The following is a 69,978-nucleotide window of genomic DNA, read 5'->3' as shown; positions in this document are numbered from 1 at the left end:
GCGATGTGACTGGCATCTGTCACTTATTGTGTCTTTTCCATTCCTCGCCCCAGTGGGACATATTGAGATAAATTTTTTTTAATGAAACACGTGGGCTGGGATTTCCAGAAGTGCTCAAGTGACTTAGGAACAAAAATCGCACTGAAAGGCACTTAGTCTTCAGTCACGTAGTTGCTTTTGAAAATCTTGGTGGATGTGTTAGCCTACCTTAGCCTATGCATTAGTGATGGATGGCCCCTGAAGGAACTCTCTCTCCTGCTTAAATAAGCTTCACTCTTGCAGTATCTGTAGATACGCGTGTGTAGATAGACAGTACTGTACATATAAAGAGCACCATCTAATGGTAAATAAAAATAGAGTGTTGCTCCTGAGTGTGTGGGTTAAATAAAGCTGTTGTTGTTACACTGCCGCACAAGCAGCTCTTAAGAGACAGGATCAGGGTCTGAGGCTTCCATTGACTTCAGTGGATGTTGGATTAGGCCCTTTGATTGTCATCTCTTCAGGGCAGGGATTGTACCGTCGTACATGAATGTATATACAGATATTCCATTGTACCAGAGGAGCAAAGTTGTTGACTAGTGTTAGTATATAGGTCTGTTTGTTAGCCTGGGATAGAATTTTGGGTTTGACTTTTTGATATCTCTCATATCTTATACTAATATGTATGAACGAAGAACAAAGAAACAGTGTGTGCTGCTTCTGCATGGCCAGATGGGTTTGTTAGTATAATGGGAACAGCTAACAACAGTTAAAGGTTTACTGGGCATGGTGAGAGTATAATATATGAGCACACGCTTTAAGACTGACTCAACTCCTATCTCAAGTCAAGGTCAAGCAACCAGTCAGGAAGGGCAAGGGGGGTGGGAAGGACGCACCAGGAACACTGAAAGCCAAAGAAAAGCCTTGCCTTGGCCAGAACCCAACCTCACTCCTTACCCCTTCCATGGGATACAAAAGAGGTGGGATGAAGACCCCAGACTCACGACCCTCCAAAACAGAACATGACCATGAGTTATAAGCGGTGTGACTAGGGGTGTGCACTGCAGGTATATTTGGGCCTGCTAAGAAGGAGGAGGTGGGAATAGGAAATGGGGAACGAGGACACAGAGAAGGTTCTGCAGCATCAGAGCTGGGAAGGAGGACACAGGGAAAACGCTCTGCGGTGTCAGAGCTGGGAATGGAACACTGGGGAACAGACTCTGCCGGCGTGTAGAGCTGCGGACGTGTTTGCTTGGAACTAACCCCAATAAACATCACCTTGTCTGCACTTCGCACTTCTGGTCTTCTGCTTTCTGTCTGCACGACAAGAACCAGGGGAGGGGGTGAAGGGAAAGCCCTCTAACAACTGTGATCCTTATCCCAGACCCAGAGGCAATCTTCTGAGTATAGATTCATAGATTCCAAGGCCAAAAGGGACCACTGATCATCTAGTTTGCCCACCTGTGTAGCACAGGTCAGAGACCTGCCCCAAAATAATCCCCAGAGCAGATCTTCTAGAAAAACATCCAGTCTTATTTAAAAGTTATCAGTGATGGAGGATCTACCTCGTCCCTTGGTAAATTGTTCCAATGGTTAATTACTCTCACTGTCAAAATTATAGGCCTTATTTCCAGTCTGAATTGTTCTAGCTTCAACTTCCAGCCATTGGATCATGTTAGATCTTTCTCTGCTAGACTGAAAGGCCCATTAATAAATATTTGTTCCCCATGTAGATACTTATAGACTATGATTAAATCACCCCTTAACTTCTTTTTGTTGAGCTAAATAGATTGAGTTCTTTGAGTTTATCACTATCAGGCAGGTTTTCTAACCCTTTAATCATTCTCATGGCTCTTCTCTGAATCCCTCTCCAATTTATCAACATCCTTCTTGAACTGTGGGCACCAGAACTAAACACAGAATTCCAGCAGTGGTTGCACCAATGTCAAATTCAGAGGTAAAATGCCATCTCTATTCCTATTCAAGAGTCACTTGTTTAAGCGTCCCACGACCAACTCATTAAGAGCCTTGAAAATAAAGACCAAGATCTTGAACTTGATGCAGTTTTCTGTGGAAAGGAAGCGCAGTGAGGGGATGGCAAATTTGAGGCTCTTATGAATTTTACATTTGTTCACTACTTCCTATTTTTCCGTAGATGGATTATGATTTCCTTGAATGTGTTCATTATTTGCCACACACGCCTCCAGAATAACTTTCGGGTTGTAGCTTGTTCATGGGCTGTTTGTTAAAAGAGTTGGAGATGAGGAATCTGAGCTGTTTCGCTTGAACACATGGGTCACATGACATGTTCCTGGTCCCTTACTGGAGAAACATGACTCTTGATCAGGTTCCTGATGTGAAATTTGGCTCCTATCAAGTTGCTTCTTGTGAATACTCAGCCATATTTGCTTCAAATTCACTGTTTCTGCACATGTTCCTGCCAGAAAACTTGTTTGCTAAAATAGACTTGGAAAGTGAAAGCAAAAGAGCCATGAATATGGAGAATTCATTTGAAAATTCATATGACTATTAGCTGATAACTTTTTGCAGTGTTCACCCAGCTCAGCCACTAATCGGGGATAGATTGGATCTCAGGACCTAGAAAGGGGAGGGTGTACAGCTACTTAACAAGCCTCTGAGCCGTCCAGACCTCCCCATAGGGCAACCTCTTGTAACCGTGCCTCTGTGGGCCACAACCGAGAACGCCAAATTCAGGACAAACTGCTGAGAAATAGGGCAGATACACCCCAAGACTGGTGGCTAATCCCCCATAGGATATACTAACCCAGCAACAAAAGTAAACTTCTGTTTCACCACAGCGGCTAACAAGAAGTCATAAAAGCAATTCCTTAGGCACTCCAGCCCTTGAATTACCACCGAAAACACCAGACTTAGAGATGAGTGGCTCTTTAAAACCAATCTCTTCAAATAAAAGATTCTTCTGATCCCAAAGGACCAGCCACATACCCAGGTCAATATATAACTTAGAACTTTCCCCAAAATCACACTGATGCCAATTCTTTAGTATCTAAAATCTAAAGGTTTATTTACAAAAACAAAGAAAGGTGAGAGTTAAAATTGGTTAAATTAATCAAACACATACAGTAACTGAAAAGTTCTTGGTTCAGGCTTGTAGCAGTAGTAGAATAAACTGCTGGCTGGATAAGTCTCTGGTTGCTTCCAAATCATTGGAAGGACCTCAGTCCATTGGTTAGATGCTCCCATTAGTGTAAGTCCATAGTCCAGAGGTTTGAGTGGGAAAGAGGCAAAATGGAGGTGTTTCCAGGGCCTTTTATGGTTTCTGCCATGTGCAGGAAAACCCATTGTTTCAAACAAAGCCCTCAGCACAGCTAGGGGAAAATCACACATGACAAGATGGGGTTTGGACTCACATGGGCAAGTTACATGTAGATAGGCATCTCCCATGGTCCATTGTGAGTTAAGTGTCCTTTTGATGGGTCACTCCATTTGAGTAGTCTCTCCAAGATGTGCTGGCTAACTACCTCGTGGACGTTACCTCAGGAGCAAACATTTGAAATCGAGGTACAGAGCCAATACTCATAACTTCAAATACAAAAAATATACAGGCATACAGATAGCATAATCATAACCAGGAATTCATAACCGTTTCATAGACATCTTACGTGCCGCATTTTGTACAAGATTTGTTGCAAATATATAACAGTGGTTGCAACAATGATCTACATGGTCATATTTTAATCAGATAACGTCAAACCTCTCTATCCAGGTTCCTGGGTTGGTTCCCGTCACCACAGTGTTGGCTCTTGTTTCAGAATGAATGTGCACTCTCAGGTTAGGTTCATTATTTGTGTTATTTGTGTTGTAGCAGTGCCTGGGAGCCACAGTTATAGACCAGCTGTTGTGCTAGGTGCTGTACAAACAGAACAAAATGACAGTCCCTGCTCCAGAGAGCTTCCAATCTCAGTACACCGCTACCCCGCTATAACACGACCTGATACAACATGGGTTTGCATACAGCGTGGTAGCAGCGGGGCTCCAGCGGCGCTTTAAAGAGTCTGGGGCTCCGGCTGCTGCAGGGAGCCCCGGGCCCTTTAAATCACCGCCAGAGCCCTGCTGCCCCTACCCTGATATAACGAGGTTTCAGCTATAACGCGGTAGGGATTTTTGGCTCCCCACAACCGCGTTATAGCGGGGTAGAGGTGTATAAGACAAGAGAAGACAGGTGGATACAGAAGTCAAAGTGGAGGCAAGTGTCTGAGTGGCTCCTTCATTACCAATCTTAAGTTACAGATTCATGGATTCCAAGGCCAGAAGGGACTGTTGTGATCATCTAGTCTGACCTCCTATGTAGCATAGGCCAGGGACCTGCTCCAGAATTATTCCCAGAGCAGGTCTTTTAGGAAAACATCTCATCTTGATTTAAAAATGGTCAATGATGGAGAATCCACCTCAGGATCCGTTTGCGTATCTGTTTGGTCCTCGCCCCGTAGACAATGGGATTCAGCACGGGCGGCACCAAGAGGTAGACGTCCCCCATGACAACCTGAACCAGCGGAGCAAGGCCTTTCCCAAACCTGTGCACCACGGACAGTCCAATCAGTGGCACGTAGAAGCCCAGGACCACACAGAGGTGGGCCACGCAGGTGCTGAAAGCCTTGACACGTTCCTTTCTCGAGGACAGCTGCAAGACAGCCTTGATGATCATGAAGTAGGACAAGGCAATCAGTAGCGCGTCGAGCCCCATCACCAAGAGAATAGCAGTCAAGCCGTAAACAACATTGACCGTGGTGCTGGTGCAGGCCAGGTTCATAACGTCCTGGTGCAAACAATAGGAGTGCGACAGGACGTTGGAGCTGCAGAACGATAGGCGAAGAATGAGCAAGGGCAAAGGGAGGAAGAACAACACGCCCCTAGCCACAGCGGCCAGGCCTATCTTCGTCGTCACCGGATTGGTGAGGATGGTCGCGTGCCGCAGAGGGTGGCATATGGCCATGTACCGATCCCAGGCCATGGCCAGCAGGACGGTGGACTCGACAGCGGACAGGGTGTGGATGAGGAACATCTGGAGCAGGCAGGCACCGAAGCTGATTTCCCTCCAGTCAAACCACAGGAGGGAGAGCATTCTGGGCATGGTGCAGGTGGACAGCGCCAGGTCGATGGCAGCCAGCATACAGAGGAAGATGTACATGGGGGCATGGAGGCTCAGCTCCGTCTTTACAATGAACACCACCGCGCCGTTGCCTACAATGGCCACGAGGTACATGGAGCACAGAGGGATCGCCAGCCAGAAACGGGCAGCTTCCAGCCTGGGCATGCCAGCCAAGACGAAGGAGGAAGGGCTGAAGTCAGTGTTGTTGGGAGAGGGCATGGTGCGCCGGCTGAAATCCAGTGATGCTATTCCATGTTGTCTCCCACCTCTGCCAGGGACAGGGAAACAGTATTGTAATGAAACACGTCTGGTGATACTGCGTCTGACAGGATCACAGCAAGTAGGTGCCACTAACCCTGGGCGGTGGGTGAACCCCTCTTTCGGGGAGGCTGGCCCACCAGCCTCGCCCCATCCGCCCCAGGCTTCCGGATAGAGGGGGAGTGAGGGCAGGGCCTCGGGGCGGAACATGGGTGGGGCTATGGCCTGGGTCAGGGGAGGCTTAGCCTGTCCTGGCCTTTGACACCCGCGGCCCAGACTACTAACAATAAGTTAGCTTCCCAGTTCTGGTCAGCACAGCAGGCCCAGGGCTTCCACCCTGAGCCCCGAGCCCTTAGCTCCTCCTTCAGCGACCCACCACAGGCGTTAGCTCCACTCCACTGTGCTTCCCTTCCCCAGACACGGCCTGTGCCAGTCACCCTCTCTCCCTCTGCTGGGCTCTTGCAGCCCTCTATAGGCCCAGGTGTCACCCAGCCCCTTTCAACTGGCTGGATTGGGCTCTGACACGGGGGGCTGGGCCCAGGTCTGATAACAGGGACCAGTTCCCCTGTGACAGGGACAGGCCTGACTCTTGGGTCCTTTGCTCCCTGAGTGAAAAGGAGCAGGGAGGTTGTAGCCCCACCTAATGTAATGGACACCCTAACGGGGTCAGGAGTAGGTAGCCCCATGGAGAGGGCTGCAGGGGAAAAAAACACATGCGGTGCCCATTGCAGAATGTTTCAGTTGCTTCTTTGGCTTGGATGCCCTGGGGACATTCCATTTGTCTCTGTCCTGAACCTCCAGGCACTGCAGTCCATGCTGAGATTTTAAGGTGCTAATATGTAATCTGTAGCACCTGCTCCAAGCAACTGAAGACCATTAGGAATGCTGCTTGGCTGCAGGATAATATTACTTTTACTTCCTGTACCGGTGTGATGAAATGGGAATTTTCTGCAATATTTTTATGACCCCTATGCGTGCCTCAGTTTACCCTATATGTTGCATTGTTACCCAGTTGAGAGGAAAGGGATTAAGCTTAATCTCAAGGCGGCCTAAGAGACATAGGAATGAATATCACCCAGTTGTGTGAGCCAGGATGGGTCACTGCAGAGGATGTGAGGGAGATCCTCATATCTGAGCCATTCTTTTTAGGTGACAAATCTGAGGAACTGTGCCAGGTTGAGGTGTCTATAGAGGAGGTTTTGGAATAAATTGATAAATTAAACAGTAATAAGTCACTGGAACCCGATGGGATTCATCCAAGAGTTCTGAATGAACTCATATATGAAATTGCAGATCTACTAACTGTGGTATGTAACCTATCGCTGAAATCAGCCTCTGTACCAGATGACTGGAGGATAGCTAATGTGACGCTAATTTTTAAAAAAAGGTTCCAGAGGTGATCCCGGCAATTACAATACCAGTCAGCATAACTTCAGTACCAGGCACATTGGTTGAAAAAACTATAGTAAAGGACAGAATTATCCAACACATAGATTAACATGATTTGTTGGGGAAGAGTCAACATGGTTTTTGTAAAGGGGAATCATGCCTCACCAATCTACTAGAATTCTTTGAGGGGGGTCAACAAGCATGTGGAGAAGGGGGATCCAGTGGACATAGTGTATTTAGATTTTCAGAAAGCCTTTGACAAAGTCCCACACCAAACACTCTTAAGCAAAGTAAACTGTCATGGGATTAGGAGGAAGGTCCTTTCACGGATCTGCAACTGGTTAAAAGATAGGAAACAAAGGGTAGGAAGAAATGGTCAGTTTTCAGAATGGAGAGTGGTAAATAATGGTGTCCCCAAGGGGTCTGTACTGGGACCAGCCCTATTCAACATATTCATAAATGATCTGGAAAAAGGGTTAAACAGTGAAGTGGCAAAATTTGCAGACAAGACAAAGTTATTCAAGATAGTTAAGTCCAAAGCAGACTGCGAAGAGCTACAAAGAGGAATTTAATAAAACTTGGTGACGGCAACAAACTGGCAGATGAAATTTAATGTTGATAAATGCAAAGTAATGGACATTGGAAATCATAATCCCAACTATGCATATAAAATGATGGGGTCTAAATTAGCTGTTAATACTCAAAAAGGAGATCTTACAGAATAGAAAGGAACTGAGGTCATCTAGTCCAATCCCCTGCTTAGAGGAAGACTAATCCCCAGACAGATTTGTGTCATAGATCTCTAAATGGGCCCCTCAAGGATTGAACTTACAACCCTGGGTTTAACAAGCCAAGGCTCAAACCACTAAACTATGCTTCCCCTTAGAATCATTGTGGATAGTTCTCTGAAAACATCCACTCAGTGTGCCGCAGCAGTCAAAAAAACTAACAGAATGTGAGCAACCATTAGGAAAGGGATCGACAATAAGACAGAAAATATCATATTGCCTTCATATAAATCCATGTGTGAGGGGGTGCACTCACCTCTCCAGCGCTTCCTTGTGGCCAATATGGGAATTAGCTCAGGTAGCCAGTGCGCTCTGCTCTGGTGGTGCTACGCCCATCGCCTCTTCTGCTCCTGAACCCACATCCCTCCAAGGACCGTGATGTCCTCTTCAGTGACAGTCGTCCGGCGATGTCTCTGTAGTCCCTGTCCAGCCACTTCTCTCAGTGGTGACCACAGTCTACTGTTTAGCCACTTCCCCAGTGGTGAGTGGAGGGGACCCAGGCCCGCCCGCTAGGCCAGATCCCAGCCCAAGGACCCTGTAGAAGGCTGCTGCTTGCGGCGACCCCTACGACTCTTCAGCAGGTTTTCCTGGGCTACTTCCCAAGGGCCCCAGCACCCTCTTTGCCCTTGCCTCAGGGCCTCAGCCTGCAGATCCCTGCAACCTGCCAGGAGCTGCCTTTAGCTTCCTGGGTCTCTGCCTGCACCAATGCTCTGTCCAGGGTGTTCGCTACCTTTATCCTGCAAAGCAGCCAGTCCTTCTCCCGCTTCAAGCTTCAGGGCGTGACTGAAGCTGCTCTGCTCTGCAGGCCTTCTTTTATGGGCCAGCTCGGCCCTGATTGGCTGCTCCTCGCAGCCCCTCTCTGATTGGTCGCCTCCTGTGCAGCCTCCCTAGAGCTATATTAACCCCTTAGAGCCCAGTGTGGGGCAGGAGCCCCATCACACCATGGTGCGCCCACCTAGGGTGACCAGACAGCAAATGTGAAAAATCAGGACGAGGGTAGGGGGTAATAGGAGCCTATATAAGAAAAAGACCCCAAAATCGGGACTGTCCCGATAAAATCGGGATATCTGGTCACCCTACGCCCATATCTTGAATGGGATCTAAATTAGCTATTAATATTCAGGAACAAGATCTTGGAGTCATTGTGGATAGTTCTCTGAAAACATAGGAAAGGGATAGCTAATAAGAGAATATATTATAATGCTACTACAGGGGTTGGCAACCTTTCAGAAGTGGCGTGCCGAGTCTTAACTTATTCATTCTAGTTTAAGATTTCACGTGCTAGTAATAAATTTTAACCTGTTTAGAAGGTCTCTTTCTATATGTCTATAATATATAACTAAACTATTGTTGTATATAAAATAAATAAGGTTTTTAAAATATTTAAGAAGCTTCATTTAAAATTAAATTAAAATGCAGAGCCTCCCGGACCAGTGGCCAGGACCCCTGCAGTGTAAGTGCCACTGAAAATCATCTCCTGTACTGCGTTTGGCATGCCTGCCACAGATTGCCTACCCCTGTGCTACTATATAAATCTATGGTACGCTCACACTTTGAATACTGAATGCAGTTCTGGTCACCCCATCTCAAAAAAGATATATTACTACTGAAAAAGGTACAGAAAAGTGCAACAAAAATGATTAGGGGTATCGAACAGCTTCTATATTAGGAGAGATAAAAAAGGTTTATAAAATCTTGACTGGGGTGGAGAAAGTTAATAAGGAAGTGTTATTTACTCCTTCACATAACACAAGAAACAGGGGTCACTCAAGGAAGTTAATAGACAGCAGGTTTAAAAGAAACATACAGAAGTGCTTCCTCACAAAATGCACAGTCAACCTGTGGAACTCATTGCCAGAGGATGATGTGAAGGCCAAAAGTATAACAGAGGTCAAAAAAGAGTTAGATAAGTTCCTGGAGGATAGGTCCATCAATGTCTATTAGCCAAGAGGATCAGGGATGGAACTCTATGCTTTGCGTGTCCCTCACCTCTGATTGCCAGAAGCTGGGACTGGATGGCAGGGGATGGATCACTTGCTGATTGCCCTGTTATGTTCATTACCTCTGAAGCATCTGTCTCCAGTCACTGTTGGAAGACAGGATATTGGGCTAGATGGATTGTTGATCTGACTGTCTGGTCATTTTTATGTTCTTATTAAGGAGGACTGGTTGAGGCCAACCCCACGTCAATGGAGAATCTGAGGAGACCCTGGCAAAGCCAGTCACCAGGACATCAACACCTAGCAACCAACGACCCAGAGGGAGATGGATTTCCCCACCTCTCAGCAGGGAAGCTGAGCAACACCCCCCAGCTCGGGAACAAAGGGTTGGAGAGGTCTGAAGTGGGGGGATAAGAGGTGGCTGCTGGAACAAGCTGGGGCTCGTCCCTGGGAATTGACGAACGAGCTCAGATTGAAAGAGAGACAGAGCCTGAACATGGAGTTCACTACAGCCCGGTGGGGCTCTGGGGAACCAGAATGGAACTGCACCATACTTTACCCTCTGTGCTTCCTAGGCTGTGTCCAGTTGACTAATTGACCCGACTGCTTTAACAATGCTGCTCGCATGTCACTGTGAATGAGTGGCCATGTGCATTAGTCCCTGAAGAGTGGACAAGTCTCTACCTGGAGTCTAGCTCAGCTGGACTCGCTGAACAGAGCTCACGGTGTGAACCAGGAGGGCTGGAGTCCCAGAGGTTCAGTCGTGGGAGGTGATGAGGCCACGTGGAACCTACCCTGGAAGAAGAGTGAGACCCCTACGGGGTCTGGTGCACCAAGGGGTTCCTCCAAGAGACCATCCCAAAGCTGGGGGCGTAGCACTGATCCTGTGCGGCTGTGACAACTGGTAAGAGGGGTTTGCAGAATATTAATACGATATTGTTAGTAAACTGAGAAATTTAATTAGAGAAAAAATGTGCTGAAATTTGTAGCACAGAGAGAGAGAGAGAGAAAGAGAGACAGAGAGAAAGATTATTTTTGGCTCAAACGCCCTTCTGTCATATTGCTGGGGTTTTATTTCCTGGATCTGTAGTTCCTTGCCTGCGCTTAGAGGGCTGCAGCTGTGTGATTGGCTGGTTTCCTCACTCCATGCTCTGTGTGAATGACTGTCCAAGTCCGTCTCCGCAGGGCCAGGCACAAAAGACGGGACGGACCACTGGCTGAGCTGCTACGTGACCCCTGATGTCTCAGCACAGCTGAGACGGCCCTGAGCTGCAGCTGGACCTGGTCTCACAGATTCGGTGGCGTTCCCATCTGCCCATCTCTAATGAAAGCGGCTTGAGCACTGGTGGCTCTCCGGAGCTGATCCAAGGCTCGCTGCCGTCAATTGGAGGCATTCCATTGTCCTCAATGGGCTTTGGGTCAGAGCTAAACCATCATCATTATTTCACTCAAGGTCGGGCTTTCTTGTGAATGCCAGAGAGGCCTCGGCTCACTTCCAAGCTCCATTGGACATACGCCTGGAGACAGACACACACTGATTCTGTCTTCTCTCATACATTGTTTAAACACTCTGACGTCCTGAGCATGCCACTTTCCTGATCAGCCTTTCACGTGCCACAATCTTTAGCAACAGGGTCCCACTTCATATTAATGCTCCTTTTCCAAATACATTATACAGGGTTAATGAAAGATTAATGGATGCTTTGATAAATGATTAGCCAATGGTTATAGAGTATGACAGGTCAATCTGTTGCTTGTAACTATGGCTTAAAGCCTTTTATGATTCCTTCTCCCAATGTGCTTATAATAACCTATCACTCATACTACTTGTGTGTGCAAGATGGCAATAACTATTAATCATTTACTAACCCTTTATAAATGGGAGCGTAATACACAGCTGGCTAAAAATCTTCCTACCGCTGAACATTTCAATAACCCGTTTGCAGCAATGATTAGGTAAAAGGAACAAGCTGCCTGAATTATTAATATCAACTAACAGACTCAGTTTCGCCTTCTAATCATTTTTAAATGCAAGCAGAGCGTGATCACATTGTGAGACTCCTATTGGACAAGCAGCCCCATGCTTTTAAAACATTGTAAGACAGGGTGACCGGTAGAGAAACAGACGAAATGAGCAGGGGATCTGTTGCTAGCTGTAGTTCATCTCCAGTTCTTTGGACCTAGGGTGACCATCTAGAAAGTGTGAAAAATTGAGATGGGGAGGGGAGGAAGGGTTATAGACTTATAGACTTTAAGGTCAGAAGGGACCATTATGATCATCTAGTCTGACCTTCTGCACAACACAGGCTACAGAATCTCACCCACCCACTCCTATAACAAACCCCTAACCTATGTCTGAGCTATTGAAGTCCTCAAATTGTGGTTTAAAGACCTCAAGCTGCAGAGAATCCTCCAGCAAGTGACCCATGCCCCATGCTGCAGAGGAAGGCAAAAAACCTCCAGGGCCTCTGCCAATCTGCCCTGGAGGAAAATTCCTTCCCAACCCCAAATATGGCGATCAGTTAAACCCTGAGCATGTGGGCAAGACTCACCAGCCAGCACCCAGGAAAGAATTCTCTGTAGTAACTCAGATCCCATCCCATCTAACACCCCATCACAGACCACTGGGCATACTTACCTGCTAATAATCAGAGATCAATTGCCACGTTAATTGCCAAAATTAGGCTATCCCATCATACCATCCCCTCCATAAACTTATCAAGCTTAGTCTTGAAGCCAGATATGTCTTTTGCCCCCACTACTCCCCTTGGAAGGCTGTTCCAGAACTTAACTCCTCCAATGGTTAGAAACCTTCGTCTAATTTCAAGTCTAAACTTCCTAGTGTCCAGTTTATATCCATTTGTTCTTGTGTCCACATTGGTACTGAGCTTAAATAATTCCTCTCCCTCCCTAATATTTATCCCTCTGATATATTTATAGAGAGCAATCATATCCCCCCTCAACCTTCTTTTGGTTAGGCTAAACAAGTCAAGCTCTTTCAGTCTCCTTTCATAAGACAGGTTTTCCATTCTTCGGATCATCCTAGTAGCCCTTCTCTGAACCTGTTCCAGTTTGAATTCATCCTTCTTAAACATGGGAGACCAGAACTGCACACAGCATTCCAGATGAGGTCTCGCCAGTGCCTTGTATAACGGTACTAACACCTCCTTATCTTTACTGGAAATACCTCGCCTGATGCATCCTAAAACTGCATTAGCTTTTTTAATGGCCATATCACATTGGCCGCTCATAGTCATCCTGTGATCAACCAATACTCCGAGGTCCTTCTCCTCCTCTGTTACTTCCAGCTGATGTGTCCCCAATTTATAACTAAAATTCTTGCTATTACTCTCTAAATGCATGACTTTGCACTTTTCACTATTAAATTTCATCCTATTACTAATACTCCAGTTTACAAGATCATCCAGATCTTCCTGTATGATATCCTGGTCCTTCTCTGTGTTAGCAATACCACCCAGCTTTGTGTCATCCGCAAACTTTATTAGCATATTCCCACTTTTTGTGCCAAGGTCACTAATGAAAAGATTAAATAAGATTGGCCCCCATACCGATCCTGAGGAACTCCACTAATAACCTCCCTCCAGCCTGACAGTTCACCTTTCAGTATGACCCGTTGTAGTCTCCCCTTTAACCAGTTCCTTAGCCACCTTTCAATTTTCATATTGATCCCCATCTTTTCCAATTTAATGAATAATTCTCCATGTGGAACCGTATCAAATGCCTTACTGAAATCGAGGTAAATTAGATCCACTGCGTTTCCTTTGTCTAAAAAATCTGTTACCTTCTCAAAGAAGATCAGGTTGGTTTGGCACGATCTACCTTTTGTAAAACCACGTTGTATTTTGTCCCAATTACCATTGACCTCAATGTCCTTAACTACTTTCTCCTTCAAAATTTTTTCCAAGAGGGATATAGGCACCTATATAAAAAAAGGCCCCAAATATCGAGACTGCTCCTATAAAATCAGGACATCTGGTGACCCTATTTGGACCACATATATGCAGGGCAAGATTCTCAACTGTGACAAGTAATTTTGGGGACCCAAATTGAGACCGGTTAAAAGGTCTTAATTTTTGGAGGGTGGGTGCTGAGCACATTTTAAAAATCATGTCCTGCTAAGGAATAGCCATACCAGAGATTCAGAATGGGTCCCTGTCTTTCAAAGCAATCACTTTTATGTTTCTAACTTGAGTCTTACAACCAAAAGCCTCAGTAATCAACGGCCTCAAGGGGAAAGCACATGCAAGCAGCACAACATCCAGACTTTGGCAAAGTGAGGGTTGATCCATGCAGCCGGATGATTGCTACAAGCAGCAGCCCGAATTCTCTTGCAAACAGTGACCCTGACCTTCTAATTATGGACCCAGGCTCACTCTAAGCCTCTGACTCACCAGAATGAACCGAGCAAGGAGGATTTCTGCACCGTCCAAGAAAAGCCATGCACAGCTCTCGCCTGCCTGCCTGCAGCACCTATGACTTGTCAGGGAGGGCGGCGTATATTATGCCTTCTGGAAAGCCCACTGGGGTCACAGCGTTAGCACTGAGGCGTCTCAGATGACTGCTAAACCGAAACGGGTGCTCGAGTCAACTGCCGGCCAGTCACTTTACATTAACCCTTCTTTGTCCTGACTCCTGGGTCAGCGCTTCGGCTAATATAAATGGGCACAGCTGACCATCTGGTCTGATATCTATATCTCCTGGTCAGTTTGTGACTGGGCTGCAGAAACGTCCATCTGTCCAGCAGGGAAAGAGTTAATTCCCTGCTCTCCTTCCCTCCCATCCAGAAGCAGGTGGTGGAAGGCTGGTAGATCCCTTAGGGGCTTTTGACTGAGCACCATGAGGCCAAGGAATGAGGTGCTATTAGCTTTTGTAAAGCTTCCTGTTGGTGAGAGAGAGATTGAGAGCCTTGCTAGCAGGACTGGTAACTGGGCAACCTGAGAGCTGGCACCCATAGGTAGTAGGGGACTGCCCAGGCCTGGTTCTGGTGTGCAAGTATCCTTGCTTATCCCTAGTGCCCCCTGCACAAGGGCCAGGCTGCTCCTACACCAAAGGGACTGCATCCTCCTAGCATCCCCTTGCCAGGAGGTGGGCATCCCACGATGTGGGCCTGAGAGATGCTGGGCAAACCTATCTCCCACTAAAGTCTGTCTGGGTGACTTTGACTTTCTTGTAGTATCTAGTTAGTTCCCAGATAAATAAGATTGGCATTGTGAGACCTAAAACGGGCTTCATTCCAGGGCCAGGTTACACACCGACTCCCATCTTACTCTACGAGTAGCCCCGTTGACGTCAGTGGGACCATTCATGGAGGAAGGTGCTACCAAGTTTTCTCTTTCACCTTTTCAGGTTCATGGAGGATTTCTCCACCCCATTCTTTTCCTGCTTCATTCCAGCCAGGGTGGGGAATGGAGCATGATCTAAGAGCGATCAGACTCTGAACTGGTCTGATCTCCCCAGTGGGAGTGGTAAGTGCTCGGTATCAGGCAGGAGAAGGCTCATTACAAGCAAAACTGCTTAGGTAATAATTGGAGATATACCAGTCTCCTAGAACTGGAAGGGACCTTAAAAGGTCATTGAGCCCAGCCCCCTGCCTTCACTAGCAGGACCAATTTTTGCCCCAGATCCCTAAGTGGCCCCCTCAAAGATGAAACTCACAACCCTGGGTTTAGCAGGCCACTGCTCAAACCACTGAGCTATCCCGCCCTCTTCTAACCTTTGGCTTCATCCTGTTTCCATAGAAGTCTGTGGCAACTTTCCCACTGACTTCCACAAAACAGGATTAAGCACTTAATTCCGTGACATCCTGTTTACTGGAGTGGGGGTGGAGAAGATTGTTCTTCACATTGCAAGGAAAGCAAACCCCGTTATAGTCTCTCAGTGGGGATCACTAAAGGCTGGCTTTGCAGCATCAGGGAATATTTATACTGCACAGTGACACTGCCCAGCTGGAGTCATTTAGTCCACCTGGATGAGCTTGCTCTTAAAATGAAGCATTCTCTAGGAAAGCAGCCCACGATGGACGGGGAAAACTGACTTTCAGAGATGCTGAGCTGCTAGTGTTAATTTAGAACCCAGACGTTTGCAGTAGTTCAAATGATCCCTTCCAGGGTTACTTTACTTTGCACGTGCCAACCCTGCGTTTCAACTGCCATTGGGCTGCCTTTTCTTTGCCCTTTCTTGGGTTCTTCTGCAGCTCCTCACTCCTGACTAATTTAATTTTGTGCCATCAGCAAATGTTACCACCTCAGATCCCGCCCGCCCTTTGCCAGATCATCAATAACTATATTGAACACCAGCCCAGGTACTGGATCTTGGCCCACCCCCTGCTGTCAGCCTGGTGCCATGTTGAAAATTAATCGTTTCTTTCCATTCCTACGTTAGTTTTACTGCAACTGAGTCCTTCCTCTTCTCAGCCACTGGGGCACAACCTGCACCCAGAATCCTAAACAATAGCCAAGTGGTGAATGCATGATGTATACTGGATTCATAGATCCCAAGGCCAGAAGGGAGCCTGGTGATCATCTAGTCTGACTGCCCGTATAGCACAGGCCACAGACCTGCCCCACAATAACTCCTAATTCCTCGTTTCTAGAAAAACATCCTGTCTTGATTTAACAATTGCCTGTGATGGAGAATCCTCTCCGACCCTTGGTAAATTGTCCCAATGGTTAATTATGCTGACTGTTAAAAATATACTCCTTTTTCCAGTCTGAATATTAATACTAATACACCTCTACCCCGATATAACGCAACCAGATATAACATGAATTCGGATATAACGCGGTAAAGCAGCGGGAGCCCCGGGCCCTTTAAAGTGCCGTCCGAGCCCCGCTGCCGGAGCTCTGGTGGTGATTTAAAAGGCCCGGGGCTCCCTGCAGTGGCAGGAGCACTGGGCCCTTTAAATCACCGCCAGGGAAGCCGGTCCAGTGCAGCACGGCGTACCAGGTCTTGCTGGTTCGTCGTACCAGACTGTACCCGATATAACGCGGTCTCACCTATAAGGCGGTCAGATTTTTTGGCTCCCGAGGACCGCATTATCTCGGGGTAGAGGTGTACTTGCTCTGACCAGGAGGCCAGTACTACTCTAGCATAATCCCAGCTCTTACAAGCATACAGAAAAATGCTGTCACTGTCTCTCATAACCACTTTGAATAGGTAAATCTCCTTTATTGTAGGTACGATGTTGTAAAACACATATCGATTGTGTGCAGTGCAGAACAGGCACCAGAACAACATGTGACACAAGCCAGTGAGGCTCATTGAAAGTGACAACAGAGGCAGCAGCACCACTATGTATAGCACCATAGAGGTGCATGGTGATTTACAGACACAACTGAAGATCGAGGCCGAACTTTTTGAAAACGCCTAGTGACCTTTGGGTGCCTGACATGAGACACCTCAAAGGGGCTGATTTTCAGAAAGTGCTTAGCAACCCCCCTCTGAAAATCAGGCCCCTTTGAGTGCCACCAGCTGAGCCCCCAGGAATTGGAGCACCCAGAATCACCAGGCGCTTTTGGAAAGCTTGGTCACGGCCCCTGCCCCGAGGCACTTACAGTCTATGCCGGGCCGACCCTAGAGATTGTGGTGCCCTACGCAGCCCCCCAGGGGTCCCAGGCCTCTACAGGGGTGGGGGGATGCACCCAAGGGCTTTGGGAGGCAGGAGCAGCCAGTGCAGGAAGGCAGCAGGGGTTGGGCCTGCCTCTGCACTCACGGGGCTGCAGGAAGTAGAGCGACTCGGCCCCAGCCTGCTCTGCTCTGCTCCCTTGGCTCCCAGGCTTCGGGGAATGGGGGGAACCGCCCCCCAGCACTCACCGGCAGAACGGCTGGGAGCCGGCAGAGTGGAGTGGGCTGGGGCTGGGTCGCTCCACTTCCGCCCACCCGGCAAGTGCAGGGCGGGCCTGACCCCAACCCCTGCTGCAGTCCCCCAGGACACCTAGCTCAGGGGATGGGGTTTGGGGAGGAGGGGACAAATTGGGGGCAGGGCTGGGGTGGAGCTGAGAGGAAGGGGTGGGGCAAAGGCGGAGGCAGCTTCTCTGGACCCTGCTGTGAGCAGCCCACGAGGGGCCGGCTCAGCCGTCTGGGGGATTGGGCTGGATGCAGTACACAGCTGCATAGGGCACCAGGACATTTGGGGCAATTTGTTGCCCCAAATGTCCTGGTGCCCGATGCAGCTGCGTAGTTTGCTATGGGTAGGGACCCTGAGTCTATGATAGCCAGGACGTGGCCTGAGGCAGGATGAGAGGACTTTAGTCAAGCAGGGCTTACACAGATTGATTAGGTTACTAGTTTTTTCAGGGTCTGCATTTTAGTGGCTCCCCGTTCCACCGCCCCACGTCACTTTTAAAAATAATTTGGGCCCAAATCTTACAATGGCATCCTCATAGGTGGAGCCCACCCTTCTTGCAGACCCCGACAATCAGGGCCTTAGGTTGGCAGGGGAGTGGGGGCGATTCTAGGAGGAAATGGAAGAACACAACATTGAGCTGGGATACAACGTCCAAGGGGAATTGACGTTTTCATCTTCTGGCCAAGCACAGGGCCCCCTTTGATTTAACCTGATGAAACAAGTCACTTGAATTTTCCAGGAAACCTGATGGTGAAAGTCTGTCACATTGACACATTTTTCCACCACAGTGTTCTGAGCATGGCTCTGCGGATCAGTTTGGATTTGACGCTGTATATGATAGGATTTAAGACAGGGGGCACAATAAGGTAGATATAGGCCACCACAATGTTAAGCATAAGGGGAACATTGTTACCACAGCGATGGAGAACAGACAGTCCAATCATTGGGATGAAGAAGATTAGGACGGCACAGATATGGGAGACACACGTGTTCAAAGCCTTGAGACATTTTTCCTTGGTCGTGAGGCTGACCACAGTCTTAATGATCAGAACATATGATAGCACAATGAACACAAAATCCACACCCACCGTTGAAAGAATGACAATTAAACCATACAGGATGTTGACTTTTATATCCGCGCAGGCCAGCTTCATGATATCAGAGTGAAAGCAAAATGAGTGGGAAAGCACATTGTTCCCACAGTAGGTTAACCTCTTGAGCAGAAAGGGTATTGGGAAGAGGGAGATCACAGCTCTTGAAACAATTGCCAGCCCTATTTTGATGATGGTTGACTCGGTCAAGATGGACGAATATCTCAGAGGGTTGGCGATAGCGATGAAACGATCGAAGGCCATGGCCAGGAGCACCGAGGATTCCATCACTGATAGTATATGGATAAAATACATCTGGGTGAGACAGGCATGGAACTCAATTTTTCTGATCTTAAACCAAAAGATGCCCAGCGTAGTAGGAAGGGTGCACAAAGCCAAGCCCAGGTCCGTCACGGCCAGCATGGAAAGGAAGTAGTACGTAGGCTTATGAAGACTTTGGGTCTTCTTGATGATGATCAGGATCAGGCAGTTCCCTGAAAGGCCGACGAGATAGAACACACAGAAAGGGATGGAGATCCAGTGGTGATTGGCTTCCAGCCCCGGAAAGCCCGTCAGGAGGAAGGTGGAAGGCTGATAGAAGGAGGAATTGGCAAGTGGCATGGTGTGCTGAGGCTGCTCCATCCCACCTCAGATGTCGCACAGCCTAGAGTCAAAAACAAAACAGCCCAGGTCATTTGTCTGTACAGTATATACAACCCTATAACCACAACCGCCCATCTGATTACCTGCTCTGTGGTACATGTCACTACATAACTTCCAAAGCCCCCCATATGCCTAGAGGCTCTACTGAACCTACAGTCATGTAATGATACAAAATTGCATGTAATTACACTGCGCTACAGGGTATACAACCATTTAATAACCACCAAAGCCCCAAGTTCAGACACTGTCATGGATCACCGATGCCTCCGTATAGAATTCCTTAGGCGCGAGGGAATCTCTACCATGATTATCACCTAGACTGAGGTTACGTTGGTAAGCAGGTACAAATTGGGGTAGGTGACACCAAAGTCTTGGAAGAAGGTGAAAGTTAAGGTCTCATTTGCTGCTGTTACACCAATTTTGCAGTCACTCCAGTGTCAAAATGGCATTGCAAAGTGGAGATTTGAGCCCTCAGCCTGTGATAAATGAAGGTGGGGGGTAGCTCCCTGTGACGTTATTGATATAAATTGGGACCATATAGAACATGGGTTGCAACCAAGGTCCCGTAGTGGCACCAAATCTTAGGTAAAGGGGGTCATATAAGGTGTCTAAGACCAGGTTATGGGTTGCTGGTTATGATTATGCTGTCTGTGTGCATGTATCATTTTTAGTTGAAGTTATGTATATTGGCTCTATACTGTCTGTATTTCAAGTTGGTGATGTGCTTCTGGGTGATATCCCAGACAAGTTGGTGTTAGCTCTGCTTAGCCTGCTTGATGGCCCATTAAGGACCATCAGCTACACAATTGACCCATGGAGAGAAGGCAGACACGCCTTGTGACTCAGCGAAGTATGCAGGGACTGGCCCATGTGACTCCAGACTCCATTTTGCTGTAATTTTCCACAGTAAGGACAAAGAGGTTCTTACACCTGGAAAAGCCTATATAAGGCTGATGCATCATCTCCATCTTGTCTTCAATCCTGCTTCATACCTCTGGAGGGACTTTGCTACAAACTGAAGCTCTGCACAAAGGACTGACTGACCCATCCCAGCGGGGGATGTTCCAGAGACTTGATTTGAACCTGCAGTTTATTCCATCACTGCTACAAGCCTGAACTAAGAACTTTGCCATTACTGTATGTAATTGATTCCATTTAACCAATTCTAGCTCTCATCTCTATCTTTTTCCCTTTATGAATAAACCTTTAGATTTTAGATTCTAAAGGATTGGCAACAGCGTGATTTGTGGGTAAGATCTGATGTGTATATTGACCTGGGTCTGGGGCTTGGTCCTTTGGGATCGAGAGAAACTTTTTCTTTTATTGGGGTGTTGGTTTTCATAACCATTCATCCCCAGGACGAGTGCACTGGTGGTGATACTGGGAGACTGGAGTGCCTAAGGAAATTGCTTGTGTGACTTGTGGTTAGCCAGTGGGGTGAAACCAAAGTCCTTTTTGTCTGGCTGGTTTGGTTTGCCTTAGAGGTGGAAAAACCCCAGCCTAGGGCTGTGACTGCCCTATTTGAGCGATTTGTCCTCAATTGGCACTCTCAGTTGGGTCTCGCCAGAACCACATCGTCACACTCCCTTTTCCGGACACCCAGCCAGCCAGTTAGCTATAAAGTCCCTCTTGGTGGCTGCTTGCTTTACCTGTAAAGGGTTAAAAAGTCCCCCAGGTAAAGAAAAGGGAGTGGGCACCTGACCAAAAGAGCCAATGGGAAGCTTTCCCTTTGTCTCTGGGTTGTTCTCTCTTGGCTGAAGAGACAGGGGCAGCAGGAATGCTGTGTACAGTTTGAACCAGGTACGAAAAATTATCTTCCATCCCTAGAAAGCTTCATTGGGACAGGGAATGTTTAGACAGACGCGATCAGGTTCATTTCTTTAATGTGGCTTGTGGATTTCCTCTGTGCTAAGCTCAGGTAGTTTTGTTTTCTTTTGGCACCTTATAGACTAACAGACGTTTGGGAGCATGAGCTTTCGTGGGTGAATACCCACTTCGTTGGATGCATGTCACTCACATGCATCCGACGAAGTGGGTATTCACCCACGAAAGCTCATGCTCCTAAACGTCTGTTAGTCTATAAGGTGCCACAAGACTCTTTGCTGCTTTTACAGATCCAGAGTAATACGGCTATCCCTCTGATACTTGTTTTCTTTTGTAATGACAAGCTGGACCCCAGGGAGCCGTGCCTGGTGTTTAACCCCTTTTCAGTTGCTCTATAACATCTAGCAATAGCCTGATGTTCCAGATGTGTCTCCTTTCTTCTTTTTTTAATAAAATTTACCTTTTTTTTAAAAAAAAACTAATTGGTTTTGTGTCTTAAAAGGTCTGTGCATATGTTTTTCAATGAGCTGGTGACAACCACTGGGTTTCCCTTTTGTTTGTTTCCTTTCTTGGCTTTCTCGAGGGGAGGTGGAAAAGCCAAGGGGCCTCAGGGAAAACTTTTGAGGATTTGCAAGAGGCAGTGGGTGGTGGCAGCATTTACCAGGCCAAGGTTAGAGAAAAGCTGTAACCTTGGGGGTTTAATACAAGCCTGGAGTGTCAGGTATTAATTTTTAGAATCCTTGCAGGCCCCACCTTCTGCACTTGGAGTGACAGAGCGGGGATTCAGCCTTGACAGCCTCCTTCACCCTCAGTTCTGAATTTGTCCTCTCGCCAATCCACCAGACCAAGACAGCTGAGTTTCAGTTTCTGCAGCTACTGATCTACAGCCCATCCTCCTTCATTTCCGTATCTGATGGCCAGGGGCGGCTCTATGTATTTTGCTGCCCCAAGCACGGCAGTCAGGCAGCTTTTGGCGGCGTGCCTGCGGGAGGTCTGCTGGTAATGTGGATTCAGCAGCATGTCTACGGGAGGTCCGCTGGTCCCGCACCTTTGGTGAACCCGCCGCCGAATTGCCGCCGAAGCCGTGGGACCGGCAGACCTCCTGCAGGCATGCTGCCAGCCTGACTGCTGCCCTCACGGTGACCAGCTGGCTGCCCCCCGTGGGTTGCTGCCCCAGGCACGTGCTTGGTGCACTGGTGCCTGGAGCCGCCCCTGCCGATGGCCAGCGGAGAGGGGTAGAACCCCCAGGGGAAGGAAAACACCCGAAAGAAAGTTCTACTCAAAGAGAAACTGATTTTTGCGAACGATACTGTGAACCTCTCTTGTGGCACCTGTCTGAGGCTTGTACGGGGCTTTACAAACATTAGGGTGAAATTCAAAAACTTCACCAGACACTGAAGTCTTGTTTGGCGGTGTCCAGTGAGGCACAGAGTTAGTGCTGGCCTGCTGGGGTGAATGTCAGCCATTAGTGCATTCGGCCTCAGTGGCAGAGATAGAAGCCAGCATTTTCAAAGGTGCTGAACACCATCAATTCCTTCTGACGTTAATGGGAGCCACAGGTGCTCAGCACCTCTGATAATCAGGCTGCTTAGTTTGACGCAAGGCTTTTGTTAGTTAGCAGTGAGCAGGCATCAGTCTCTGCCAGGGACATGTTTCATTCGAAAGTGCTATCAGAATTACCCAGCGGCACTGTATGACCAGGGATGTCTGATCTGATGTGCTTCAGCACGTACGCTGACCTCTAACTAATGGGGTTAGGAAGGAAACTGTCCTTGGGAACAGATTACTCAAAGCTCCTGCTGCAGGTCTTGCACCTTCCTTGGAGGCACCTGGCACTGGATGCTACGTCATTTCATCTCTCTGTTTCCTTCCCTGTCCTTTGTCTGTCTGGTCTATTTAGATTTTAAGCTCTTCAGGGCAGGGACTGTATAGTAATTAGTGCAGTGGTGCCTTGATCTCACGCGGAGCCTTTAGGGCCTATGACAATACACACCCAAATTAAAGTGTTTTCTTATTCTTGGTCTAAACTGAAATGAGAGGTTCTGTTAAGGAGCCTGGTTGTCCTGGACCTAAATAATACTTAACTCTCAGTATAAAATGTAACAAGTATGACGAGATTGTAGTTGAATGATGATAGTGCGGCAGGCGCAGAATGCTTCATTTAATAGAGCTCATTTCAGATTAACACGTGTCAACCTGTGGAACACGTGTCAACCTGTGGAACTCATTGCCAGAGGATGTTGTGAAGGCCAAGACTATAACAGGGTTAAAAAAGGAACTAGATAAATTCATGGAGGATGGGGCCAGCAGTGGCTATTAGCCAGGCTGGGCAGGGATGGTGTCTCTAGCCTCTGTTTGCCAGAAGCTGGGAATGGGCGACAGGGGATGGATCACTTGATGATTCCCTGTTCTGTTCATTCCCTCTGGCCACCTGGCATTGGCCACTGTCAGTAGACAGGATACTGCGCTAGATGGACCTTTGGTCTGACCTAGTGTGGCCGTTCTTATGTGAATATTCAGTGACATGTGATTTCATTCCTAGCAAGATTTCATCCATTAGTCTCTAAACATGCTTGTAAATATCATAATGAAATCCAAAGTTTGGCAGGGACATGAATTCTCCTGCTTGGGCCATACGCCAATGTCTAACCAATTGGCACTGGGAAGAAACTGCCCTCTGGGCAGGTTAGTATTGTTAGCAGTGTAAGGTTATGCTGGCACCTAGTCTTCACCAGTCAAGGACCAAGGCCCCGTTGTGCTAGGTGCTGTACAGACAAGTAACAAAGATGGCAGCCCTTGTTGATTGGCTGTGGCAGACGTGGTAGAGGGTTCTGCCCTTTACCTTTGCCATGCTCTTGGAAGCTCTGGTGTGATTTGTGTCTGTGGCTTTGGCGAGAAAGCTTTCCCCAGGAGCTGTCTCTGCAAGAGAATCCAGGGTGCACCACAGTTCTACGGGGCTGGCAGAAAACCATCTCCATCCGGGGGAGAGCTGGTCACTCGTTGCCTTCGCCACCTGCCAAGCTGAACATCGCATGAAAACAGCCAGGATATGGCCATCGAATTAAGGAGCAGGGATGGTGAGAAACACGACTGGAAACAGTCCCTTGAAACCCTGTGTGCCGTGACTGTAGCGGCCAAAATTAATTGTCTGTTACTTCCACTGGCCCTGCAGAGCCGTAAAGTGGGGAGAGAGAGAACTGGAACCTGTGAGGCTCAGACAGCAGCTGCAGCATTGTTAACTGAATTCCCCTCGAGCTGCACCAGGGGTTCATTACATCTGTCTGGTACCATGCCCCTCAGCCAGCCCAGAGTCACCAGCGATGAGGCACTAGCCGCAAGGCTGGGTTTCGGATCTGATCACTGCCTAGTAAAGACACATTTTATTTCTCAACCGAATCCCTGAGCTACATGGACCCCCCTGGTGCCGTTTCAGAGACACTTTCCCCAACTTTAAAGGTCCACACCCCCTCCATAAACAATACCCCTCCTGTTAGCCACACACTGAATTTAACACAGCAAGAGACGATCAAGACGCTGCTAAACCAGTTTACTCACCGGGCTGACACAGCAGTGGGAGGTTACGGCCTGTCCCCACGTTACAAAGCTGCACAATCCAGTTCCAGACCGACCGAAGAACTCACATCTGTCTCTCAGGGTGGGGCGGAGGGTGTATATAACACATCCCAAAAATGAGCCAGCTGTGGTCACGTAACCAGTCGTGGGTCTCAGAGGAGCCTGAGCTTTCTGAGTGTAAATGCTGTGAAATGTGCAAGGGAAAATACCGTGGAAAGTAAATGATCTTTCCATTTATGAGGCTTTCTCAGTAGAGCTGTTTTTCCCCTGCTGGCTTATTGGGCAGCGTGTTTACTGTTAGCCCTGATTTATGACTGACAAAGCAGCAGGCTGGGATACAAATAACTTTTATTGTGAGATTGAAACTGTAATTAAAAGAGTAATAAATTGTAAGGAAAACACAGACATCACAGGCAGCCAAGGGAATAAGGGAGATGAAATGGTGCCAGCCCTCCCCACTGTGCTCCGGATTTATTTAAAAACCATAAAATACTATGTAATGCACAATAAAACCAGATAAAATATTACAGAGCCAGAAAAAGAAGCATTATCAGCTACTGACTCATACAGTCCTGCGCAGTATCTGAGTTTCTCACATTAATAAATTTATCTTCACAACCTCTGCTGTGGGATAGGGGAACCACTGTTATCCCATTTTACAGATGGGGAAAACTGAGGCACAGAGAAACAAAGGGACTTGCCCATGTTCACACGTGGCACCTGTAGCGGAGCAGGAAATTGAAGTGAGCTCTTCTATGGCCCAGTCTGGTTCGTTAACCACAAGAGCATCCTTCCATCCAAGCTGTTAAATGCATCATAGTCCAGTGACCTGCATGGATTTGGCGACTTGTGTTCATGTGGGAGGAGAGAAATGTTGGTCCCACGGTCCAAATGAATGTACCCTGCATTCCTGGGTCATTTCAATACTGGTTTCCCTAGACTCATTATAGTTCTGGAACTTTCAGAGGGAATCTCTCGAATGGCCTAGACATGACCCATACCTGCCGGACACACCATGTCAGATTTGCACACAGGGAGCCAACTTCTGCTCCGATCTGCATGGGTGTGATTCCCAATGAAGTCAATAGGCCTTGCACCCATGTAAACGAGAGCAGGATATGGCCCTCCGTGCTCCTATGTCACTCACTTCTGGTGCTCCCCCGCTACTAACAGCCCCAGCCCAGGTAGTGGCTTCTGTCTGTTCCATCTCCGGCAACCCAAGTTGCACATGAGACATGCGTATCCTGGGTCAAGCATCCCGGCTGTGGGATTCTCTCGTGGGTGTCCCCCGGGCCCCAGCTGTCCCCATGGTTCAGTTCAGAGCCTTGCTATTGGAGACCATTGCTGGCCTATTTGGCTTCTGACAGCTCTTCCTTTTGGGGTTCCTTCCCCTCCTTTTATCCCATGTGCAGGGCCAGTGCAAGGATGTTTCGCTCCCTAGGCAAAACTTCCAGCTTGCGTCCGCCCCGCCCCTGTGCCCCCGCCCTGGGGCGCCCCCCCCGTGGCAGCTCCCCCCCTTCCGCCCTGAGGCGCCCCCCCCACAGCAGCTCCCCCCATCCGCCCTGAGGCACCCCACCCTGCCCCAGCTCACCCCTGCTCCACGCACGAGCACGAGCACCCTGAGCACGCCGTCGCTGCTTCACTTCTCCCGCCTCCCAGGCTTGCTGTGCCTAAGCTGATTGGTGCCGCAAGCCTGGGAGGCGGGAGAAGTGAAGCAGCTCACCTCTGCCCCGCCTCCTCCCCAAGCACGCCATGGCTGCTTCACTTCTCCCACCTCCCAGGCTTGCAGCACCAATCAGCTTAGGCGCCGCAAGTCTGGGAGGTGGGAGAAGTGAAGCGGCCATGGCGTGCTCGGGGAGGAGGCGGGGCAGGGGTGAGCTGGGGCGGGGAGTTCCCCTGCGTGCCTCCCCCACCCTTACTTGCTGCAGGCAGCCCTCCCCGTGCTCCCCTGCCCCAGCTCCCTCTGCCTAAATGCCGGTGGCGACCGGGACGGCCGAAGATCCAGCTGCCATGGTCGCTGCAGAAGAAAATGGCGCCCCCCAAATCCCAGTACCCTAGACGACCGCCTTGGTCGCCTAAATGGTTGCACCGGCCCTGCCCGTGTGTCAAGCAAGTACTCCCCATTTCTCCGTGAGCTTTTAGCTTCTGCACAGGGGATGCACATAATCCGTGATGAGCACGACAGGACTCAACTGTGTGTATACGTGTACATGTCTCTACCTAACGATTAAAGCTGCAGGGTCAAGAATATAGGGCAGGAAATGCCAGAATGAGCCTTGACTTCAGACCTTAGTCCCACCCCTGCCCATTCAGGCTGTCATATTATTATGATGATTTTACTGCGGCAGGAAGAGGCTGAAGCTGAAGAGGACAAGAGGAGCAGGAGGAAGGAGAGACGGGCTTCCAGTCATGGTCAGCCACCTCCTGCTGAGCCTGAAAACATCTGCCCTCATTGCAATAGAACTTGTGGTTCAAGGATTGGACTTATTAGCCACCTGAGGACCCATAACTCCCATGGGAGGTGATCATACTCGGGAACGGGTGATGGCCCATCATTGCAGCAGGACCTAGAAGGACCCACTTGGCCCCATTGTGCAGAGTGCACATGTGGAGCTCAGTGTCTAGGCAGACAAAGGAGACGTTTGGGAGAGAAAATAGAAGCACGGGGCGTGGGCATGACTTGCTCACAGTCACCGAGTAGCAGAGCCAGGACAGAACTCAGGTGTCCTGAGCCCCACTCCTATGCCCACTGGGTGTCTACTACCACACAGGACAAATCAGGAGTAACTCCACTGACGCGAGTGGTGTTACACAGTGTAAAATCAATGATCAGTGAGAGGAGAATCAGATCCTGTTTTTATACGGGTATGTCTGCCCTGCCCACAGCACCGTGATGCCCTGGTCTGCAGACTTAGGCCTGTACTAGCACTTTACAAATAGCCGTGTAGACATCTGAATCTGCTGACTTTCCTCCGAGCTGGGTCACACACACACACACACACACACACACACACACACACACACACACACACACACACACACACACACACACAGTGAGCTCATCGCTGTGACATTTGAGCAATTTACTCCCACACAATTATTCTTCCTGTGATTTTGCTTAATCCCATTTCCCAGGGCTGGGTGTGCTGCAAAGAGGGACACCAGAAACTGGGGAATCCACCGCTTTGCTTTCCCATTGAGACAAAAGCCACTTTCCCATACCCTGGAAGGAGGCAGCCCTGTTTGGAAAACACGCTGAAGTGCATTTCTGGCAATGTTTATTCCATGTGCCTTGTCACTGATCCTATTCATATTTATAATGCAGTGCAGGGGTTGGCTACTGAACTTTGATGTGAGGGTGAAGAGGGACCATGTGGAACACGGGGCACTGGAGGATCCTCCCATGGGAAAAAGTTTTGACAATACCTGTGTGATCAGGAGCATCCATGACATTCAAGAAGGAACCCTTGGGAAGTCTGTAGGTAAGCTCCAGGGATAAAACAAGGAGCTAGCATCATCTGGGCAATGGTGACAACATCTAATGCTGGTGTGGAAATTCCCCCTCAAATGGTGCATAGGCCGTGCATGGCTGGTCCACTGTGCAGGGTGAATTTCACCCCATTTCTTTATCGTGATGCTCTGAGCAGTGCTCAGGGTGCAGGGTTCCTCTGGGACTGAGCACCAAGAGCCAGAGAAGGATCTGCCTCGTGCGCCTGAATCAAAAGGCAAGAAACGACCAAAGCTTATTGCTAGGTCTTGGCAGAGCCCAGCAGAAGCTCCGGGGACCATCCCAAGCCCCACTTTCTGAACCTTTTCCAATTCCAGTGTACCTTTTTTGAGATGGGGCGACCACATCTGCATGCAGTATTCAAGATGTGGGCATACCATGGATTTATGCAGAGACAATATGATATTTTCTGTTTATCTATCCCTTCCTTAATGATTCCCAACATTGGGTTCGCTTTTCTGACTGCCGCTGCACACTGAGTGGATGTTTGGTCTGAGCCAGTATGGCCATTCTTATGTTCTTATGTTTTCAGAGAACTACCCACAGTGGCTCCAAGATCTCTTTCTAATTTATACCCCATTATTTTATATGTATAGTTGGGATGATGTTTTCCAATGTGCATTACTTTGCATTTATCAACATTGAATTTCATCTGCCATTTTGTTGCTCAGTCACCCAGTTTTGTAAAATCTCTTTGTAACTCTTCGCAGGCTACTTTGGACTTAACTATCTTGAGTAGTTTTGTATCATCTCCAAATTTTGCCACCTCACTGTTTGCCCCCTTTTGCAGATAATTTATGACTATGTTGAATAGCACTGGTCCCAGTACAGACCTCTGGGGAATCCTGCTATTTACCTCTCTCCATTCTGAAAACTGACCATTCATTCCTACCCTTGCTGTGTGCGTGACAAGAACCAGGGACGGGGGAGGGGGAAGGGACAGCCCTCTGACAGAGGGATGGAACCTGAGGTCCCCTCAGCCTGGGGGAGTGCTCTGCCAGCTGGGTTAGCAGTTACAGGGGTGTCACTGCCTCCTTCAGCTCTGCCTCTTGCATGACTGACTCAGCCCCCCGAAGCTGCCCCGCTCCAGGCCGGGGGCCTGTTCGTGGCTCGCTAGCCGAGCGAGGGGCCTCCATGGGAAGTGGTGGGGGTTAGCACCTGGCTGGCGTATGTGGCTCCCCGCCTGGTGTGCTGGCTTTGTGGGTCCCCTTCCCACGCGCCCACCTCTCCTAGTCCCTGTGCAGGGAGCCCAGGCGCTGAGCTCCGCTTCGTGGAGCCCAGGGATCGAAGTGACTGACAGCGCCATGCTGCATCGCTCTACCCCAGAGACTTTGTGGGTCCAGCCACAGGGACTTGCTCAGGATCGCCCAGGATGGACCTGTCTGAAGCAGGAATTGAACCCAGGCCTCTTAAGTGTCAGGCCTGTGCCCCACCACTGGGTCCCCCACGCTTGCTTCCTGCCTAAGGGGGCTCCGACCCTATGAGCCTTGTTCCCCTCTGTTAACAATACAGCTGAGGTGTGACATTATTGATATAAATGGGGACCATATAGAACATGGGTTGCAACCAAGGTCCTGTAGTGGCACCAAACCTTAGGTAAAGGGGGTCATCTTAGGTGTCTAAGACCAGGTTAGGGGTTGCTGGTTATGATTATGCTGTCTGTATGTCTGTGTATCATTTTGTAGTTGAAGTTATAAGTATTGGCTCTGTACTGTCTGTATTTTGTATTATGCTCGGCTTCTGGGAAATATCCCAGACAAGCTGGTGTTAGCCCTGCATAGCTGGCTTGATGGCCCATTAAGGACCATCGGCTACACAATTGAACCATGGAGAGAAGGCAGACACGCCTTGTGACTCAGCAAAGTATGCAGAGACTTGTCCATGTGACTGCAGACTCCATTTTGCTGTAATTTTCCACAGTGAGGACAAAGAGATTCTTACACCTGGAAAAGTCTATATAAGGCTAATGCCTCATCTCCATTTTGTCTTCAATCCTGCTTCTGACCTCTGGAGGGACTTTGCTACAAACTGAAGCTCTACACAAGGGACTGAATGACCCATCCCAGCGGGGAATGTATTCCAGAGACTTAATTTGAACCTGCAGTTTACTCCATCACTGCTGCAAGCCTGAACTAAGAACTTTGCCATTACTGTATGTAATTGATTCCATTTAACCAATTCTACCTCTCATCTGTACCTTTTTCCCTTTGTAAATAAACCTTTAGATTTTAGATTCTAAAGGATTGGCAACAGCGTGATTTGTGGGTAAGATCTGATGTGTATATTGACCTGGGTCTGGGGCTTGGTCCTTTGGGATCGAGAGAACCTTTTTCTTTTATTGGGGTGTTGGTTTTCATAACCATTCATCCCCAGGACGAGTGCACTGGTGGTGATGCTGGGAGACTGGAGTGTCTAAGGAAATTGCTTGTGTGACTTGTGGTTAGCCAGTGGGGTGAGACCAAAGTCCTTTTTGTCTGGTTGGTTTGGTTTGCCTTAGAGGTGGAAAAACCCCAGCCTAGGGCTGTAACTGCCCAGTTTAAGCAATTGGTCCTGATTTGGCACTCTCAGTTGGGTCCCGCCAGAATCGCTCCGTCACATGAGGCCATCTCCCCATCACACCCAGCTCCTCTGCACACCCACGGCCGGCCGGGCAGCTGCCCTGCCCCCACCTGTCCCGGCTTGTCCCAGGTTAGCCCCACTCCTGCGAGGCGCAGCATGTAGGGACACAGCTGTGCCCACAGCTCAGCACAGGATTGGGGCCTGAGCCTGAGAGCCCCATGGGGGAGGAGATGGCTTGTATGCCACGTCTGTCCAACACAGGGCACCCTGCTCCGGGATGGGGCTGGCGGGCCTGAATGCAGTTCCAAGGATGCTAATTATAGCTCAGCTTCCGCTAGAGCTCCCTTGTGCCGGGCGCTGCCCAGACACAGCGAGAGAGACAGGCCCTGCCCCAGCTGGGATCAGAGCTCCCTTGTGCTGGGCGCTGCCCAGACACAGCGTGAGAGACAGGCGCTGCCCCAGCTGGGATCAGGCCCTGCTGTGCCAGGCGCTGCACAGGTGGGGTTGCCAAAGTTCTACTTTCACAAATCCGAACACCCTTGCCCTGCCCCCTGCCCTGCCCCTTCTCCGAGGCCCCGCCCCCTCTCACTCCATCCCCCCTCCCTCTGTCGCTCACTCTCCCCACCCTCGCTCACTCGCTCATTTCACTGGGCTGGCTCTGGAGGTTGGGGTGTGGGAGGGGGTGAGGACTTCAGCTGGGAGTGCAGGCTTTGGGGTGAGGATGGGGATGAGGGGTTTGGAGGGTGGGAGGGGGTCAGGGCTGGGACAGGGGTTGGGGCACAGGAGGGGGTCGGGGTGAAGGATCTAGGCAGCACTTACTTCAGACAGCTCCCAAAAGCTGTGGCATGTTCTCCCTCCGACTCCTACCGAGAGGCATGGCCAGGGGGCTCTGTACGCTGCCCTGTTTGCAGACGCCACCCCCGCAGCTCCCATTGGCTGGGAACTACGGCCAATGGGAGCTGTGAAGCTGGCGCTTGGGGTGGAGGCAGCGTGTGGAGCCTCCTGGCTGCCCCTATGCGTAGAAACTGGAAGGGGGACATACCGTTACTTCTGGGTGCCAGGTGAAGACACAGCAGGCAGGAAACGTGCCTTAGCCCCGTTGTGCTGCCAAGTAGACTTTTAATGGCCTAGTCAGCAGTGCTGACTGGAGCCACCATGGTCCCTTTTTGACCAGGCCTTCCTGTCAAAAACTGGACACCTGGCAACAGTAGTGCCAGCCACTAGACCCTGCCCTCCCCCGTGCTGCTGTGTCGGGCCCCAGATCACTCCTGCGGATTGCACACAAAATTGAGCTTTATTAGCCACCTGCAAGCCCCAACCCTAACTTTCGTCCAAGGCCCGGAGGCGGCTCTCCTCTTCGGAGGCGGCGCTGTTGAGTGATGGGGACAGCTTCCTCCGCCGGGCCTGCATCCTCTCCCGCAGGGCACACAGGTTCTCTCCGCGCAGCGCTGGCGTTCTGTCGTGTACGTGGCGAAGGTGGGCGTGAGCACGATGCTGGTGGAACCAGCACACCTGGCCTGTGCTCTTGCCAGGACGTGACCCTGGCTGCGGAAGCTCAGTTTCCAGCCCGGCCCGGTGCCCACGGCGCTCCAGGTTAGACACTCCAACTGTCCCGGATTTGTCCTCGGTGGAATTTCCTCCCACGCCATTGGCTGGTGTGGCCACCCCGTGTGACTTGGCCTTGCCTGGCCTCCTGTGTGTGCCCTGCCGATACTGGACTTCCTCTCCCACCAGGGATTCCCCTTCTCTGCTTCTGGACCTTGTTCTTCTGCCGGTGGGCCTCCCTCTGCTGCCGGATCTCCACTCTCTGCTGCGGGCCTGGATCCCCTCGCTGTCCGGTCCTCTGGCCCTGCCGCTGCACCGCGGGCCTTCCACCCGGCTCCTGGAGTGGCCCCGTGGGCGAGAAGGGCTGTGTCCCCGACCCCTCTGCTCTCTGAGCTTTGTTCTGGAGGACTCTATGGGAGACGGCTGATTGGAGCCCAGGGCTGCTGAGCCAGACTGTGAGACTCCTTTGCCTCCTTCTCCCTTGTGACTGCCGGTTGTTCTGGTGTCCCTGGCGGCGGGGCAGGCTGGGGGTGGTGGCCATGGGGCAGAAGGTCCCGCTGGCACAGCCGGCGTCCCACTGGGGTCATGCACCTTCCCCTCCCTGCATTTGGTCACTTTCAGGGTCACCCGTTCTTGGTATCCACCATACTCTGCTGAGGGCCCTGTTTCCTCTGGAGAAGGTTCTTCTCCCCTGGTCACGCTGTCCCCTCGCCTGGCATTGGGGGAGGCTGCCCCAGATCCCTGGGGAGCCCCATTCCCTGGCAGCCCCCTGGTCCGAGCGTCTGTGGCTGGCTCCTTTCTCCCAGCACCGTCCATTTCCTCCACGCTGGAACACAGCTGGCATCTCCTGACCTCTGCCTGCACGTGGACGTTGACGTTGAAGGTCATGCTCTTTGGGGATGGGGCGAGTTTCTGAGGGGGTGGCGGGGCTCCGTGTGGTGCAGCCACTGACCTGTCGACCTGCCCTCTCTTCTCCACCGATGCCCTGGAGGTGACGTGTTTGAGGAAGCCCAGCATGATTCCCCTGAAGGTGGAGCCCTTCCCCGTGCAGGGGACGGACGGTGACTCAGCACCTCTCCCTGGAGGTGCACGGAGCGGCTGTTCAGCCCCGGGAGATGCCTCAGTCAGCACCAGGGCCTCTGTCTGCCTCATGTTGGTTCCAGCCCTGGGGCCTGTCCCCTCCGCCGGCATCTCTCTCATGCCGCGTCGCCCCTCGGTGTCCCTCCTCTCCTTCCACCTCAGGCTGCCTTCTCCTTCCGCGTCCCAGGCTGCCACGGCCTCGCTGTCCCAGTCCCCGACCATCTCCTCAGCGCCAGCGGGACCTTCGTACGGGGGGGCGCCAGCTGCACAGCTCAGATCCCGAGACCGCTGGTAGGATGCACCTTGCTCCCTTCTGCAGGCATCACCTGACGTCTCCCTGTCCGTCGGGCGCACGTGAGTCTCTAGCTGAGTCCTCGCCACGTCTGACTTCCCAGCCCCCTCGGCAGGACAGGGCTGGGGGCTGAGTCCCTCCTCACCGGCGGTGAAGAGGCCATGGCATGTCTCACACAGGTACTGGTTTGCCTGGCTCTGGGACTCTCTGATCAGTCTCTGGCCCAAGGAGCCAGCTCTCGGGAATCCCGGATCTCCTGTGACCGCGGGGCGGGCTCTTTCTCCCAGGGCTTCCTGACGGGGCCCTCCCAGCTGGCTTCTCCAGCCCCTCCTGCGCTTCAGCCGGATGTTCATTTCCCGCCTGTGTTCCTGGGCAGCGGCTCTCAGCCGCTCAGCTGCCATGTCGGCATAGATGGCCTGGGAGCGTATGACGCAGGGCGGCAGGATGAAGGAGCCCAGGGCCTTCTGCGCCAGGTGGATGTCCAGCCAGTGTGCTGCGGCCCGCAGAGAAGCAAGATGCACCCGTCCCAGCGTGGGCCCCTCGGGCGCTGGGCGAGAAGCTGCGCGAGAGCTTTCTCCCTCAGACCAGTCAGAGGCCCTGGACTCGCTGCCCTCCGGAGACGACGGAGAGGAGGCAGGCGGTTCATATTTTGCCACACTGGGAGTGCCCTGCCCCTGCCATCCGGGCTCAGCATGCAGAGGGCTTGGAGCTGCCGCATCTCCTAGGAGAGTTGCTGACCCCCTTGCATGGATACGCTGTGTCTGCCACCCAGGAGAGCTGGCCCCCGGAGAGCGGGCGCCGTCCCACCCCTCGAGCTTGCAGCACAGGCAGTCCAAGCATGTGCAATGGTCCATTTCCAGGTGGCCCACGATTTCCAGAGACAGAGACTGCTTCCCCCCTGGGCCATGGCGGCTGCGGCTCCGGGCTATTCTCCTGAAGCTGGATTCCAGCTCCCACAAGATCCTCTTCTCATTCCAAACGTCTGTCTCCACAGACGAGCTCCGGGAGCGCCTGCCAGTCCCCGCCATCCGCGGAGCTCCTTCGCCATCGTGGGTCCTCCACTGCCTGGGACTTTCCTCAGAGCTCTGCTCTCTCTGCTGTGGGTAAGACTCATGGGCCGCCGGGAGCAAGGCCCGTCCCTGGGACTCCTGGGCCCTGTGGGAAATTCTCAGCACCTTCTTCCTGGGAAAGTCCAGGGTGGATTTCAGCTCTGCCTTGTCCTCCGGGAAGTGGCGTGGGGAGCTGGGGGGCCCTTCCCCATTGCTCGTCTGGGAGGTCTCCTGGCTTCTCCTGCTGCTGCTCCCCAGGGTGTGTTGGGACACTGCCTCAGGGCAGCTGGCTTTGCCCTCCTTTACCTCCATTTCAAGCCAGTGCTGGGACCGGTGGGTGAGGGGCTCCCCGGGGCATGGCTGGAGCTCTTCCGATTGCCCCGTAGAGAGGGCTGTAGGACCTTGGGGTGGTGTAGGGGAGACATGGAGCAGGGGCTGGGTTTGGCCTCTGGGCTCTGCTCCTGGTGGGGCAGGCGGCAGGACCATCCTTAAGGACTCCAGGATCCTCTTGGGCAGGCCCCATCTCCGCTCCAGGGCCAGTTTCCTGACGTGTGACTCCAGGCGCTCCCTGGTTTCCGTGTGCAGGAAGAGCAGGCTGCCCGTGGTGACGCTTTCGCTGGCTGGGCCCTGGGCCCGCCTCGGGGGGCCCCTCCCAGGCGGTGGGGGTGTGAACGCGCCCAGGGATCTCAGCACCACCCGAGGTAAGCCCCACTCGTGCTGGAGCTTCTTTCTCAGGATGTGGCTCTCTAGACGGTGCCTGGCCTTGGCTGTGACCAGAGGCGGCCCCGTGACCAGAGGTGGCTCGTTGTAGCCGTTCCTCTCCGGCTCCTCAGCCCACATGCGTCCAGCCAGGCCCATCTGCATCCGGGCCCTCCCTGCTGCACTCCTCAGCGGCACAGCCGGAGCCTTTGGCATCATCCTCCGCAGGGACGCCGCCTGCAGCGTGGGCAGCCCCCAGAAATGCACCAGCTGCTTGTCTCTCACGTTCATGTCCAGTGTATTCACAGCCGTGGGCGGCAGGCAGAGCAGGGAGCCGGCCCTGGGCTTGGGGGGCTTCTGGCCTGCGCAGATCAGCCTGGGGAGGCGGATCCTCTCCCCCTCTCTGGCCACTCTCTGGGATCTCTTCACCAGGGCCGGCCTCACCCCCAGCCTGATCTCTAGGCACTTCCTCGCGAGGTGCCGCTGGAGCTCATGCCTCCCCTCAGCAGCAAGGCCATGGGTTCTGCTGTCTCCTGCCAAGCGGCTCCCTGCGGGGACGTCTGGCTGGCTGGGCCTCAGCCGGCTTTGCCTGACGCCCCTTTCTCCACCGGCCCCAGGAAGCTGCGGGCCAGCCGGTGGGGCAAAAGCAGCAAACAGCCGCAAGGATTCCTGGTCCTCCGGGGAAGGCCCCACCTCCGCTGCAGCGTCATCTTCCGGAGGTGACGCTCCAGGCGGCCTCTCGTGTCCCCGTCCATGAGGGAAGGCTCCTGCCCCAGGACAAGGACGTGCAGCTCGGCGCGCTGGCGGGCTGCGGTCGGCCCCGGCAGCGGGGGCTCCGGCACAAAGGCTCTGAGCGACTGTTTGATGAGTGCGGGGAAGCCCCACTCGTGCTGCAGCCTCTTCTTCCTGACGTGCAGCTCCAGGGCCTCTCTGGCCTCCGGGCCCAGGAACAGAGCCTCCCGCGCCCAGAACTCGACTTCCGCCTCACGGGGTGGAACCGGCCCAGGGGGCGCCCTGGGGACCATCCTGCTGAGGGACTGGGTGTAGAGAGTGCCCAGGCCCCACAGGGCCGTGAGATGTTTGTGCTGCACATTCAGCTCGAGGTGGCAGACGTCCTCCGGGTGCACGAAGGGCAGCAGGGGGCTCCTGGCTTTCGGGGCCCTGTCCCCAGCAGGGATCAGCTTGGGGAGGGGCAGTCGGGACACGAGATGCAGCCTTTGCCAAGAGCGTCTCACTGCAGCGGGGATGGCCCCAAGCCGGATCTCCACACATTTCTTTGCCACGTGGATCTGCAGCCGCTCCTGAGCGTCACGTCCCAGGCTGAGCCGCGGGTGGGGAGCAGCGACCACTCTCCTGGCTTTCCCCATGCCCCGCTCCATGTGCACGGTGCTCTTGTGCCAGGGCATCAGGAAAGGCCCCTCTGCGTCCTTTTCTGTACGGCTGCGAGGCCTGAACTCTGCAGGGGCTGAGGCAGGCTGGAGCAGCCGCACCGACTCCTGGATCCTTCTGGGCAGCCCCCAGCGCCGGTGCATGAGTCTCTTGCGGAGGCTGAGCTCCAGCTCTTGTCTGCTGCCCTCTCTGAGGAAGGACAGCTCAGGCTGGAGAATGGCCACGTCCCTGTCGGCCGACGGAGGGGCCTTGGGCTGGCCGGGGCGGGGGGCAGCCGCCATCAGGCCCCGCATGGATTTCTGGACGATCAGAGGCAGCCCCCACTCGTGCTGCAGCCTCTTCTTCCTCACGTGCAGCTCCAGATCCTCCCGGGCTCCCGGTGGGAGGAAGGGCAGCTACTGCTCCGTGAACTCAGTCCCAGCTGCGCGGGAGCTGGAGGGCGGCGGGGCGGGCGAGGGGCCTGTGTGGAACAGCTTGGCCAGGGACTGTCGGTAGAGCGTGGGCAGCCCCCCCCTGAAGCTCAGGTGCTTGTGGAGAAGGTTGAGCTCCAGGTGATCCGAGGCCGCCTGCTCCAGGAAGAGCAGCTCCCGGGGCCGCAGCTCCAGGGATCTCTGGCCCGGCCGAATCAGCCGGGGCAAGGGGAGCTTTCCCACCCGGCGGGCAGCTTCCTGTGAGTGTTGGGCCCTGCGGGGGATCAGGCCCAGACGGTTCTCTATGTTTTTCCTGGTCACATGTCTCTCCAGCAGCTGGTGACACGTGTCCCGGCTGAGCTGCTGGCGCCATGCAGTTCCCAGGGGCCCAGCTAAGGAGACAGCCACTGCTGTGGGGCCCATGGGTGCCGCCCTGGAGGGTGATTCTCTTGGAGCCCTTCTTGCTGACAGCCCCCTGAGCGGCCGGCTGGCCCTTCTGCCTTGCGTGTCTGGATGTGTCCCCGGAGCTGCGGTCGTGGGGGGCATGAAGCCCCGCAGGGACTCCTGCACCCTCCTGGGGAGTCCCCACCTCCTCTCGGCCACCCTGCACCGGATGTGGGCTTCCAGCTCCCTCTTGGTGGCCAGAGGGATGGGAGGGGCCCCGCTGCTGACACGGAGCTCCATGGCTGCTGGCCGGTCACTCCCCTTGGGCCTGGGGCGCGTGTGCGGGGGTGGCATGAAACACCTCAGCGATCGCCGCACCAGGACCGGCAGGCCCCATTCGTGCTGCAGCCGCTTCCTCAGGACATGCCTCTCCAGCAGCTCCCGGCCCTCGGGGGCCATGAAGGAGGTCTCCAGGGGGCAGAACTCGATGGCCACACCCAGGGGCAGCAGGGGGGCGGGTGGCACAGGCGGGCTGGGCACCATCTTGGCCAGGGACTCCGCGTACAGGGTGGGGAGAGCCCAGAGGTACTGGATGTGCTTGTGCCTCGTGTTGAGCTCCATGCTGCCCGCCTTGTAGCTGAGCAGGGGGCAGAGCTGGTGGCGGGCCAGGGGGGCCTTGCAGCCTGGGGGGATCAGTTTAGGCAGGAGCAGGTCTCTGCGCCCCAGGGCAGCCATTTTCGGAGAGCTCCTCAGCACGGCAGGCAGCGCGCCTAGTCTGATTTCCAAGCCCTTCCTGGCAATGTGCCCCTGCAGCTCCCGGGTGTCTCTACAGCAGTGCGAGCCGGGCGCGGATCTGGATGCTCTGGCGGGGCCCTGGGAGGCCTGGGCTGGGGCTCTAGCTCTGAGGCCGGGCGTCTGGGCTGCCCTCGTCACTGGGCCTGGCCCCCTTGAAGCCCATCTCCCAGACGGCAGGGGGCCGAGCCGGGGGTGTGGAGGTGTGGCTGGCATCAGCAGCCTCAGGGACTCCTGGATCCTCCTGGGCAGCCCCCATCTCTTAAGATGTACCATCCTTTGCAGATGCCGCTCCAGCTCTGTCCTGGAGCCGACGCTCAGGAAGGGCAGGGCCTGTGGCATCGTCACCACCCTGCCTGCCCCCGAGGGTTTGCGTGCGATGGGTTTCGGTGCTGGGGGCATGAAGATCTTCAAAGCGCTCTGCAGGGTGCAGGGCAGCCCCAGGGTGTGCTGCAGCCTCTTTACCTGGACGTGCCGCTCGAGACTCTCCCTGACGTCGCGCTGGAGGAAGGGGGTCTCCGCTTCGGCCAATTCGAGCCTGCCGGGCACACGCAGGGCTCCAGGGCTGACCTGCGCCAGGGGTCTCCCAGCCAGAGACATCGGAGCTTCCCCCGTGGCCCTGGGTGCCGTGCTTTCTCGGTCTCGCTGCTGTTTGGCCTCCCGCCCTGACATCCTGGTCCCACCTGGGGACTTGGCCAGAAACGGCACCCAATCGGGGCGATGCACATGCCTCTGGGGAGCGGCCTGGGGGCTCCTTGCTCTGCCTCTGTGCAGGAAACTCCCGTCCCAGCCATGTTCTGCTTGGCTTGGAGAGAAGGGCTCGTGCTGGGCAGGAGCGGGGCCGGGGTACTCCTCATGCCTGGGAAGAAATGGCTCTTGCTGGCTCGACCCAGTTCTCAGCTCCCAAGCGAGTAGGGGCAGCTCATGCTGTAGAGAAGAGGAGCTCTGGGCCTGCTCTTGCCCGCGAAGGAGAGTCTCAGCCCAGAGAGAGGAGCAGAAGAGACATTCGTCCTGCTCTGTGGAGGAGCCTTTGGCCTGCTGTGGGCGGGACAGCCTCTCCTCATCCTCCCTCGGCTGGTGGCGCTCCGTTTTCCGGCTGCCTGCCTGGCGCTCGGGAGGGGAGCGGGACTTGCTGGGTGGGAAGGGGCCCTGCGCCGGTGGGAGGACCTGGTCGCCTATAGATGTCCTAGAGCGGCACCACTGCAGCACATCCAGGCCTCTACCGAGCAGGTTTCTCCCTTGGGAGTGGGAGGCGGGAGCAGGAGGTGACCCTGGCCCAGCAGGGACCCATGCGCTGGCCCTATCGGTGTATACCAGCCGCTCGGCTTGCCGGGCCGCCTCGTCGCACAGGGCACAGTCTGAGTTGTCACATAGTAGCTGGCGGATGGAGCGGCACCTGGCCGTTCGGTGAGCGCGGCGTGGGGGGTCCCACCACAGCCGGTCACGCGGCTGCTTCACCCGCTGCTTCTTTGCACCTAAAACAGAACAGCAGAGAGGGCTTCTGAGGAGAGATGGGGCCTGAACGTAGCGGGGGCCATGGGCACCCGAACCGTGACCCCACCCACCTGTACCGCCCCAACCCCGAATCCCCATTCCCGCACTGCTCCTAACCCCGAGGCCCTGCCCCGTGCCACTCCTTCTCCCAGCGCCCCCCCCGCCTGTGACCCATTTCCCCCCCGAGGCCTCACCCCCACACCAAGCCCCGCTCCTCCGCCACTGCTTCCCTCCAAGAGCCTGCCCCCCGCTTGCTCTTTCTCTGCACGCCCTGCCTCCTGTTGCTCGCCCTTACAGCCAGTCAAAAGTCAGAGGGCATGGCCCCCCGGCCCCCTCATTCCAGTGCCCTGGCCCCAGGCCACTCTGCGCTGCTGCTCCAGAACCAGGCATGCTGAGCTTGTGAGAGCCCGAAGCCCAGTGAAACACTCCGCCAGCACCACGCCTGGCCCCCTCTCAAACACTGCCAGTGCTGTGAACCTGGCCATGGTGAAGTCCCAGCGCCATGAACCCTGCCCGGGCATCGTGCCAGGGCCGTGAATCTGTCCGGTGCGCTGTCCCAGTACCAGAAACCCGGATGGCACACGGTCCTGGTGCAAATAACCCAGCCGGTGCCCCATCCTGCAGAAATGGGTCTCGCCAGTGTGCGGGATCCCAGGAAATCTCTCTGGCAAATGTCAGGGGCTGGCGGCACCTAGCAGCCTTGGCCTTGCAAGCCCTGGTACGATGCACAGCAACGGAGTGCCAGAGGGCTACACCCCTATCCAAGACAGAGCAGATGGGCTGAAATAAAGACAAGATCTGCTGGGCAGTGGGCAGTGCCTCCTGCTGGCAAAGCTGCCCTGTTCTGGGAAGGGCAGGTAGCTCCCCCCCGATGCTCACCATTAGCCTGCGCAAAGCCCTGGAGGACATGGGGACAACCTGCCAGAGGGGACAGACAATGGGGTGTTTGCCTCCATCGCTGCAAAGCCCCCAGACGATGGTTCGTTAGCAGCATGTCAGCTTATCCCGGCTCCAGTCAGCACCTTGGCTCCTGCTCCCATCCCCAGGGGCAGGCCAAGCCGGGGGGGGCCTCGTGTGGGACCCCTGGACCAGGGTGGAGGCTTGGGAGAAGCCCTGGGATTCTGAGCCAGGGAGCCGTCAGGGAGCATGAGGCAGGGCCTTACCTTCTCCCTCGTCCTCCATCCCCCTCCACCGGAGCCTGCGGACCAGAAGAGCCTGCGGGAGCCAAGGAAGCGGCAGAGTTACATGGTACCCAGACTGAGGCCGTGCAGTGCCAGCCTCCCGCCCAGCCCAGCCCGGTGCCAGGGGTGCCCACGCTTCCCTCCACCTCCTGCAGCTGGAGAACTCCAGGCTCCTTCGGCCATGCCCCGGGCTCCCCACCCAAGTGTCATTGGAACAATCCTGGGTCCCCCACCCCCCGACATCGGGGCATCGCCACACCAGAGTCACAGCAGGGCCCTGGGAGAAAGGCCAGGCTGTGCCCACGGCCTCTGCAGCTGCGCCCCACTGGAGCCAGCTTACGCCAAGTGTCTGGGATGTTCTGCTGCCCCCGGACCCACAACCATGGGCCCCATCTGCCCCTGGAGCTTGCAGGGTGATTCCCAGCTTGCACAGACAGATTCATGCTACATCCCCTCCAGCTAGCGCGCTAAAGAGATGTAAGCGTGGTTTCGCGCACTGCAGCAGCACAGGCTAGGAGAGACCCGTCTGGCTGCCATGGGTACGGACGGGGGCAGCTAGCCTGTGCCACGGCTCCGGCTGCCCGTGCCACCAGTCGGTGAGAGCTAGCGTGAGAACCCCATGCCAGCTGGGAATCGCCCCCTAGCTCTGGGTAGGGGCAGCCACAGAGCCGGAGTGGCCTCTTTCTGCAGCCTCCCAGCCAGATAACCTGGGCTTCCCTCTCCAACCACATGCCCAGGGGTCCCTGGCTCACCACTGCCCCCTCCCCCCCGCAGCCCATGGCCATACGCCAGGGAACACAGGCTGGAGGGACTGCCCTGGGCTCCCCTTTCTATTGCCTGGGCACCAGGCTGCCCCTGGCACTCCCTCAGCCCCTTGAATTCCAGGCTGCCCCGTTCTGGCACCAGCTGAGCTGCGGATTACAGACTGTTCAAGAAACCAAGGCTGTAGGAGCTGCCGCATCGCCCCCGGGGCTCTGGGGACCCCGGCACCAGGAAGCTCAGGCAGGGCCGTGTGCTGGGACGTTAGTTCAGGGGCTGGGGCCGGCTGAGCCGTTCAAGGCCCGGTTGTTTTGGGGAGCTGGGTGACAAACACAGACACTGTAGCTGGCTGGGCACCCTGCCCAGAGCCGAAACGGCATCAGCCGCAGAATAACCCTGGGGGAGGGGCAGCAGGTTCCTCCTTCGCTGTCCGTGGGCCCTGGGTCTGACCCTTGCGGGGGGTGATTTCTGCCCCCGGTGTTATGAGTCGAATGACGACCAGGCCCTTGGGCTTTGCAATGTGCTCTGGCTTCCTCTTCTCACCCCGTCTCCCCTGGTTCCCACCTGCGAGCCCAGCTCCCCAACTGATCTGGGACCCGAGGCAGGATCCCCAACTGACCACACCCAATGGCTGTCCAAAGATCTGTCCTGGATTCCCCCTTTCTCCCCCCACCTCTTGCCTGCCCTCTCCCTGGCCGGCTGGGAGGCCAGGGACCCAGGAAAGCTTGTGGCTTTGGGAGGGAGCTGGGAGGGTTTGTTGGTCAACTTTCCCCAGTGGAGGGAAATAACTGGCCAGAGCTGGCTTAGTGCCATGGGTGCCGGGAAGCCTGGGACCACGAGGGAGAGCCCTGGCATTTTTAGCACTAGCTGGTGGTCAGGGCAGTAAGGAACAACCAATAAATGGAGCCACGAGCTCTGTCTGTGGCCCTGTCTCTCGCTGCAGATGTGCCCCACCAGCCCAACGGGGCCTGGTCAGAACAGGGGCCTCGGGCGCTCCTACCCACCCACCCTCCCTTCCGTGGGGCTGTGTCCAGGCAAGCGCAGGATGGCTGAAGGGGAGCTGGGGGGGGGGTCCTCCTACCATCCTGCTTCTCCAGGAGAAGCTGTGCTGCGTCGCCATGGCCACCCAGATGACCAGGACCAGAAGGACGCAGGTGTACAACACCCAGGAGCTGTCAAAGCAGGCACAGAACCAACTCTTCATGATACCCACTCCCGCGTCAAACATGCTGGGGAGGACGGTCTGGACACGCACTGGGCGTGGAGACACTACACTCCCTGCTGCTGCTGTGGCTGGATCTCACCTGAGGGGCTGTTTGTTCCAGTGACGCATCATAAAGGGCCAGGACCAGGCAGGTCCTGACATCACAAAGGGACTGCAGGCATCAGAGGTGGGCAAGACCCTGGCTCCGTGCAGCCCCTCCCCATCACCCCATGTAGGTACTTAGAGACTGTGACTGAGTCACCCCGTAACCTTCTCTATGCTAAGCTAATGAGATTGAGCTCCGTGAGTCTCTAACCTTTGAATCAGTCTTTCATTGATAACATTGTGACGGTGCTGCCCGTGGGAGCCAGCTGAGGTCACTCAATCAGGGTGAACTGCAGACCAAATGGGGCAGACAAACCCCAAACACTGCTGGATATTCCAATACTTAGATTTACCAAGCCAGCCCAAAACAGCTTCTATAGTACCTCACTAGTTACTCAGAAGTCAAAACAACGCAGTTCCCTTAAAGTGCCCAGCCTCAGGCCTCCATCCAGACACACCTGTCAAATATGATGATGATTCCTGAAAATCTTATCTCATCATATAAAAGTAAAGGTTCTTCCAATCCCAAAGGATCAGCCACATACCCAAGTCCAATTATAACTTAGATCTTACCCAAAATACACACTATTAGCCAATTCTTAGTAACTAAGCTAAAATTTATTGAAAAAGAAAAGAGAGAGAGATTCTAAATACTAAGATGGGTGAACTCAAGTGGCTGGTATTAAATGAGGACATTGATATAACAGGCCTCACAGAAACGTGATGGACCGATGATAATGAATGGGACAGGGTAATACCAGGGCACAAAATGTAGAGGAATGACCGTGTAGGCTATGCTGGTGGGGGAGTGGCAATACAGTATAATCCCCCAATACTAATAGGGGATATCCCTGTATTGATTGGGTACATGTCACCTCAGGATGAGATGCAGAGAGAAAATTTCTAGGCAGCACTAATGACTTCTTCCTGGAGCAGCTAGTCTTGGAACCCACCAGGGGAGAGGAAATTCTTGATTTAGTCCTAAGTGGAGCACAGGGTCTGGTCCAAGAGGTGAATATATCTGCAGCACTTGGTACTCCAGAGATGATCTTGGTACATGTAAGTGTAAGCAGAGTCAGGATGAGCTCTACGCTGACATCTGGTGGTGAATTATGGCAAGTGTGGAAAAGAATTTCAGGGGCTGATCGTGTTTGCATAGGCACACCCACCCCGCTTGGCATAGCCCATGGCAGCCTGGGATGGTTGCTTTGGCAGCTGTGGGATCCCCAGTTTCTTTGTTGTTGGGGCAGGAGGAGTGGAGTGTTGTCACCCTGATTGTGTGGATGAGGAACTGTGAAACTGCTTTGTGACAGAGAGTCTCACCATCAATTGAGTGGCTCTCGCTAGACAAGGGAGTGGGCTCCTTGTGTGAGCCAGAAGCACTAATTTCACCTCCTCCTCTGTCCAGTGTTGATTATCAAAGCTGATTTTTGATTCTCTTAAGCATCTAAGTTACAGGTTACTGAGCTGAACTCACTAAGAGCTGAAATCGCTAAAGAGCTGTGCTAACTAGTGGGGGAGCCTGAAGCTATGTTGCGGAGCAGAGCAGCTGGCGGGGCGGAGCAGTTTGTGGGACAGTTGGAGTGCCCATGGAATGAGAGTAGCTGAGCAGTTTGCGGGGACGGCTGGAGCGGATCATGGGATGGCTGGTGAAGCAGAGCAGCTGGTAGAGCAGAGCAGAGCGGAGCTGAGCAGTTCGTGGGGAAGGCGGAAGCAGAATCCCACAGAGAGGCAGGGCAGTCGGCCCTGGACCACGTAAGGTGCCCCATTCTACCCAGGCTGGTGGCGGGGAGGGGGGAACCCCTGCAGATAGACTCTTGAACTCTGGGGCTGCAGTGACCCAGAACAGAGACTTTTGGGTTGTGGGACTTTTGGGACTGTGGGTGATTTTTGGGTTGCTGGATTCTTGGGACATTTGAGGTATTGGACTTTGGAGTCTTGGGGTGATTTGGGGGTTGCTGGACTCAGGAGCCCAGGGAAAAGGACCCAGCCTAGTTGAGGTGTTTTCCCAATTTAATGCTATGTTGTTTATCTCATGTTATTAAACATTTTCTGCTACACTGAGACTCTGTGCTTGCGAGAGGGGAAGTATTGCCTCTTTGAGGCGCCCAGGGGTGTGTGTAAGTTTTTCCCAGGTCACTGGGTGGGGGCTCGAGCTGGTTTGCATTGCGTTGTAGGGAAGGGACCCCTATGTATTGAACCCGGCCCCTGCTGCTCTCAATTCGGCCTGGCAGAAGGGTTACATAGGAAAGGGGGATCCAGAGGATATAATGTACTTGGACTTTCAGAAACCCTCTGATAATGTTCCTCACCAAAGGCTCTTAAGCCAAGTCAATGGTCATGAATTAAGAAGAAAGGTCCTCTCATGGATCAGAAACTGGTTAAAATAGGAAACAAATGGTCATTTTTCAGAATGGAGAGGAGTAACTAGTGGTGTCCCCCAGGGGTCTGTACTGGGCCCAGTGCTGTTCAACAGAGTCATAAGTGGTCTGGAAAAAGGGATAAACAGTGAGGTGGGAAAATTCCCATTCGAGGCAAAATTACTCAAAATAGTTAAGTCCCAAGCAGATTACAAAGATTTACAAAGGGATCTCACAAAACAGGGTGAGTAGGCAACAAAATGGCAGATGAAAGTCAGTGTTGACAAAGGAAAAGTAATGCACATTGAAAACGTAATTCCAGCTATTCATACAAAATGACGGGGTGTAAATTAGCTGTTGCCACTCAAGAAAGAGATCCTGGGGTCATTACCCATAGTTCTTCGAAAACATCCACTCAATGTGCAGCAGCAGTCAGAAACCAAAACCAAATCAAAACTAACACAATGTGAGGAACCATTAGGAAAGGGATAGAAAATAAGACATAAAATATCATATTGCCTCTCTATATATCCATTGTCCACCCAAACCTTGAATACTGCATGCACTTCTGGTTGCCCCATCTCAAAAAAGTTATACTGGAATTGGAAAAGGTACAGAGAAAGGTGACAAAAATGATGATGGGTATGGAACAGATTCCATATGAGGGGAGATTTAAAAGACTGGGACTGTTCAGCTTGGAAAGGAGGGATATGGTAGAGGCCTATAAAATCATGAGTGGTGTGGAGAAAGTGAATCAGGAAGTGTTTACCCCGTCACAAGAACCCAATGAAGTTAATAGGCCGCAGCTTTTAAAACAAAGAAAAGGAAGTATTTCTTCACACAGTGTGCAGCCAGCCTGTGGAACTCACTGCCAAAGGATGTTGTGAAGGCCAAAAGTATAACCGAGCCAAAGAATAATCAGATAAGTTCATGAAGAGTAGGTCCTTCAATGGCTAGTAGCCAAGATGGTCAGGGACACAGCCCCATGCTCTAGGTGTCTTTAAACTTCTGACTACCAGAAGCTGGGAGCAGATGACAGGGCATAGATCACTCAATAGAACCACTCACCCTGTTCTGTTTATTCCCCCTGAAGCATCTGCATCAACCACTGTCAGAAGACGGGACACCGAGCTACATGGACCATTGGGCTGACCCAGTCCGGCCTTTGTCGTGTTTCTAAATTGTTCCACTGATGGAGATAGGCTGCTGCAGATAAGCCATTTCCAGGGATCCCTCTGTTACAGAGCTGGCATAGCCACCTTAGCAGACGTCCAGGGGGGCTGAGCATGGGAGGCTGATGGGATCTAGTGCTGCCACCTAGGAGTGTGGTCCTGTATCATGAGGGACAGAGATGCATGATTTAAGCTAGAGCTGGGCTGGAAGACAGAGCTTTTCCCCCCATGAAAAATGTTGACACAAATTAAAATGTTTCCTTTTCATCCATGTTTCAGGGTGAGTTTTCACAGAAAATGGCTCATTTTTCTCTGTACGCTCAGGTGCCATGATGCTGCCCAGCTGCAACTGCCTGGACCCCCAAGAGAAATTGGAGGCTTTTCACCTGCCTCTTCCTTGTAACGTAAAGGAAGGTTTCACTGATGGAGTCTATGACTGTACTCTGGGCATGGAAAGGTCAAAACTTCCGATCAGTCTATGGCTGGAATATTGTGCCCATCAGCTACTCTAAACAGCTTCAGCAGGTCCTGCTGTGACAAACTCTATTAGAAGCAGCAAAGAATCCTGTGGCACCTTATAGACTAAGGTGCCACAGGATTCTTTGCTGCTTCTACAGAACCAGACTAACACGGCTACCCCTCTGAAACTCTATTAGCACATCTCTGATGAACCTGTGCTAGCAGGGAGCTGGAGAGGGTCCTAGAGCAGTTGTGGAGGCCCAGAGATTGTGGGTGGGGGAGCTTAGCTACCAGTGGATCACTGAGATCTGCGCCTAACTTTGGGGATTTCTGGATCCTGGGTCCCTCTGTTTATTCCACAGGTAAATTTGTAGGACTGGAAAGGACCCTGAGAGGGCATTTAGTCCAGTCCCCTGTACTCGTGGCAGGACGAAGTATTATATAGACCATCCCTGACAGGTGTTTGTCTGACCTGTACTTAATAATCCCCAATTATAGAGATTTCACAACATCCCTGGGCAATTTATTCCAGTGCTTAACCGTCCTGACAGGTAGGAAGTTTTCCCCCTACTGGAACGATACAAGGGTTACAGCTGGTGCACACTGAGCCAAGCAGCTGAGGTTCCCTGATGGCCAAGTGGCTCCCAAAGGAATGTGCAGACATGCTTCATAAAGACAGTTCCCTCCCTGTCTGAACAGATACTGCCTGCTGCCTGTGCTACCTCTCCAATGACTCCTTGTCCTCTAGGATGAAGACGTCTGGCAGCTCCCCATCTAGCAGGAATTGGGTACGTTGGCAGGTTTCACTATCTTAAAAATGCGAAGTGAAGGGGAAAGGCTGTGAGCTGTTTCCCTTTGCAGATGTTCTGTGCAGCAGCAGAGGACTCAGCTGGGCTGTCGGGCTGACTCAGTGACAGGGCTGGAGGGCAGGCAGCACTAGGTAGCGTGGGAGCCCCTCCCCAACATGTACCCAGGTTCCTCGGTGGGTCATTCAAGCTACACAGAAATTGGAGAGTTAAAACCCTCATGCCCCGACTCAGGATTTCTCAAGGGGTCCCATTTCTGGAGGTGTCGTGTGCTCTGGACCCCATCCTGCCAGGGGCAGAGTGACAGGAGACCCCACAGAATATCAGTGACTCATTCTCAAATCACCTCAGGTTTATTTACTCCTGGAAATTTAATCAGCAAATGTATTTTCTAAGCTTTTATTCTCTGGCTCGATTGTGAACACAGGAATTCAGAGCTGCGTTGCTCTGTGGTAACAGGTCAGGTGAAGCATATTTCTGTTTTCTGATTGTCTGAGGGCTGCAGCATTTCTGCCCTCTAGATACCCTTCACAATTATAGGGCTACCTACATCTCTGCCCCCTCTCTGGTCTCTGAGTGCTACATGTCAGGCCTCGTACCCTTCCAAGTCATGGGGTGGAGTCCAGCAATCCTCCCACCCTCAAACTGAGCCCTGGGCTACAACACACTGTGGGATGACTGGGCTTGCCCAGCAGGTCCGAGTGGGTTCGGCACCTGTAGTTCTTCCCTCTGGGACTAGTGGTGAGACGAGTGACCAGCCAGCCTTCTGGAACCAAAATGCTGTTTAATCTGAACAGTAGGGAGAACAAGAGGGTTTTCAAACAACAGTCTATACACGTCTCTGACCCCAAATCCTCCCACTTTGACAGGGACTCAGGCAGGCCGAGGGCCTTCAGCCTTCCCCAGCACTGTCTGTGACTGTCAGTCTGAAGAGCTTCTCAGTAACAGCTGCTCCACCTCTGGACAGACTCCCAGTGATGGCAAAACAAGCTGTGTAAGGTGGCTGGAGTCCAGAAATAGGGTCTTCCCAGCTTGTAGTTTATGTGGGGTCTCTGAACCTCCTTGAAGTGCTGACTGAGCAATGGCTTTTCTTGAGCTGTTGCTTCCCTTCCTGCTTGTTTTCCAGCAGGCTGCTATTAAACTAAGATGAGCCATACTGGTTTCTCGCAATACAGCCATAACATCAACATCCCAATAGTTAACCCAATATAGTCCTACAGCAAATATCCCAAGAACTGGGTTTAACATACACATTCATTATGGCAGCTCAGCTCCATGTCTGTCCCAATGCCATTCCCAGGTGCCGTCAGAGAGCAGTAGACTATTTCACGTGGGAAATGAAGTTCCACATGCATTTGACTTTGAAATCTACTTTCTGTAAACCCTCTTCATGTTGAACAGGTGTTGGGGTTACTATGTACTATGCGCTACACCAGTGGTTTTCAACCTGTGATCTGCGACCCACTGGTGGTTTGCAGACTATGTCTAAGATTTCCAAAGGTATTCACACCCCATTTGAAATTTATTAGGATTCCACAAATGTTGAAAAATAGAGAGTGAGAACCCAGGGCATGAATATTTTCCATACTGATCTGAATGCCTGTTGCCACTCTGGCAGAGATGCTGCTAACTTTTCAGGTTGTGAAGAAATCCAGATGACAGACGCTACATTTTAAGTACTACTCTAACCTGAGAAATCATCTCTGAAGGAAGATCAGAGGGGAAAGAATGGATTTATGTATGTGCTACATCATAGATGTGTAAATGATATAACTTTTGCTTTAGAAAGCTTTGTAACTGTAACTCAGTCAGGTAGACAGAGATAATACAGATAGTACATCTGAATATCCATACTGACACCATCCCTTGCAGAACAACTTGAAACGTTAGCCATTATCTTCCTCATCACCTTCGCCAGTCTCATCTTCACCAGTGTCCATCACTCTGGCCCCTACCAAGGTCTACATCTCTCTCTTCTGTGGCCCTGGGATGCCACTTTTATAATATGTTATGCTGACGTTACCATGTCTAATGAATATTTAATAGGGGTTTCTCCCCTCTTCATTATACGTATATCCTTCCCTTACCAATGTTAAGATGTCCTTCTTCTATAGGTTAGTGTATTTACGATTTCACCTCATTGTCATATACGTGAATTCGTTGTCATGGCACCTTTGTGGTCAGATGTTCCAACTGAAACCTTCCAGAAGCTGGTGTTAGTTCATGTTCTATGGTGTTGATGTGGTTATGGATAAAATTCCCCCCCTACACTTTACTTCCAGTTCCCCATAACTTATGGGTTACCTAAGTTTATTTATGCCAAAGTTCATAGGCCTCAGGCCTCATGCTAACTGCTGAAGACAAAGTCTTACAGGATACGAGCCTGTAGGGTCCTTGCATTACAGTTGAATATAATAACACAAAATATAATGAAAAGCAGTGAATATAATACAGATAAGCTGGCCAACTGGGCTACATGGATAAGTTTTCACCATGCATTTGCTATGGCATGATACAATGGGCCACACTCAGAAGTGGAGGGCCAGAAAGGGTGTTTGTGGGAAGGTCACGATTGTAAAATCACACAGCGCTCAAGTAGGCTGCGCAACCAATAGCCACAAGATATCAATGGAACCAAGAGTTTAGCAGGATTCAAAGAGGGACAGCATGTTTATATGGGTAGCTAGAAAATACAATTACAGGAATGAGGATTGTTTTTAAAAAGTCTGGAAGGGCTCTAAACCTTCCTGATTTACACCACAAAATATGTCTAACTAGTGGGTGACAGGGGGAAAGTTTCCCTGGGACCATAGCTGCCTATTGCAGGGCTTCTTCTACCTTCCTCTGCAGCATCTCATGTTGGCCACTGGATATGGGGCTAGATGGACTACAGGTCTAATCGAGTCTGGCAGTGCCTTTCTTCCTACCAGTGGTGTAAATTCAAGACTATGTTTTTGCTGATCTTCCTTGAGCTCCTGGGAATCTCTAGACTTGCACTCAGAGCAGAATGATGTCTCGTTAAATATCATCTAGTCTTCTGTTCTTTTTCCTTTTAGGAAGGAAAGTTCAAAACTCCTGGGACCTGCCCAGGACATTATGTCAGCTGTCAATGACACCAACTTCAACTCTGCAGTGTTCCTTCTCACCGGGATACCTGGGCAGGAAGACGTCCATCTCTGGATCTCTATCCCCTTCTTTTTAATGTATGTTATTTCAATATTAGGAAATTCACTCATTCTGTTCATTATAAAAACAGATCCAACCCTCCATGAGCCCATGTACATTTTCCTTTCCATGTTGGCTGTCACAGACCTTGGTTTATCGATATCAACCATACCGTCAACACTGGGCCTATTCTTGTTTAACTCTAGGGAGATCAGCCTTGATGCTTGTTTTGCCCAGCTGTTCTTCATCCACTCATTTTCGTTCACTGAATCCTCCGTGCTGTTGTTGATGGCCTTTGACCGCTTCGTTGCAATCTCTAACCCGCTGAGATATGCTTCTATCTTAACCCCGTCAAGAATAGTCAAGATGGGGCTACTGTTTGTGCTAAGAGGGGTGGCCGTAATATTCCCACTCCCCTTTCTCCTGAAACGCTACCAATACTGTCGAATCAGTGTCCTCTCCCACTGCTACTGCATAAACCAGGAGGTCATGAAGATGGCTTGTTCAGATATCACAGTCAGCAGCATCTATGGCTTGTTTGTTACAATCTCCACGGTGGGGTTGGACTCGCTGCTCATCCTCCTCTCTTATGTGATGATCCTCAAAACAGTGCTGAGCATCGCATCCCACGCGGAGCGCCTCAGGGCCCTGAGCACCTGTGTCTCCCACCTCTGCGCTGTCCTGCTTTTTTACACACCAGTGCTCGGCTTGTCTGTGATACACAGATTCGTGAAGAACTCTTCTCCCTTGCTTCCGATTCTCATTGGCTACGTCTACCTAGTGTTCCCGCCCCTGATGAACCCAATTGTGTACAGCGTGAAAAGCAAACACCTTCGTGCGAGGATAATCAGGGTGTTTGTCAAGTGAAGGGTCAGTTCATCACCCAGCTCCAGTGCTGGTGACATGGGATACAAAAAACACAGTCCACCTATTCCATCCTGGAGACTTGCACCTGAGAGGACATGAGCTAGTGATCTCCACTCTGTAGAGAAAGGTTCAGATGGGATCTATGATCTGGAGGAGTGGGAGAGGGGCTGGTGAGGGAGGACAGGGCACTGGAGGAAGGAGACCAAGCCAGGCAGCAACATTTACAAAGTGACTGTGTTCATCCATAGCCAGGGGATAGGTGGGATGTTGGCCCATAAAGAGCTGTATCAGTGCCTGCTCTGACCACAGAATTCCTGTGGATACAGTCAATAAAGAAAAGGGATGGGGATGTTGTTTCCCATTACACCTGGCCTGTCATTGTCCCGTCTCTGGTTAAACATCCATGGGCCATGAGAAAAGCTGCCCTCTGGGTGCTGCGTGATCCATGGGGCTGCACCAGCTGTGGACAGGGGCTATTCAAGGGGCATGGACATCCACCTTTCCCCTACGCCCTCAGCCACGTGTTTGTGACTGAGTCATGTTAGAGACCATGTCAGGAGAGGCCATTCAGGCAGCCCACCCCCACCATCCCTGAGGATGGCTCTGCACACCATATGCTTGCTGAGTCCACTCCCCACCGAGGCAGGGCAGAGCTGCATGTGTGAGTGAGGGTCTGACACATAGGCGTCCTGGCAAGAGACTCAGGCCAAGGTTCCCTCCCCATCTGCTCCATTTGTGCTGCCCAGCAATGCAAAGGGGTGGAAACTGGCCTCAGCTCCCACACAGAGGCACAGCTAGCTCCTACCCCAGCCCAGCCCATTCAGTGTAGGGTGACCTTCCCTGAGTCGCTACCCACTTCTCCTCCTCTTAGGTTTGCCAGGCGTCCGGTTTTCGAACAGACTGCCTGGTGAAAAAGGGACCGTGGTGGCTCTGGTCAGCACTACAGACGGGGCAATTAAACGTCCAGTCGGTGGTACAGCAGTGCTAAGGCAGGCTCCCTGCCTGCCATGGTGCTATGTGGCTCTCAGAAGCAGAGGCACATCCCTCCTCCAGCTCCTAGGCATAGGGGCATCCAGGGGGCTCTGCGTGCTGCGCCCGCCCCAAGCACCAGCTCTGCAGCTCCCATTCGCCAGAAACTACAGCCAATGGGAGTTGTGGGGTGGAGCCTGCAGACCAGGCAACATGAACAGCTACCTGGTTGCACCTCCCTGTAGGAGCCAGAATGGGGACATGATGCTGCTTCCGAGAGCTGCTTGAGGTACGTGCCGCCCGGAGCCTGAATCCCTGACTCCCTCCCACACCCCAACCTCGTGTCTCTTCCCAGAGCCCCCCTCCTATACTCCAAACCCATCGGCTCCATCCCTGAGCCCAGAGGCCCTCCGGCACCCTGAACCCCTCATCCCTGGCCCCACCCCAGATCCCGCATCCGAGCCAGAGCCCTCACCTGATCCCACATCCCAACGCACTGCCTCAGCCCTGAGCCCCCTCCGACATACTGAAGTATTCATTTCTTGCCCCACCCCAGAGCCCCCACCCGAAGCTGGAGCTCTCACCCACTCCCGCATCCCAACCCCCTGCCCCAGCCTGGGGAAAATGAGCAAGTGAGTGAGGGTGGGGAGAGTGAGCGACAGAGCGAGGGGAGATGGAGTGAGCGGGGGGGCGGGGCCTCGGAGAAGGGGTGAGGCAGGGGTGGGGCCTCAGAGGAGGGGCGGGGCGGAGGGCGGGGCAAGGGTCTTTGGTTTTCTGTGAGTAAAAACCGGCAACCCCACCTCCTCTTCCCCATAGGCCCTGGCCCCGGCCAGGCTGGGAGCCGAAGCTGGGCCTTGGTAAGAGCCGTCCAGGGAGCCAGAGACACTGAGGAGTCCCAGACCCTCCACCTGCCCTGTCTGGGGGGGGGTGCTGAGAGCAGCCCCCAGCCTGTGTCACCGCCCCTCAGAACATACCCCCTTAGGGGTGGAAAATCTGGGGCTACCCACCGCAGCCTGGGCTCCCAGGGTTCCACAGAGCAGCACCTCGGACATTTCTCCATATTTCTCTATAAAAGGCCCCTTACCACGGCCCGTCTCTGGCCAGACTGGGGGGGCGGAGACTCAGGGGAAGTGGAGGAGCAGGGGGCGGGGCCTCAGGGCAGAGATGGGGCAGCGGGTGCGGCAAGCCTGAACCAACGCTGACCCCAGCAAGGAGCGCGGTGGGGGTGATCCTGAGTAGAGGAGGAGGCTGGGGCTGGAGAGTAGGAGACCTTGTGTTTTGGAGAAGACTGAATAAATGTGACCCCAAAAAGGGGGCTCTTGTTTTAAGTATCCCAGGCTGAGAGTAAGTCACTGCAAGGACCTTAGAGGGAAGGGCAGGGTGCCTGCAGGGCCACCTCAGTCCACAAAGGGACACTCTGGGTCACACTGATCCTCAGGGATGTGGCCAGATTGGGCTGTTCCCTTGGGAGCCATTACCATGAGGCAAAGGTCAGCCCAGCCCCCAGACACTGCTGAGGCAGGGGGAGAACAGGCCAGAGAATCAAACCCCTGTAACTGGGTCCTTGCCATCCCCACTCTCTGCAGCACAGAAGGGAGCTCTGCTGGCACAGCAGAGAATCCAGCCGGGCCTGTCACCGCTCGGATGGCTGCAAGGCTGGTCCTGTGATCTGGGCACTGCTCTGTGACTTAAGACAGCTGGGTTTGATTCCCTTGCCCTGTGTGACCGTGGGCAAACTATGGGCTGTCTCTGAGCCTCTGCACAGGTGGATAAAAGCCCTGCCCTGCCTCACAGGGGTGGTGGGAGGATAAAGACATTGAAGGTGATCAGAGACTCTGAGACCCTAAGATGAGGGCTATGTCAGGGTTCCACAGAGCAACACCTCTGACATTTCTCTGTAAAAGGCCTCTTACCACAGCCCCTGTGACAGCTGCTTCTGGGAAGCCCCATGACTCCAGCACTGTGGTGTCTGTGGCAGATGTGCGGGTGCTCAGGGTGACAGTGAAGGGTAAGTAATGGATTTCTGAGGAGAGTGATGGAGTATCAGAGAGAGGCCGAGCATTTCAGCACAGGCACCAAAACAGTGTTTGCAGCTGAATGGGTCTAACTGAGGGTAGGTCTATACTTACCTGCCGGGTCGACGCGTAGCGTTCGACTTCTCGGAGTTCGAACTATCGCGTCTAATCTAGACGCGATAGTTCGAACTCCGAACACGCTCCCGTCGACTCCGGAACTCCACCACCGCGAACGGCGGTGGCGGAGTCGACGGGGGAGCCGCGGACTTCGATCCCGCGGTGTGACGTTATTGATATAAATTGGGACCATATAGAACATGGGTTGCAACCAAGGTCCTGTAGTGGCACCAAATCTTAGGTAAAGGGGGTCATATAAGGTGTCTAAGACCAGGTTATGGGTTGCTGGTTATAATGATGCTGTCTGTATGTCTGTATCATTTTTAGTTGAAGTTATGAATGTTGGCTCTATGCTGTCTGTATTTCAAGTTGGTGCTGTGCTTCTGGGGGAAGCATCCCAGACAAGCTGGTGTTAGCTCTGCTTAGCCTGCTTGATGGCCCATTAAGGACCATCAGCTACACAATTGACCCATGGAGAGAAGGCAGACACGCCTTGTGACTCAGCAAGGTATGCAGAGACTTGTCCATGTGACTGCAGATTCCATTTTGCTGGGATTTTCCACAGTAAGAACAAAGAGATTCTTACACCTGGAAAAGCCTATATAACGCTGATGCATCATCTCCATCTTGTCTTCAATCCTGCTTCTTACCTCTGGAGGGACTTTGCTACAAACTGAAGCTCTACACAAGGGACTGAGGACCCATCCCAGCGGGGGATGTTCCAGAGACTTGATTTGAACCTGCAGTTTGCTCCATCACTGCTGCAAGCCTGAACTAAGAACTTTGCCATTACTGTATGTAATCAATTCCATTTAACCAATTCTACCTCTCATCTCTACCTTCTTCCCTTTGTAAATAAACCTTTAGATTTTAGATTCTAAAGGATTGGCAACAGCGTGATTTGTGGGTAAGATCTGATGTGTATATTGACCTGGGTCTGGGGCTTGGTCCTTTGGGATCGAGAGAACCTTTTCCTTTTATTGGGGTATTGGTTTTCATAACCATTTATCCCCAGGACAAGTGCACTGGTGGTGATACTGGGAGACTGGAGTGTCTAAGGAAATTGCTTGTGTGACTTGTGGTTAGCCAGTGGGGTGAGACCAAAGTCCTTTTTGTCTGGCTTGTTTGGTTTGCCTTAGAGGTGGAAAAACCGAAGCCTAGGGCTGTGACTGCCCTGTTTAAGCAATTGGTCCTGATTTGGCACGCTCAGTTGGGTCCCGCCAGAACCGCACCGTCACACGCGGCGTCTGGACGGGTGAGTAGTTTGAACTAAGACAGTTCAAGTTCAGCTACGCTATTTGCGTAGCTGAACTTGCGTACCTTAGTTCGACCCCCACCCCTTAGTGTAGACCAGGCCTGAGAAGCAATGTAGCAATGGCCACGGGGGCATCATCTTAGATGTCTGGCTGGGACAAAGCAGTCAGAGGGCAAAGGTCAGCTCCACAAATTGGCTCTTTACCATGGACATGGCTGAGCACTATGGTGACAGGGTCCAGGCTCACACAGGTTTCAGCACAGGCTGCTTCCACAAGAAATGGCCCAAAAGATGGGAAGATGCTCTCAGAGACAGAGGAAAACTGGGTTGGGTCCCAAGAGCTCATTGGTTTCCCAAGAAAATGTAAATTGGGTCAGTTCTGTTTCTCTGTCCCCAGAGCAAAGCCTGTCTAACTTAGGTGGCAGTGATACATGAGACAGATGAGTGTAGACACGTGACAGCTGCCTGGTATTTTATAACCATTTTCTCCAATGCTTTGTGCTGTTTGCTAATAAACCTACTAGTTTTAAGGAGGCTGGGGGTGACTCTATAGCTCTGGTCAGAAGCCCCACACACTCTGAAGAGAAGAGACTGAGGTGTCCAGTCAGACCTGTTTGGTGATAAGCGTTTATCATAGACGGGGTTTTGTTCCCTGCTCAAAGATTGGGACAATTGTAAGACCTCCCCCCCGGCCCCCAAGATAGGAAAGGACCTGTTTTAGAGGGTAAAGAGATGATATATCCCCGTTTGATTGTGGCAGTCTAGATTTTTCTTGGCCAGCGTCTATCCTTGTTGAGTGGCTGTCAGCATTCAGAGGAAAGTTGCAGCCAAGATAACAATACACTCAAGACAATGATTCATAGAGTCATAGAATTTAAGGTGAGAAAGAGTCATTAGATCATCTAGTCCAGAGGTTCTCAAAATGGGGTCGAGCCCCCCTGGGGGGTGCAGAATGTATTTGGGCGGGGCAGGGGGAGGCATGTGATGCTTTAGGGGAAAAAGCCTTCCTGTGCATATTTGAAGCACAGCAATGAAGAATTACCGTGCTGATCATTCCAGACAGATCAGGTCCTCAGAGGGCACTTTGCATTTGACTCTAGGTGGCACTGTACATTTTGAGGGATTTTGATTAAGCTTGCACAGCATTATACAAAGTAATTGACATCTGTACGTGAGCCCGTTTGCTACCGCACGGTGTGCACATTTCATTGCAAGTAGGGTTTTGCTTTTGCTCTTATTACAATGGATCTTTGGCTCATTCGTGCAACAACAAATAAAAAACTCTAGAGAAAAACAAAGAAGCTGAAACTGATTCAAGTGAAGCCCCATCCACGTATATATCAGTAAGCCCCACTCAGTAACCATGGGTGCCTCCCCACTTGCAAGCACAGAGACTGAGTGTAGAAAAGAAACTTTTCGGGAAAGGAGAGAAGTTACAAGACAATAATTAGGGGAGTGCCTCAATCAGGATACATAATCCTAAAACCGTGAGCAGCACACCCACCCCAGAGTGCGTGGGGCAGTGCCTTCTGCCTCATAGTCTTGAATTCTACAACCAAAAGTTCCTTTACTGTGCCCTTCTCTGCTCCCTCAGCCCACCCGACTCACTGTGGTTGTCCCTGGTCAATGAGGACCCAGGGTTCCGAGGTGCCTCTGTGTGAGTTCACCTCCCACCCGGGGAAGGAGGCACCTGGCTTGCTCCACCATCTGAGCACTTGCCATTCACAGGTTCCCTCTGCAGGCCATGCCGCCAGCCACAGGTCCTCTCCGCTAGCCCCACCCCTGCCAGCCATGGTTCCTCTGCACTAGTCATCCCGCCAACCGCGGTTCCTCTCCGCTAGTTACCCTGCCAGCGGCTCATTCTGCTCTGGCCACTCACTGCTCCTGCCAGCCGACTGTCAGTCCCCTTCTGCTGCCACCTGCCTCTCTGCTGTGACCTCGGCAGGTCAGTCTCTCAGTGACTGCTGCCTCATAGATACTTTCAGCTTGTAGGAGGCCAAGCAGAAATGCTGTCCCACCCCAAGTGACTTCAGCTCTTAGGTGAGAACTTAAAATAACAAAAGGCTCCTAATGGAGCCTATTTAGCTCTATCTTTGAACACTGGACAGGAACAAGTTAAATCAGACTGGGGTCCCTTAGGTTAAACCTGTCCCCACCCTTCTCCCTTTCATAGGGCTCTGTCATTCTAGCCTCTAGCTTAGTGAGTTTCTTTTATCTCAGAGGGACTCACTACCCCTGCATTCAGTACTGCAGTCATTTGTAACCAAGCACCAGCCAAAGCTGATCACTTTGAGCTACCCCACGCTATGGGCTGGATACCCAGGCAGAGTAGGTGTTTATGTAAATACAGTTTGCTCCTGAAGTCTCTCCCTATCCCAGCCTGTTGTCAGGGGAGAACTCACCCAGATCCTGCTGACACAGGCTGATGCACCGGGTGATATGCCGGGGTCTCCTATGACAGCAGGGAACTAGAATCATGGACCCAGGAGGTCCCTTCCAGGCCTATGTCCTTATGGGTCACATTAGCCCATTTTGAGTCACACTGGGAGCTCATGTGGAGTTGCTTGTTCACTGTGGCCCTGCTCCGTGCCTGGCCGATGGATTTGTCCCTGAATAGATTCAGGAGAAAGCACGACTCAGCGTTATCATCTGGGAAAAGGAATTGTTCTTGGGCTCCTGTTTAGTGTTGTCACAGGAATTTAATTCCCTGAGTTCCTGGTAATCTCAGCATGCTGAGCTGCCAGTTGCTCCCTCCCCAACCACTACCCCCAGAGAGAAAGGATGGTTCAGGGGTTAAGGTGCTGGCCTGAGAAGAACTGGCTTCAGTTCTAGGCTCTTCCACTGATTTCTTCAGTGACCTTGGGCAACTCACTTAGTCCCTCCATGCCATAAGCAACATGTGTTTTAATACGGCTCAATGTAGAGGTGTACATCGAGGAGCAAGACACGCAGGCCATCCTTACCGAATGTGGAACTGAGAGGCAGTGACTCTGAAAAAGACTTGGGGGTCATAATCAGCTGAACATGAGCTCCCAGTGTGGTGCTATAGATGAAAAAGTGAGTGCAACACAGGATGAACAAAGAGGGGAATCTCGAGTAGGGGCAGAGGGGTTATTTTACCTTTGTATTTGGCCCTGGTGTGAGCACTGCTGGGATCTCTGTCCAGTTCTGGTGTCTACAGTTCAAGAAGGATGATGATATATTAGAGAGGGGTCCAGAGAGCCCAGAGAATGAGGAAAGGATTAGAAAACCTGCCTCCTAGTGAGAGACTCATGGTGCTCAGTCTGTTTAGCTTAACAAAGAGAAGGGGAAGCGGTGACTTGATCACAGTTTGTAAGTACCTGCATGAGAAACAATCATTCAACAATGGGCTCTTCAGTCTATCAGAGAAAGTTATAACAGGATCCAATGGCTGGAAGTTGAAGCTAGACAAATTCAAACTGCAACTAAGGTGTAATTTTTTTTAACAACGAGGGTAATTAACCACTGGAACAATTTACCAAGGGCCGTGGTAGATTCTCCATCACTGACAATTGTTAAATCAAGGCAGGAGGTTGTTCTAACAGCTCTGCTCTAGGAGTTATTTTGGGGGCAGGTCTCTGGTCTGTGCTATACAGGGGGCTGGACTAAAGGATCACAATGGTGGCTTCTGGCCTGGGGATCTGCCCAGTGGTGTTAGTAGCATGGCCCTGCCGCACGGGGTGTGGTACTGATAACATGTTACAGATTGAAAGGTGCTCAGACACTACAGTAATTGTACCCAGAGCTAAGTGCCGTAGAGAGATTTCAGCTCTGTGTGCCCTATAGGGACTATTTGGGGCACTGGGTGGAGAACCTGAACTCTTCCCAACACCCCCTGGTGATGAGGTCTGTCACTAGCACAGCCCTCTTTGACGAGAGAGTTCTGGGCCCCTCCTGCAGCTCGGCAGTCAGAGGGGGAATCAGGACGTGCCTTCAGAGAGAAGGATCTGGAGAGCATTGCCTGGCTGAACAGAGCCCTACTGGACTGCCCCTCGCTCCGATCCTGACTCTCACCCCCTCCATGAGCAGTGAGAGCTGCTCTAGCACTGGAGATAGACCTCACACTCTGCATCCAGATTTCCATCATCACCGAGTTTGGGGGTAGCTGGATCTAGGGGAGGGGGTTGTTTGGGTCCCATAGTGAACTAGCAGCAGGCATTTCAAGCTGGGCTTGGGTCACGCCCCTTTCTATTAAGAATGTGCAAGGCCTTGCTTAGCCGCTGTGTGCATGTCTCATGCCTGAGCAAGAGGAGGAGACCCTCTGAGGACTGTTATGTCCGTCTGTCTGTGTTTGAATTTGAAGAACTACAGAGAAGGGCGACAAAATTGTTTAGGGGTATGGAACCACTGCCATATGACTCATTGCCAAAGGGTGTCGTGAAGGCCAAAAGTATAACTGGTCCAAAAAAAGAACTAAATAAATTCCTGAAGGATAGCTCCATCATTGGCTAGTGGCCAGAGATGCAGCCCCATGCTCTGGGTGTCTCTAAACCTCAGACAGCTGGAAGCAAAGCGGGGATGGATAACTCAATAATTGCCCTGCTTTGTTCATTCCCTCTGAAGTATCTGCATGGGCCATTGTCAGAAGACAGGACACTAGTCTAGAATGACCAAATGTGGCCATTCTTATGTTCATAAATTGTTCCACTGATATAGGGGCTGCTGCAGAGAGGCCATTTCCACAGCCTCCCTCTCCTTATAGAGCTGGCGTAGCCACCCTAGCAGACATCCAAGGTCTGCTCAGTATAGGAGGCTGATTGGGGGCTAGTGCTGCCACCTAGGGGTGTGGTCCTGTAGCACATGGGAGACAGGCTCATGATTTGAGCTAGGGCTATGCTGAAAGAGAGAGCTTCCCCCGCCCCCCCTGAAAAATTTTGACACAAACTAAAATGTTTTCTTTTCATCCATTTTTGGGGGTGAGTTTTCATAGAAAACAGATAATTTTTCTCTGAAAACTCAGCTGCCATGATGCTGCCCAGCTGCAGCTGCCTGGATCCCCAAGAGAAATTTGAGGCTTTTCATCTGCCTCATAACATAAATGAAGGTTGTACTGACGGAGTCTCTGGCTGCACTCTGGGTATGGAAAGGTTGTGTTATATCCTTGGGGGCAGCCGGTTTAGGAAGAAATCACTTGAGGCCAGAGAGCTGACAGCTAACAAACCACCATTTTTATTTACAGACACAAAGGGCTCACTCAGCCGGTTGAAACCGGCTGAGCTATCCCTTAATAGTCTAACTCAGTTGCCATAGTAACAAAACCCATGACAACCAAATACACAACATATTCCTCCCCCCCTAATAAGAACATCCCCTAAATAAAACACACACTAAACTAGAGAAGGAGGGTAGACTGCCTCCATTCCCGGCTAAACCCTGGGGATTATTTTGCCCCATAACCGTGGGTTCGCCCTAACTAAATATCCAGCCGATGAGGAGGCCTTCTGTCTCTAGGTGGATTACGGCGAACTTCTGGTGTTGTTGCACCCGAAAGTACTAGGGGCTCAGGGTCTGCAGCACGAATAGGTGAGGAGGTGGTATCAGCTCGTGCTGGGCAAAGGGGTATCTCAGCTGCCGGCAGTAATGGAGGAGAACAGTCAGGAACAGGTGACTCATGATTCGGTGTCTCACCAGGAGGGGTGAAGTCAGACCCCTCAACTGCAGATGGGTCCTGAAGACTGACATGACCTGGCAACAGCTGATCTACATGTCGCCGCCAGGTAAGATTCTCTGCAGTCCGGACTTTATAGGAAACAGGTTCTGTTTGAGTGATGACTGTGGCCGGGACCCATTTAGCTCTGGAAGTATAATTCCGAGTCAAAACTGGCTGTCCTGGGCTAAAGGTTCAGTCTTTTGCTCTGGGTGCCCGTCTGATGACTTGATATTGCTGCTGATGTTGCACAGTTTGTCTGGGTTCAGAAGGTTTCAGCAGATCAAAGCAAGTGCGCAGCTGTCGTCCCATCATTAGAAAGGCTGGGGAAGCCTGGGTCGTAGCATGAGGTGTGTTTCTATAGGAAAGTAAGAAGGTATCCAGACGCTTTTGAATGGAGTGTTGTCCCTTTGCTGATTTCAAAGCGTTTTTCATTGTCTGCACAAATCTTTCAGCTAATCCGTTGGTGGACGGATGATATGGTGCTGACGTGATGTGGTGTATCCCATTTGCCTTCATAAAATTTTGAAGCTCCTGAGAGACGAACTGCGGTCCGTTGTTGCTCACAAGTTGTTCTGGCAGACCAAAACGACTAAAGAGTCCTCGTAGTTTTTGGATAGTACTCTCTGCAGTAGTGGACTGCATTATAGAGACTTCTGGCCATTTAAAATGGGCATCTACTGCCACCAAGAACATGCTTCCTTCAAAGGGGCCAGCAAAGTCAACGTGAATACGTTGCCACGGGTTTTCAGGCCAGTCCCATGTGTGTAGGGGTGCCCACTGGGGTGCATTTCTTACACCCTGACATGACATACAAGCTTTTGCCTTCTCTTCAATAGCACCGTCCAATCTAGGCCACCAAAAATAGCTTCGTGCAATTTCCTTCATGCGCACTATTCCACAGTGACCGGAATGTAGCTGTTCTAACATCTGTGATCTCAGTGGTGGTGGAATAATGACACGCCTCCCCCACAACAAACAACCAGATTGGACCGATAACTCCGTCCGCCTGGACATGTAGGGAACAAGGTCGGGTGAGACCGGAGAGGTTTGTCGAGATTTTCCATACATCACCAGGTTCATAACTTGGGATAATACTGGGTCAACGCGGGTTGCCTTCTTTATCTGAGTAGCAGTGAAGGGAGTATTCTCTACCTGTTCAAAGTAGAAGATTTCTTTTTGGGCACTATCTTGATGTTTGACCGGTAAAAGCAACCTTGAGAGGCCATCTGCATTGCCGTGCAGAGTGGATTTCCGATATTTGATTTCATATGTGTGTGCAGAAAGTATCAATGCCCAACGTTGCATACGACTAGCAGCTAATGGGGGAATGCCTGTGTAGGGTCCAAAAATTGATGTCAGAGGTCGATGGTCTGTAAGAAGAGTAAACTTTTGCCCAAACAGGTACTGATGAAACTTCCTAATTCCAAAAACTATTCCTAATGCCTCACGTTCGATTTGGGCATAGTTAGTTTCTGCTTTGCTTAGAGTGCGTGAAGCAAAAGCAATAGGTCTTTCTTCTCCCGAAGGCATAATCTGTGACACGACTGCTCCCACTCCATAAGGGGAAGCATCGCAGGCCTATTGCAGGGGTAAGGATGGATCAAACTGCGTTAGAACTTCAGAATTTAACAATGCATCCTTAGCTTTGTTAAATGCAACATCACAGGCTTCAGTCCACTTCCAGGCCTTGTTCTGCCCAAGGAGCTCATGAAGTGGTTTTAGCAGTGTGGCTAACTGTGAGATGAACTTTCCATAATAGTTCAGTAGTCCTAGAAATGAGCGTAGCTGGCTTACATTTCGAGGTGAGGGAGCCTCCACAATAGCTTTAACTTTTGCAGGGGCCTTATGAAGACCTGCAGAATCGATGATGTGTCCCAAATATTCAACAGAGGGCTTGAAGAATTCGCACTTGTCTTTGCGAACTCGTAGGCCATACTCTTCCAGTCGTTGTAGGGTAGCCTCTAAATTCTTTAAGTGATCCTCTTCATTTCTTCCAGTGACCAGGATATCATCCAGATAGCACTGAACTCCTGACAAGCCACACAAGATCTGGTCCATAGCCCTCTGGAACAGGGCGGGAGCCGATGTGATTCCGAAGGGTAGGCGACAGTATCGATAAAGCCCCTTATGAGTCACAATAGTCAACAGCTCCAGGTCTGCTTCAACTTTTGGCCTGATGGCATATGGCACAGTTCGGGCTTTCAGATATTTTGGTGGACTGTCAGGTTTAATGTTCAATGTCACAGTGATTCCCTTCATACTTCCCAAATCATCTCCAAAAACAGCAGCATGTTTCCTTAGTATAGGGGTTAGACTGGTTTCTTCTTTAGTCATCCGGTGCACTTCTGCCCAGTTCAGCTGAATCTTCCCAAGCCAAGACCTACCCATTAAGGCTGGGTAGTTACCTCTCACCACAAACAGTGGCAATTTAGCCGCCTGTCCATTGAGCTCCACCTTAACATCAATAGTGCCCAACATGGGCACAGCTTCACCTGTATACGTCTTCAGAACAGTTTTTGTTGCCTTAAGCGGAAGATGCTGTAGCTTTTCCTTATACACAGTCTCAGGAACCAGCGAGACAGCTGCACCGCTGTCTAGTTCCATGCGTATAGGTTTGCCCTCCAATAAGGGGGTTACCCAGTATTCATGTGAGCCCGCTGCCAAAGACAAAACATGCAGTGGCACTTCCTCTTGTGAGGAGGTGTCACCTTGATCATCCTGGGTCTGCTCTAGGGTATGCAAGGTTCCTCTTTTTGTCGGCCAGACCACAGGCCTCTTTTTCTTTTGTTTACAGGCATACTCAATGTGTCCCTTTTTGCCACAGTGTCGACACACCAGGTCCTTACACCAGCATTCTGATGCCTGGTCACCCAGCTTACCACAGCAGTAACATTCTTGACTCTGCACCGTTTTGTGGGTCAGTTCTTGTGACACTTTTTGCACCCTAGGGGATGCACCGATGTATTGTGCCTCCCTTGTAGCCAGTTCCATGGAGACAGCAATATCAATAGCCTTCTGTAAGGTAAGCTGAGCCTCTGTCAGTAGGCGCTTCCGTATAGCTTCACTGTACAGGCCACACATTAACCTGTCACACAGGGCATCATTTAACATTTCTTTAAATTCACAGTGTTCTGCTAGCTTTTTTAGAATGGCTACAAATTGTACAACTGTTTCATCTTCCTTTTGGTCTCTTTTGTGGAACCTATATGTTTCAGCAATTACCAGTGGTTTTGGGGAAAAATAGGACCCCAGGATTTCCACAATGTCACTGTAAGATTTAGTTGCTGGCTTAACAGGGTGTAGTAAGCTGTGTAGCAGGGAGTAGGTTTTAGCTCCTACAACACTTAAGAATATTGGCACCTTCTTCGCTTCTGTAATGTCATTTGCAATAAAAAAAAGCTCAAAACACTCAGTATACACATGCCACTGCTCTGTATTCTCATCAAAAGGTTCCAGAGGCCTGGTCAGAGTAGCCATGATTTTAGTTTCACTTTCACAGTCAGTGCAAACAAGCAGCTTTTTTGTTTGTTTGTTCTTTACCTTAACTTCTACTTTCTTCTGTTACTGGAGCAGCATCGGAGTCTCACCCTCGTCGCCACTTGTTATATCCTTGGGGGCAGCCGGTTTAGGAAGAAATCACTTGAGGCCAGAGAACTGACAGCTAACAAACCACCATTTTTATTTACAGACACAAAGGGCTCACTCAGCCGGTTGAAACCGGCTGAGCTATCCCTTAATAGTCTAACTCAGTTGCCATAGTAACAAAACCCATGACAACCAAATACACAACAGGTTGAAACCTCCTGACCAGTCTGTGGCTGGGCTATTGTGCCCATCAGCTACTCTAACCAGCCTTCCCATCTCTGTGCAGCCCCCGCCAGCCTGTACAAGGCCCCTTCAGCAGATCCTGTGGGCAGTGGCTACTGTGTCAGGCCCTGGTAGCACATCTCTGATGAACCTGTGCTAGCAGGGAGCTGGAGATGGTACTAGACCAGTTGCGGAAGCACAAAGATTGTGGGTGGGTGGGCCGAGCTACCAGGGATCACTGAGATCTGTGCATAACTTTGGGGTTCCCTAGATCCTGTGGCCCGCTGTTTATTCCTCAGGGAGAAGGGAAGGGACCTCCCTTACTGGAATGATCCAAGGCAAATTTCCCTGTAAGGAGCCTCGTAGGATCTCCCTTCCCTGGCCCACATTATGGGTTTGTAATGCAGGACAGGGGGCTGCCAGTGAGAAATCTGGTCCTATGTTTATTATTATTATTGTTAATTTACTTATTTATTAATTTTATGATGGAAAGCTCACAGCTGTGACAGCATCATCATTACAACTCAGCCGCCCTCGAGGTAGCCCTGTGACTAATCAGAACCATAGAAACAATGACGAGACACCCGGTTTCCAGGAATAGAGCCTGCAGCAAGGCTGGCGCCGCAGTACAGTTGGGTAGCATCACCCCACATCCCTTGTGATTTAGCCTCTTGCACTTTGCCATTGGCTGCCACGGGGTTAGAGCTGGTGCACACTGAGCCAAGCAGCTGAGGTTCCCTGATGGCCAAATAGCCTCCAAGGGAATGTGCAGACATGCTTCATAAAGGCAGTTGCCTCCCGGTCTGAACAGATACTGCCTGCTGCCTGTGCAATATCTTTGATGACTCCTTGTCCTTCAGGGTGAAGACCTCTGGTGTCAGCAGCTCCTCTTCTAGCAGGAATTGGGTACATTAGCAGGTTTCATTATCCTTAAAACACAAAGAGAAGGGTAAAGGCTGGAAGCTGGGTTTTTTTGCAGATGTTCTGTGCAGCGGCAGAGGACTCAGCTGGGCTGTCGGGGTGACTCAGTGACAGGGCTGGAGGGCAGGCAGCATTAGGTAGCTTGGGAACCCCTCCCTTACATTTGCCCATTCTCCACGGTGGGCTGTTCAAGCAACAGAGACGTCTTAGATTGAAAGCGACCTCAAAATGTTAAAACCCTGATGCCCCAAGTCAAGGTTTCTCAAGGAGTCCCATTTCTAGAGGTGCCGTGTGATCTGAACACAATCCTGCCAGGGGCTGAGCGAGATGAGACCCCACAGAATATCTGTGACTAGTTCCCAAATCACCCCAGGTTTATTTGCTGCTGGAAATTTTATCAACAAATGCATTTTCAAAGTTTTTATTCTCTGGATCGACTGTGAACACAGGAATTGAGAGCCGCATTTCTCTGGGGAAAAGATCTGATAGGGTATATTTCTGTTTCCTGACTGTCTGAGGGCTTCAACATTTCTGCCCTCTTTACTGCTTAATGTTTTTTTCTTTAGAAAGTATGTCAAAAGTATTCCACATACTGTGTGCTATTAACTCTTTGTTCAGTGAACAGTTGTGTGATACTGTCTCCTGGTAACTGACCAGAAGTTGTTTCTAACACTTATATTCAAAGTCAAGCACTCAATAACTCTGTAAGGCTTGTGCAAGACTTTCCAAAAAGTCCTGAGAGACCAGAACTGCTGGTCTGTGTTTAAGCAAAGACTACAGCTGAAAAGCGCGTGTAATAGTGGTTGTATGTAATTTATGCCATCTTCTCTTACAGGAGCATGGCTGAAGTATATGCACACTCAACTGGATATTAGTGTAAACCTGGTGTTTGCATATTCACCCACTTGTGACACCATCCCCTCCTCTGCCCAGTGAAGTAACTGTCTGTTTTAACTTGTAACTTACCAAAAAATATCTACAGACATTTGCATGGGGACAGGATGCAGGTCCTGTGAGGATGACGGGAAGCTTGTAGGATGATCAAACTCTCTGGAGTCAGGCTACAGTGGCCAGGCCAAGCACTTCAGCTTCTCATGAAAGGATTCTTGGGGTCAGAGTGTACCACCGGGAACCTTAGTTAAAGGAAAATTAATAGAGCCTGGTTCTCAGGGCCGGCTCCAGATTTTCTGCCACCCCAAGTGGAGGAAAAAAAATAAAAGCCGATCGGCGGCACTTCGGCAGCAGCTCAATCGCGCCGCTCCATTCTTCGGCGGCAGTTTGGCGGCGGGTCCTTCGCTCCCTCTCTTCCTCTTCAGCGGCACTTCGGAGGCAGCTCAAAGAGGAAGAGAGGGACTGACGGACACGCCGCCGAATTCCAGCCAAAGACCCGGACGGGCCACCCCAATAGCGGACGGAGAGCCGCCCCTTTGTAATGGCCGCCCCAAGCACCTGCTGGTTCTGATCAAAATTCCACATGTAAATCTGGAGTAATGCAGTGGAAGTCAATTTTTATTTAATTAAGAACCTGGACCTGAGAATTTATCCCATGTACTGCAAACAGGCAGTGGCATAATTCGAACTCACAGGAGTGGAGCAAATAAAGAATATATATAATAAGGCAATGAAACACATTTATAAATAGCTTCAGTGCAGGACAGAAAAATATAATGACTGTTTTCACTATGCACTTGCCATGTGTTTATACACCTGTCATGGTACAATGGGCCACGCTCAGAAGTTAAGAGCCAGAAAGGGTGTCTGTGTGAAGGTCACAATTGTAAAATCACACAGTGCTTGTGTAGCTTGCGGCACTCCCAGAAACAAGATATCAAAGGGGCCAAGAGCTGAGCAGGATTCAAAGAGTGATAGGATGTTTATATGGGTAACCAGAAAATTACAGTCATGAGGATTTAAAAAAAAAGAGTCTTGGAAGGGCTATACACTTTCTTGATTCACACAAAATATGTCTAACTAGTGGGTGTCAGGGGGAAATTTTCTTTGGGAGCAGGTTATTCATAGCTGCCTATTGCAGGGCTTCTTCCACCTTCCTCTGCAGCATCTGGAATTGGCCACTGGATATTGGGCTAGATGGACTGCAGGTCTGATCCAGTCTGGCAGTGCCCATCTTCCTATCCTCGGATCCAAGGGTATGTTTTTGCAGATCTTCACTGAGCTTCTGGGAGTCTCTAGACTTGTGCTGAGAGCAGAAAGATGTCTTGCTAAGAATTATCTAGTCTCCTGTTCTTTTTCCTTTCAGGAAGGAAAGTTCAGAACTCCTCGGACCTGCCCAGTACATTATGTCAGCTGTCAATGACACCAAATTCAACTCTGCAATGTTCCTTCTCACTGGGATACCTGGGCAGGAACACGTCTATCTTTGGATCTCTATCCCCTTCTGCTTAATGTATGTTATTTCGATAGTAGGAAATTCAGTCATTCTGTTCATTATAAAAACAGATCCAAGCCTCCATGAGCCCATGTACATTTTCCTTTCCATGTTGGCAGTCACAGACCTTGGCTTATTGATAGTCACCATGCCGACGATACTGGGCATATACTTGTTTAACTCTAGGGAGATCAGCATCGATGCCTGTTTTGCCCAGCTGTTCTTCATCCATTTACTTTCAAAAATTGAATCCTCCTTCCTCTTGCTGATGGCCTTTGACCGCTTCATTGCCATCTGTAACCCACTGAGATATGCCTCCATCCTAACTCCACTGAGAATAGCCAAGATGGGACTGGTGGCTGTTCTAAGATCAGTGGCCGTAATACTCCCACTCCCCATTCTCCTGAAACGGTATCGATATTGTCGAGACAATGTCCTCTCCCATTCCTACTGCATACACCAGGAGGTCATGAAGATGGCTTGTTCAGATATCACAGTCAGCAGCATCTATGGCTTGTGTGCTACACTCTTAACAGTGGGGTTGGACTTGCTGCTCATCTTCCTCTCTTACATAATGATCCTCAAAATAGTGCTGAGCATCGCATCCCAAGTGGAGTGCCTGAGGGTCCTGAACACCTGTATCTCCCACCTCTGCGCCGTCCTGGTCTTCTACATACCAGACATTGGCCTGGCCGTGACACACAGATTCGGGAATAGCTCTTCTCATTTGCTTCAAATGGTCCTGGGCTATTTCTACCTGCTGGTCCCACCCCTGATCAATCCAATCGTGTACAGCGTGAAAAGCAAACACCTTCGTGAGAGGATAATCAGGGCATTTGTGAAGTGAAGGGTCAGTTCATCACTCATCTCCAGGGCTGGACACAGAGAAACAAAAAACACAGCCACCTATTCCATGCTGGATCCTCTTCCCACGAGGTCCCTCCCTCTGCCATTTCTCCAGGCTGGTAGTGAGAGCCAGGCTGTGGTATGAGCTGCCCAGAGAGCCAGAGCTACTGTGAGGAGCCCCAGACCCTCCACCTTTTACGCCCCCATCC

The 69,978-nt window shown here is 51.6% G+C and overlaps 5 protein-coding genes across 5 annotated transcripts; 2 read left to right on the top strand and 3 right to left on the bottom strand.

Annotated features, from left to right (window-relative positions):
* Positions 1 to 4,390: 4,390 nt before the first annotated feature.
* On the bottom strand, positions 4,391 to 5,329 carry LOC120394887 (olfactory receptor 51E2-like). Its single transcript, XM_039519087.1, has one exon. The coding sequence runs from the start codon at positions 5,327 to 5,329 to the stop codon at positions 4,391 to 4,393; it is 939 nt and encodes a 312-aa protein (XP_039375021.1).
* A 12,638-nt stretch (positions 5,330 to 17,967) lies between these two features.
* On the bottom strand, positions 17,968 to 24,571 carry LOC120387476 (olfactory receptor 51G2-like). The gene is made up of 2 exons (XM_039508314.1): positions 24,486 to 24,571; positions 17,968 to 19,107 (listed from the first exon to the last, which is right to left on the bottom strand). Exon 2 carries the CDS (start codon positions 19,083 to 19,085, stop codon positions 18,114 to 18,116), a length of 972 nt encoding a protein of 323 aa, XP_039364248.1. The 5' UTR covers positions 19,086 to 19,107; positions 24,486 to 24,571; the 3' UTR covers positions 17,968 to 18,113.
* A 12,429-nt stretch (positions 24,572 to 37,000) lies between these two features.
* Positions 37,001 to 42,948, bottom strand: LOC120397159 (protein FAM205A-like). Its single transcript, XM_039522722.1, has 3 exons — positions 42,726 to 42,948; positions 40,868 to 40,919; positions 37,001 to 39,685 (listed from the first exon to the last, which is right to left on the bottom strand). The coding sequence occupies exons 1-3, from the start codon at positions 42,870 to 42,872 to the stop codon at positions 37,020 to 37,022; spliced, it is 2,865 nt and encodes a 954-aa protein (XP_039378656.1). The 5' UTR covers positions 42,873 to 42,948; the 3' UTR covers positions 37,001 to 37,019.
* A 7,898-nt stretch (positions 42,949 to 50,846) lies between these two features.
* Positions 50,847 to 51,782, top strand: LOC120395246 (olfactory receptor 51G2-like). The gene has a single exon (XM_039519448.1). It carries the CDS (start codon positions 50,847 to 50,849, stop codon positions 51,780 to 51,782), a length of 936 nt encoding a protein of 311 aa, XP_039375382.1.
* A 17,052-nt stretch (positions 51,783 to 68,834) lies between these two features.
* LOC120395813 (olfactory receptor 51G2-like) lies at positions 68,835 to 69,770 on the top strand. The gene has a single exon (XM_039520540.1). It carries the CDS (start codon positions 68,835 to 68,837, stop codon positions 69,768 to 69,770), a length of 936 nt encoding a protein of 311 aa, XP_039376474.1.
* Positions 69,771 to 69,978: the final 208 nt, after the last annotated feature.

The sequence above is a fragment of the Mauremys reevesii genome, linkage group 1 (assembly GCF_016161935.1).
Source record: "Mauremys reevesii isolate NIE-2019 linkage group 1, ASM1616193v1, whole genome shotgun sequence".
Classification (NCBI taxonomy): domain Eukaryota; kingdom Metazoa; phylum Chordata; order Testudines; family Geoemydidae; genus Mauremys; species Mauremys reevesii.
Note: the sequence above shows the minus strand (reverse complement) of the source record. Positions and strands in the feature narration are given on the sequence as shown.

Excerpts from the sequence above, each read along its gene's own strand:
- LOC120394887 (XM_039519087.1), bottom strand. The coding sequence starts at position 5,329 with ATGCCCTCTCCCAACAACACTGACTTCAGCCCTTCCTCCTTCGTCTTG.
- LOC120395813 (XM_039520540.1), top strand. The coding sequence starts at position 68,835 with ATGTCAGCTGTCAATGACACCAAATTCAACTCTGCAATGTTCCTTCTC.
- LOC120387476 (XM_039508314.1), bottom strand. The coding sequence starts at position 19,085 with ATGGAGCAGCCTCAGCACACCATGCCACTTGCCAATTCCTCCTTCTAT.
- LOC120397159 (XM_039522722.1), bottom strand. The coding sequence starts at position 42,872 with ATGTTTGACGCGGGAGTGGGTATCATGAAGAGTTGGTTCTGTGCCTGC. Across the intron at positions 40,920-42,725 it reads TCTCCTGGAGAAGCAGGATG|GCTCTTCTGGTCCGCAGGCT; the intron begins GTAGGAGGACCC and ends TGGCTCCCGCAG. Across the intron at positions 39,686-40,867 it reads GATGGAGGACGAGGGAGAAG|GTGCAAAGAAGCAGCGGGTG; the intron begins GTAAGGCCCTGC and ends GTTCTGTTTTAG.
- LOC120395246 (XM_039519448.1), top strand. The coding sequence starts at position 50,847 with ATGTCAGCTGTCAATGACACCAACTTCAACTCTGCAGTGTTCCTTCTC.